Source organism: Osmerus mordax, chromosome 3, assembly GCF_038355195.1.
Source record: "Osmerus mordax isolate fOsmMor3 chromosome 3, fOsmMor3.pri, whole genome shotgun sequence".
NCBI lineage: Eukaryota > Metazoa > Chordata > Actinopteri > Osmeriformes > Osmeridae > Osmerus > Osmerus mordax.
The window spans coordinates 733567-803341 of record NC_090052.1 but is presented as its reverse complement, the minus strand read 5'-3'; the positions used below and the strand labels follow the sequence as shown (position 1 = coordinate 803341).

General features: G+C 52.0%; 4 protein-coding genes across 4 annotated transcripts in view; 1 reads left to right on the top strand and 3 right to left on the bottom strand.

Annotated features, from left to right (window-relative positions):
• The window catches only part of LOC136939225 (prostaglandin E2 receptor EP1 subtype-like), a 4971-nt gene extending 697 nt beyond the window's left edge, over positions 1-4274 (bottom strand). Inside the window, exons 1-3 of the mRNA XM_067232026.1 lie at positions 4142-4274; positions 2202-3037; positions 1-97 (exon numbers count right to left, since the gene is read on the bottom strand). The exon at positions 1-97 is cut by the window's left edge and continues 697 nt beyond it. Of these exons, the coding sequence (XP_067088127.1) occupies positions 1-97; positions 2202-3002 (898 nt within the window). The 5' untranslated portion in view covers positions 3003-3037; positions 4142-4274. The remainder of the gene's footprint in view (positions 98-2201; positions 3038-4141) is intronic.
• A 17129-nt stretch (positions 4275-21403) lies between these two features.
• LOC136938024 (protein Wiz-like) lies at positions 21404-39518 on the bottom strand. The gene is made up of 17 exons (XM_067231233.1): positions 39417-39518; positions 38761-38986; positions 36736-36811; positions 36047-36177; positions 35115-35687; positions 34087-35031; positions 32784-33227; positions 31704-32048; positions 28579-28581; positions 27836-28378; positions 27061-27453; positions 26438-26923; positions 23974-24480; positions 23457-23671; positions 22592-22820; positions 22226-22391; positions 21404-22043 (listed from the first exon to the last, which is right to left on the bottom strand). The coding sequence occupies exons 1-17, from the start codon at positions 39516-39518 to the stop codon at positions 21404-21406; spliced, it is 6024 nt and encodes a 2007-aa protein (XP_067087334.1).
• A 9030-nt stretch (positions 39519-48548) lies between these two features.
• Positions 48549-63082, bottom strand: prr36b (proline rich 36b). The gene is made up of 6 exons (XM_067231221.1): positions 62830-63082; positions 62616-62699; positions 52918-53455; positions 52769-52829; positions 50848-51128; positions 48549-50668 (listed from the first exon to the last, which is right to left on the bottom strand). Exons 3-6 carry the CDS (start codon positions 53381-53383, stop codon positions 48549-48551), a joined length of 2928 nt encoding a protein of 975 aa, XP_067087322.1. The 5' UTR covers positions 53384-53455; positions 62616-62699; positions 62830-63082.
• Positions 63083-68612: 5530 nt separating this feature from the next.
• Positions 68613-69775, top strand: part of LOC136939664 (N-acetylmuramoyl-L-alanine amidase-like) — a 4528-nt gene continuing 3365 nt past the window's right edge. Inside the window, exons 1-3 of the mRNA XM_067232211.1 lie at positions 68613-68684; positions 69207-69613; positions 69692-69775. The exon at positions 69692-69775 is cut by the window's right edge and continues 337 nt beyond it. Coding sequence (XP_067088312.1) covers positions 69224-69613; positions 69692-69775 — 474 coding nt within the window. The 5' untranslated portion in view covers positions 68613-68684; positions 69207-69223. The remainder of the gene's footprint in view (positions 68685-69206; positions 69614-69691) is intronic.

Here is a 69775-nt window from a genome sequence, read left to right as displayed (position 1 = left end):
GCCGCACCCCCGTCAACAGAAGCCTGTGGTAGTAGCCCTTCTGCTCGTCGTCAAGGACACGGCCGTAGGAGCTTGTCACAGACATCAGTCCAAAGATCTGAGGAGGAGAGGATGAGGAGAGTAGGAGGAGAGGAGGAGGAAGAGATGAGGAGGAGAGGTGAAGGAGGAGGAGAGGAGGAGGAGGGAGAGGAGGAGGCCCACGAGTCAGGAGACGTTGGGTGAAAACAGTTCTAAAACAAAGATTCACTCAAATCAATTTTGGAAATCACAAACAGTCACTCATACAGCAATAGCTAGAGGATGATTGTGATCTGTCAGAGAGGCTATATTGTATGTCATATTGATAGTTTATACAACTTGTTCAAATTGTTGAGGTCCTCTTTCTTGGTACAACTTTTTTCATTAATCTTGTGTTGCTTTTGGTCAACTTGAGAGTCTTTTACAACTTATGTTTGTATTACATAGTTTATTCTTACTTATTAATTATTACAGTCATGCAGTCGATACAAATCTGTTTTTTATGTCTGAAAGTCCACATTCCTCAGAGCTCCACAGAATTATAATTTATTACTAATTTAATACTATGTATTATACTAAACAAAGTGATGATGTGTCTGACAATGTGGGATATTTCCACTCCGCTCCATGTAGGGCTTACATGAATCAGGCCGACCTTAGATGACGTTACTTTCCCTGCCTGATTAGAACTGGATTAGGAAACAACACGGGAGGAACTGTACGCTACTCAAATGCTCTTAGCACAGGTCGCAGGTCCATCGCGGATACATTATTATCATGACATGATACATTCTCATAGCTGTAACTTCATGTCTGACTGAGACACATCGACCTAATACCCACAAGTCGTATTTAACTTGAAATTTTGTAAATCCTGTGTGTACTAGGAAACTTAGTCTGGTTACTCATATTAGTCCCCTCAGTGTACAGTAAGAATCATTTGATGCTTGTGTTACGTCCCCAGTCCTGTCATGTGTTTTGTGTGTGCGTGTTTGCTTTGCTCTGTTTCCATTCTCTACATGTGGCGCCCTCTTTACCACTCATCAACCAACGACTCCTCCCTCCCGTTACCCGTTGTCCAGCTGGTTCTTGTTGTCCGTTATCCAATCCCGTCGTCCCTCAGCTGTATATCTATCACTGTTTGTCCTGTCAAAGGGGGCGGCCTTGTTGTCCTTTGGAGAGCTCCTTCTTGGTGTGTTTGGCTGTGCTGGCTGTGAAGGTTGTGGAAACCTGAGAGACCCGTTAGTTGATAACTGTTTTGTGTTGTACTGTAATTCACTGTTTGATAACCCTTTTTTTTGTTAACCTTATTTCTTTTGTCTTCCCAGGGAGGAGGGGAAGCTCCTTGTGTGTTAGGCAAGACGCCCTGGGCTTATGTCACCCGTAGGGTAACTTCCTTGTCTAAACACATCAGGTTAGAACTGGGCCGACCACCCCCTGTATTTTGGTTAGGGTGTTCTGCTCGAGCGCCAGTTAGTCAGGATTGTTTGGTTGGTAGTTGGGACAGGTAAGGGTGGGCTGTCTTTTGTTTTCTTTGCTTTGGTCCCGTCCAGCCCCTTCTCCCTACTATCGCCGTGGCTAATAAACGCCCTTATCTTGACGGTGACATTGTGTCTGTGCCCTTGCTTGCACCACGACTCTTTTTCTGACTGCTGGGGGCTCTTGAGCGGCGGGGTGTAGCTTCCCCTCCCTGACGGGAGTAGTGCGTAACACTTGGATATACAAAACAGACAATAGAGGGGGGTGCATTTCATGGCAGGGTCGTATTCCTTCTTGCTATGAAATTGACCCCACTCTACTTTCTGTTCTGTATATTCGCATATTTGGTCTGTTTTTAGGAGCAAGGGTTAGCTTTGCGCCAACCTAAGATTCTGTTGCTGTAACTGACAAGTTACTACGGGTCCCAAGAAATTCGAACCTAACTGTGATGTATTCAACCTAGATACAACTTTGTTGATAACAATAGTAGCTCATATAAATTAGGACTTATTTATAGGTTTTGATCATTTGTTATAGGTTTAGATACCTTATCATAGGTTTAGCTTATCTATTATAGGTTTAGAAAGTACAGTTTCCTGCAAGGAGGAGCAAGAACAACTAATTCCAATGTCCCTGTACCTGTGCTTGTTACAAAAGGCAAACAACAAACTTGAATCTCTCCCCCCGGGTCACCCAGCCCTCACCAGCAGGGGGCTCCAACAGATGCAGGAAGCCACCATGATGCCCACCAGCTGCACCACCATCTCTATGTCATGTGACTTGGCGGCGCTGCGAGGGCAGGCCTTCCTCCGCAGGCGGGCCCGCAGCAGCACCACCCCGCTGACCGTGTTGCAGGCCAGCGCCATCGCCAGGGAGCCCAGCGCCAGCCCGGAGAACAGCAGCACGAAGCCCAGGTCGGAGGCGTCTTCTGGGTCCAGCACCCTGATGAAGCACCACGTCCCGGGGTGCTGGGTGGCGTACGCCCCCAGGCCCAGCGAGGGCAGCAGAGCCACGCCCAGCGCCAGCAGCCACACCAGACCCAGCGCCAGTCTGGCGCGCGGCGTGGTGACGAGGGCGGCGTGGAGCAGGGGCCGGGCCACGCCCAGGCAGCGCTCCGCAGCCATAACGCAGCCCAGCAGCAGCGGGCACAGGCCGAAGAACACAAGGCTGCCCCCCAGGAACTGGCAGAAGGCGGGGTGGGACGGCAAGACTGGGGCGGAGTGCAGGATGAGGACCAGGGCCCCTGGGAGGGCGTGGCCGAGGAAGTCCGTGGTCACCAGGAAGCTGGCGAACAGCAGGAAGACGGCCTTGGAGCGCCGGCGTAGCCGGGCGTACGCCTTGGCCAGAATCGCCAAGGCGACGATGTTGGAGGCCATGCCCAGGGTCATGCTGAGCACGACCATCCAGGACCCTTCGGGGCTGGGCGTGGGCGTGGACGTGGAGGCGTTGCTGCGTTGCGCCGAGACTGAGGAGGTGGAAGAGTTCTGGTCCTGCATGGCCAGCATCGATGAAGTCAGGTGGCTGTGTTAGGGGGCAGGTACTGAGGAGGGGAGGGGAGAAGTAGAGATAAAGAGGGAGAGATGAAGAGGAGAAGATGTCTGGTTAAGGCTTCCGAACAAATGTAGGCGGTCCAGCACCAGTAATGGGGGTTAACAGTATACTGGGAAAGTCCCACCCACTTTAAATCTCCATCTCCTTTTAACTTGATCCACCACCCTGATGACTGGGAACACTGCAGTGCACATTCCAGCATATTCCTTAGAAGGTGTATCAATTAAAGACATCATCAAGCCTAAGGTAGTTGTAGGCTCTGGACAAAAGCCACACCTGCACACACTGACCTGTCTCCTACATGCTGCCTGCAGCTGTCATGAAGAACCACAGAAGAACCCTGTTCTGGATATAACACTTGTTAAATCCTTAAAGATTATGAGTGGAACCTATTAAAACAGATTTTAACTTAAACCCCCCTACCAGACCATCTGAGCAGAGAGTTCGAGAACGCCTTGCGAGCCCAACCTCGAGCACAGAGACACCTTTTGTTATTCCCGCCACTGCCGCAGCGACACAAGTCATTGCAAGGTGCGGCTGTAGGCTGCATGTTGCTGTAAACACAATTCATACCTCGTCGGGGTGTTTACTTGTATATTATTTATTTACAACTCACCTCCCTCACCTCTCCACACACACACACACACACACACATCTCTTATCAAACATGCTCACTGAAAGTAGTTAGCTTTCTATTGTTTTGCCAAAGATTTATAGTTTACGTTCGATTGGCTTTTTCAAAATTCGAAAATAAAAGGGTGTTTCAACAAACAGCCTTCTGAGTTTTAGAATCGAGAACACAGACTAGCTTAAATTGATTTGATTTGACACATTCACTTTACATATCAGAACCTAAATCAACGAGAATGTAATGATTAGAAATACTTAGAATATTTTAAAGTAGTTAAAGAACGAGTAGGCTAGGCTATGATATCAGAAATTAGCCAACTCAAAGTGTTGTATACAATTCCAATTAGAGAATGGATTATTTATCATATTTGCATAGTCAAATAACTCACATTCATTCGTAATTAATTTCTCACTTCCCGATTAACATGACATATAGGCCTATCACAATAATCCAGAAAATTACCTTTTGAGTCACAGAGTCCATTGAGACAAATATCTTTAAATCCTACTGGCCAGTGTCATGGCTTAGTAAAGTATTCCCTAAAAACAGGCTTATCCCTTAATGGAAGTAACTTGACAGGTGAAAGCGTCGCGGTTTCTGCATGTCGGAGTAGAAACAAACAAACACCTCAAGGACACTTACTTCAACTGTTCCGAGGTCTGAAACGTATACACGTGGACACGCGCCGAGGTCTCTGGGGGTTGAAGCTCTGGTGGTTCATTCGCGCGCACGGCGACATGAGTGAGAACTCTACATCCGTTTACCACAGAACAAATTCCCGTAGCATATGCTTTAACAGAATGACAGACACGACGCCGACAGATTCTGCATTATTATCATGATGCAGTTGAGTGCTAAAGTTCCACTGGTCACGTCAGTGCCGGCAACTGGGTGAGGATGTGTGAGATCAGTTGAACGGGTGAATTAAACCCGTTAAAAGTCGTCAATAGAAACGTTATGGCCCGTGGCCCACGTTATGGCCCATGTCTTGCAATAATTCCCCACCAAATAGCACAACAGTGTACCAAATCGAATTGTTGCCGTTTTTTGCCATTCCAAGCTATGGCCCCACAACATAATGAGTCAAAAAAACACTTGAATAGGAATGTGTTTCTGTTCATTGAATTACTATGCTTAGTCCCACAGTCCCGGTTTAAATTATGATGATCATGTTTCGTGCCTCGAGGCTACATTATTTATAGCCTACCTCTAGGCCTATTAGGTGGTCTTCGCACACATTTAATTATAGTAATAATAGCCTACTTTTGATTTATATATATATATATAAATATACTACATCTACTATGTAACTTAATTAACTCATTAGTACACAGGGCCGTTTATGAGGGCTAAGGATGTCCTGTCATTTGGACAAAATCAATAAATACAAAGACTGCATTGTTGCTAAATTACCTACCCAAGTGAGTAAGTGAGTTGTTGGTTCTCAGGACACAGGCATGGTTACTAAGGAGTCGTCATGTTCGGCTTTGGGGCTAGGCAGGTTCACGGGACTGACGTTATGAAGAAGAGGTAGGCTGGGTAGAGCCTCACTGTTAACAGGTCATTACCTAGCAGGCTATACTTTACTTTGGTTCCAGAAATATATATTATATATACTGAACCTGGAACCAGGAACCAGGAACCAGGACCAGGAACCAGGACCAGAGCTATCAGTCCAACACGGAGGACAGATTTAAGCTGCACTCAAGAAAATAATTCAGTTCAACATATTTGGATTGTGTGTCCAATGTTAACTTTTCCAATCTAATTAACTTCAAACTTAGACCAAACCATTCCAGATGTATGACACATTTGTTTTCATTGTTTGGTCAGTTGTCCCTGAAAGATAATACAAATTAAACTATGTTTTATGATGTGCGTGTGTGTGTGTAGCTTTACTGTTAGACATCTCCAGAAATTATTTGGAGCCACAACTTTCTTTCAAACAGTAAAATAAAAGATGAAGAAGAAATGCTGCGAGTTTTGAAATCAGGGACCGAGAGGAGTAAGGGATTAATTTTGAGAACTTTAAAGGTGAACTTGAGAGACAGAGTTAGGGTTACGGAAAAATAAACATTGTATTAAGTTGCTCTGCCAATCTTCTTCCCCTCTGGTGCAAGATGTGTCCTCTCTTCAGGAGCATCTGGCAGCAATAACCTGGCAGGGACCCAGCTGTTACGGTGTGAGGGCAGGACACCAGAGCAAGGAGACAGAGGCAGGGTAACAAGGACAGGGACTTATAGCAGGGTAACAAGGACAGGGACTTATAGCAGGGTAACAAGGACAGGGACTTATAGCAGGGTAACAAGGACAGGGACTAGCATGGACTGAAAAAGGGAGCAAACATATATACAAGGGGGATTACACACGGACAACGGCTGGGTGACTGGGATGAGAGACAGGTGTTCAGTGATGTCTACTTGAATGCAGGGCAGCGACAAAACATTTTCTACCTGACCGAAACCACATTTAATTTAGATTTGGTACAACTATAGCCAGTGTGACATATACAAGTGTGTTATTAATGTATGCCTTAACACCATCTCGCAGCGTGTCAGAGGATCTGTGTGACCCACCCCCCCCCCACACACACACACAATGTCTCTTGGTGTTGCACCTTGCGTATGCATACAGGGAGACGTGCACAGAGCGCGCTCCAAACCAACACAGGATGCATGCGGCAGCCATCCTGCAACACTGGTACATATTCAGAGGGAGATCACGGGTTCCCCGGGGTCAGGATCTACAACCGTGTGTTTTGAAACACAGAAAACAGAGATTCTTCCCTCATCTCCTCACCTCGGTCCTTTCCTCCACTCCTCCTCCTGCTCTTCCTCTATTCTCTACTCCTCCTCTCCTCCCTCCCCCTCCTCCCCCTTCATCTTACTCTACCCCTCCTACTACTCTCACTCTTCTTCTCCTCCCCTCCCTCCTTTATCCTCTCCTCCATGTCCTCTCCCCCTCTCCCTCTCTTCTATTCTCTCCCACTCACTCACCTCCTCTCTCCTCCTCGTCTAGTCTGTCCTCCTCCTCTCCCCCTTTTCTCCCCCAGACATGTTGGTTGCATACTGAACTCTGAAGGAAATAGGCAACATGTGGGAAACCAACAATGCGTATAAATAGCTGATATAAATAAAAAAATGCTTCATATATGTCATTATTTCTCAATATCTAATGCCAGTATCTGGGTCTATGATTATCCTGATTATCTCTACATACTTTCCTGGAAGACCCGAGAAGTCCCACAACGACTTCTGCAAAGCATCCTGGGAAGTCCCACAGCGACTACTGCAAAGCATCCTGGGAAGACGTGGAATTATAAACATCATTAACAATGTCAAGATTATGGCAATCAGGCAACTGAGGGAGGTTATGAGCAGGTAATGATACAGCTGAGGGTGGTTATGAGCAGGTTATGAGAGCTGAGGGAGGTTATGAGCAGGTAATGAGAGCTGAGGGTGGTTATGAGCAGGTTATGAGAGCTGAGGGAGGTTATGAGCAGGTTATGAGACAGCTGAGAAAGGTTATGAGCAGGTTATGAGAGCTGAGGGAGGTTATGAGCAGGTTATGAGACAGACCCGGGTATGTGCAGGTTATGAGAGCTGAGGGAGGTTATGAGCAGGTTATGAGAGCTGAGGGAGGTTATGAGCAGGTTATGAGAGCTGAGGGAGGTTATGAGCAGGTTATGAGACAGCTGAGAGAGGTTATGAGCAGGTTATGAGAGCTGAGGGAGGTTATGAGCAGGTTATGAGAGCTGAGGGAGGTTATGAGCAGGTTATGAGAGCTGAGGGAGGTTATGAGCAGGTTATGAGACAGCTGAGAGAGGTTATGAGCAGGTTATGAGAGCTGAGGGAGGTTATGAGCAGGTTATGAGACAGACCCGGGTATGTGCAGGTTATGAGAGCTGAGGGAGGTTATGAGCAGGTTATGAGACAGCTGAGAGAGGTTATGAGCAGGTTATGAGAGCTGAGGGAGGTTATGAGCAGGTTATGAGACAGACCCGGGTATGTGCAGGTTATGAGAGCTGAGGGAGGTTATGAGCAGGTTATGAGACAGACCCAGGTGAGTTAACTCTCCAGCTGATATCCGGCGTTGTAGCAACATTGTAGCAACATTGTAGACACATTGCCAGTTGCTGCAACATTGTGTGTCAGCTGGAGAGTTAACTTACCCGGTTATGTTTGATAACCTGCTTTCTGGAACTCCCCCCAGATGGATTCTATCGTCCTCACAAAGTCTCTACCTAGCCTTCGTACAGGCCTTAAGGAAACAGCACAGTCTTTGTAACGGCTGTGACAACATTGGCATATAGTATGACTCTTGTTGTTGTGTGTTCAGAGATTGGCTATTTGGAACTCAAGAAGCTTTGGAACTCTACAAGATTCTGTCTGAAGTGTTCCATTAGCTGTGACATAGAAGCCTGTCCTGGTCTGGAGTTACTAAAAGCAAGACGACACAATTTGAAACGAGTAGTTTGTGTATTTACTAGTCAGACCTACAGATGGTTAACTAGCCAGCCCAAACAGCCATGTGTAGTTACAGAGACTTTCTCACACCTCCAAGTTGGTGGAAAAACACAAAAGTTGTCCAAAGCCGCTGGGGTCAGAGAGCCAATCCCAGAGTAGGATTTCAGGGCGCACAGAGCAGCTCTGTGTGCCTGGGACATGAGAGGTTCGTACAGAAGAGGTTCTCTGTCAGAACGTAGCTCAACTGAACGGTGCTGTTGTACCACCCCTCCTCTCCTCCTCTCCTCCTCTCCTTCTCTCCTCCTCTCCTCTCCTCCTCCTCTCCACTCAACCCCTCTCAGAAACACTTACATCTTCTCCTTTCTCCCATACTTCTTCTCTCTCTCTCTCTCTCTCTCTCTCTCTCTCTCTCTCTCTCTCTCTCTCTCTCTCTCTCTCTCTCTCTCTCTCTCTCTCTCTCTCTCTCTCTCTCTCTCTCTCTCTCTCTCTCTCTCTCTCTCTCTCTCTCTCTCTCTCTCTCTCTCTCTCTCGCTCTCTCTCGCTCTCTCTCTCGCTCTCTCTCTCTCTCTCGCTCTCTCTCGCTCTACTTCAGCAGAACTATATTTATATCCATCTTTCCATGGAAAAGCAAGCAATCGTTTGACTCGCCTTTGTAATTATGTTGTTGAAGATCTAAATCTTGTTTGGTTTTGTGTCAATAGCTGGCAGCATGTTCAGCAGAGATGTCATCACTGATAGAGCTGATCACAGCCGGGTCTGGACGCGTTGCCTGCCAGGGAGGGAAGTCCCTCCAGACAGCATCAACATCTCAGACACGCCCAGCTGGACACACTCAGCACCAAAACATTTCCAGTAACAGCAGTCACACATAACCCCTGCTATATTCTGTGTACAGCACAGCAGTGTTAAAGAAGCCTTGCTATATACTGTGTATTGTATGTACAAGATCCCTGGTGCCCTGCCTTCCTCCTTCCTCTCCTCAACTCACCTCTCTTCACTTATCTGCTCCTGATCCCCCTCTTCTCTCCTCCCTCTATCCTCCCCCTCTCCCCTCCTCTCCTCCCTCTATCCTCCCCCTCTCCTCTCCTCCCTCTATCCTCCCCCTCTCCTCCCTCTATCCTCCCCCTGTCCTCTCTCTATCCTCCCCCTCTCCTCCCTCTATCCTCCCCTCTCTTCTCCTCCCTCTATCCTCCCCTCTCCTCTCCTCCCTCTATCCTCCCCTCTCCTCTCCTCCCTCTATCCTCCCCCTCTCCTCCCTCTATCCTCCCCCTGTCCTCCCTCTATCCTCTCCCTCTCCTCTCCTCCCTCTATCCTCCCCTCTCCTCCCCTCCCTCTATCCTCCCCCTCTCCTCCCTCTATCCTCCCCCTGTCCTCCCTCTATCCTCCCCCTCTCCTCTCCTCCCTCTATCCTCCCCCTCCCCTCCCTCTATCCTCCCCTCCCTCTCCTCCCTCTATCCTCCCCCTCCCCTCTCCTCCCTCGATCCTCCCCCTCTCCTCTCCTCCCTCGATCCTCCCCCTCTCCTCTCCTCCCTCTATCCTCCCCCTCCCCTCTCCTCCCTCTATCCTCCCCTCTCCTCCCTCTATCCTCCCCCTCTCCTCCCTCTATCCTCCCCCTCTCCTCTCCTCCCTCGATCCTCCCCCTCTCCTCTCCTCCCTCTATCCTCCCTCTATCCTCTCCTCCCTCTATCCTCTCCTCTCCTCCCTCTATCCTTCCCTCTCCTCTCCTCCCTCTATCCTCTCCTCCCTCTATCCTCCCCCTCTCCTCCCTCTATCCTCTCCTCTCGCCACATTGAGACAATCACTAATGGGCTTCCAATCATCTGCTGGCATTTCCTCTCAGGGTACGGGGTTGTTCCCATGGGAACCAGTCTTATCCTGCATTAAAAACATGAAAGCACTCTTCCTGCATGTTCCAGATAAATATTTGTTTATAGTGGCTGGTGCGGTCTGTCTGAACTGTGGAGAGGTACAGTGCCCCCTAAACAGATTAGCAAGGCTCGTGCGCTGGCTCGTGTGCAGGCTAGGGCGCAGGCTCGGACGCAGGCTCGGGCGCAGGCTAGGGCGCAGGCTCGTGCGCAGGCTCGGACGCAGGCTCGGACGCAGGCTCGGGCGCAGGCTCGGGCGCAGGCTCGGACGCAGGCTCGGACGCAGGCTAGGGCGCAGGCTAGAGCGCAGGCTCGGACGCAGGCTCGGACGCAGGCTAGGGCGCAGGCTCGGGCGCAGGCTCGGGCGCAGGCTCGGGCGCAGGCTCGGGCGCAGGCTCGGGCGCAGGCTCGGGCGCAGGCTCCGCCCTTCTCCTCTGGCTGAAGAAAACAGTTCAGAGCAAAATACAGTGGGGATAGGAGAAGAATGAGGAGGAGGAGGAGATTGAGGCGGAGGAGAATGAGGAGAAGAAGAATGAGGAGGAGAATGAGGAGGAGGAGGAGGAGAATGAGGAGGAGAATGAGGAGGAGGAGGAAGAGGAGGAGGAGGAGGAGGAGGAGAATGAGTAGGAGGAATAGTAGAATGAGGAGGAGTAGGAGAATGAGGAGGAGTAGGAGTAGGAGAATGAGGAGTAGGAGAATGAGGAGGAGGAGAAGGAGGAGAAGGAGGAGGAGAATGAGGAGAAGAAGAATGAGGAGGAGAATGAGGAGAATGAGGAGGAGGAGTAATAGGAGGAGGGGGGGGAACAGGAGAAGGACATGAAGAATGAGGAGGGAGCCGAATGAGCAGATTTGTTTTATTCTGAATGACATAGAGAATTTGTGTGCACTCTGAGTCAAGAGTATTGGAATCTTACACATACAGAACCCTTTCTGCCAGAACTAATGTTTCTGTGTGACATCTTTGTTCTGAGTTCATGAGCGGTGAGTTAGGGTCAGGTTTACGGTTAGGCACAGAACACTATAGAACACTGAGATACAGAACACTGAGATAGAACGCTGAGATAGAACGCTGAGATAGAACGCTGAGATAGAACGCTGAGATAGAACACTGAGATAGAACGCTGAGATAGAACGCTGAGATAGAACGCTGAGATAGAACACTGAGATAGAACGCTGACAGAGACAGTGTTCAGACAGGGTGAGCAGTCAGATGGTCACAGATTAGAACTGGCCTCTGTTATGACATCTCTTTCTCAGATGTGTTTCAGTAACAACATGATATTATCTTGTCATTATCATGTTATGCAGCACCTGGGCTGTTTCTGGGTGCCAAGCTGACTACTATGAACCAAGGTGGTCCCAGCTCTTGTTCTGATAGAGAGAGATGGGGGGAGAGAGCTGAAGGGAGGGAGAGATAAGGAAGGAAAGAAAGGGAGATAGAGTGTGTGGAACTGAGCCGGTTCATCTGAATATAAACACGACTAAAGATCCCAGTGCTGATCTGTGTTTGTAAAGCTGGGAGATGGTAAATCTCTAAACCACAGTTTGAGATGAAAGCTCAGATCATGGATGTCCCTCTGTGGCATTGCAACCATTCGTCAGCTAGGCTGACGTCATGGTTACTATCAGGGGCGCCGCCAGGGATTTTTGGCCCCATGAAAAATAAATCTAATTGGGCCCCCTCTGCACAGCTGTTGTCACCACATCTCTAGGACCTAACTGTCACATCAAAAGCTTTACATAACTCTGATTAAAGGCTTGCAACTGTCTTGCTTCTTGTAGTTCAATACTAGTACTAGCACAATATTTACTGCTGGTGATTTGTACATGCAAGTCTGCATACAGTATGCAGTTCACTATTTGATGCAAGAGTAAAAGCCACCATACAAAATGTCCTTAAGGCAGGACCAAACCATTTCATGCAGATGCAGGGGAGTGGTAGGTCAACATGGATGTTTACTTTTTGGTCAATGGTTGATATTTAATTTTTATTGCCCAAAACAAGTAAAAGCAAAGAGATAATTAATTGTGTTATTATATTTGAAATATATATACACTCAATGATGATGGTTTATATAATATATAGTATAATTTTATATTAGTTTTTACCTATTTTCTGGAATTGTCCTAACTTTTCCCCCCTATACGGCATCCCTGGTTACTATATCCACTTTTTTCCTGGACTGAAAAGCATGCTGGTCTACGCCTTCGGCACGTGCTACTCTTATATAGATATTGTTGGTGGCATTTCTGCCTTTATTATTTTATGACAAAGAGAGAGAGTGTTTGGAGAGGACAGGAAATATAGGAAGAGAGAGAGAGGGGGGATGACATGTGTGCTACCCTGGGTGTGTGCTACCCTGGGTGTGTGCTACCCTGGGTGTGTGCTACCCTGGGTGGGTGCTACCCTGGGTGGGTGCTACCCTGGGTGGGTGCTACCCTGGGTGGGTGCTACCCTGGGTGGGTGCTACCCTGGGTGTGGGGTCGGGTGTGCAAGGATCAGGACAGAGGGGTCGGGTGTGCAAGGATCAGGACAGAGGGGTTGGGTGTGCAAGGATCAGGACAGAGGGGTTGGGTGTGCAAGGATCAGGACAGAGGGGTCGGGTGTGCAAGGATCAGGACAGAGGGGTCGGGTGTGCAAGGATCAGGACAGAGGGGTTGGTTGTGCAAGGATCAGGACAGAGGGGTCGGGTGTGCAAGGATCAGGACAGAGGGGTCGGGTGTGCAAGGATCAGGACAGAGGGGTTGGTTGTGCAAGGATCAGGACAGAGGGGTCGGGTGTGCAAGGATCAGGACAGAGGGGTCGGGTGTGCAAGGATCAGGACAGAGGGGTCGGGTGTGCAAGGATCAGGACAGAGGGATCGGGTGTGCAAGGATCAGGACAGAGGGGTTGGGTGTGCAAGGAAAGGACTGGGATACTCTGAATTCAAGGGTAAACAGCACTCAACCGAAACGGTTACTTCTGTAGTCATTTCCACACGTGTTTTTGTTGAACGGGTGCTTGTAAGCACAACTCACTTATTCCCCTCTTCCACCGATGCAGTTTGAGGGTTCGGAGCCCAATCTTGAACCAGTTATCTCAACATAACAACAGGCTCCCGGCAAGGAAAACTGTTTCCAGCGCGGCAGGAACTGTTAGCTGGTCCAGAACCGTTCCACTTAGGTCAGGGGTTGAGGGTGGGAATATCCTGACCAATGAAAATGTACACCGCCATTTTAAAAACCAGCGCTTCAATGGAGAACCTACATTGAATGTGCTTCTACTTTGGTTGTTCACAATGTGTGCTTCATGTTTTGGCTACTCGCAATGTTTTTTGGCTATCTTGTTGTTATGATCAGTGACCTATGCACTTTGTAAAGCTCTCTCTTGGAAGTCGCTTTGGATAAAAGCGTCTGCTAAATGAATACATGTAAATGTAAATGTAAATGTAATAAACAAACTACAGTTAGCTAGAAAGAGGAGACCTAAACAATGATGCAATGATTTGACTTACTTGCCTAGGGAAAAACGAAACGGTTCTTTGAAGGTTCATCAGTTTAACCAACTGTGAACTGGCACTACCATCAGCCCAGAACAAGATGTTCCCCTTTATGCAAGGGAGGGCCGTTCATCCACTTAGGTCAACAAAGACAACGTTGCTAAATGCAGCTTGAAATCAATAATATATGCCTGAAACAGACCTAACAGGGACACCATTTGTGGTCAATTCTATTTGAACAGCCAATAGCAGCCCAGCCGACAGGCTTGGCTCTGTCTCCATTGATCCCAAACACAGACAGGAAGTAAGGATATGAATAAAAGATGGAGAGTTCTGATGTTCTGAAACGTTCTCACATTAAAACCACTTAATGTTTCCTCATTTCCTCCTATGTGGACCAGCTTGGATTGCTCATACAAAAACTTCAACACATTCAGCCTTGTTTGTGTGAGAGTTTGGCAGACCCATGATGAACATCCCACAGACAGAAGAGAGGAGAGGAGGAGAGGATGAGAGGAGGAGTGGAGGAGCGGAGGAGGAGAGGAGGAGAGGAGGAGAGGACAGGAGAGGAGGAGAGGAGGAGGAGAGGAGGAGAGGACAGGAGAGGAGAGGAGGAGAGGAGGAGGAGAGGAGGAGAGGAGGAGGAGAGGAGGAGAGGACAGGAGAGGACAGGAGGAGAGGACAGGAGAGGATGAGAGGAGGAGCGGAGGAGGAGAGGAGGAGAGGAGGAGAGGACAGAAGAGGAGGACAGGAGGAGAGGAGGAGAGGAGGAGAGGACAGGAGAGGAGGAGAGGAGTAGAGGAGGAGAGGAGGAGAGGACAGGAGAGGAGGAGAGGACAGGATAGGACAGGAGAGAAGAGGAGAAGAGAGGAAGGAAAGAGGAGAGAAAATTATAGCAGGGGGAGAGGAGAAGAGTAGAGAGTCTTACAGAAGTTCTACCCTTTACTTATCTACATTTTTTCATGACGTGTGACATCAGAGGAGACAGTGTTGGAAACACCCCCCTCCCCTCTCCACCCTGAATGGTTCACTTGGGACCTTTGGCCCAATTCTAGGTTTCAAAGAACATCATGTGACGCCAGAGTTTGTGGAGGTGGTGCATGAAGCAAAACCAGGGTTCCTGGTTCTCACAGCGGACCCCTTCCCTTTCCTGCTGACGAAACACTCCCAAGAACTCTGACTACAACCACAAACAATTCCTCTCTCTTCACCTGTCACTCAGTCTGGAACTCCATTGTGACGAGAATGTGTTTCCTTCCCCTCCCGTCAGAACTGCATCCTGTACAAATATGTGGGCTTGGCGGTCAGAGGGTACAGAGAGCCGAGGGGTCAAGGGTCATGGGTACTGAAGTCTTAGTTGGTGGATGCATGTAGAATATGTGTCAACATTCTCCACATTTCTATTACATTATAAAGGGCTCTATCAAAGGTTCATTCTGACCTTCAGATGCTCTCCAGAGTGATCCATCACGTCTGGTTCGCTGAGTGGAACATTCTCGACAGTCTGATTCATTTCTCCGGCTGGAGCTTCTGCTTTGAAAACACTTTTCCAGGAACGGACTGATCCGGAATGATCTAGATTGATCCAAAACAATCTAGACTGGGACAGACCAATTCAGATGGGTTGTTGGTGAAGCGGTAAGGAGAGATCTGCAGAGGGAGCTAGCTACACGTCCAGATGATATCTTGCTAGCTACATGTCCAGATGATATCTAGCTCAACCCTACTCTGATGTAAACAAGTGGGATTGTTTCATAAACTCAGAAAGGTTGTGTTTTGATCGCTTCCACGCGTGGAGGTTGGTACGTTCTCAACGCTGGGTCCCCTGAGAGAGGCCATAGCCAGGGGAGCCAGATAGTTTGGCGTGCTCCCTGAAGACGTCTGATTCATCTGATGGAGCTCCAACTGGCTCACAGCGGAGTGTAGCTGCAGCGCTAGCCTAAACATCCACAGACCACGATGGAAGATGTCCACCTCCCCTCACACACACACTACCTCCCCTCACACACACACTACCTCCCCTCACACACACACTACCTCCCCTCACACACACACTACCTCCCCCCACACACACACTACCTCCCCTCACACACACACACTACCTCCCCTCACACACACACTACCTCCCCTCACACACACAACTACACACACACATACTAATACTAATATACTCACACACTCACACACTCCCAGGGCTTACAGTGCTAAGTCGTGGTTACTGAGGTCGAGTTCTCATGCCGTACAGGCAGCAGTCTGGTTCCAGTTAGAGAGCTCAGCCCTGCCAGACTGGACTGCAGGATGGGGGGAATTTAAAACATAGCATTCCAGCCAGTCTCTTTATAGAGACTCTGTTGGTCCAGAGGCTCCCCCTGCTGGTCCAGAGGCTGCCCCTGCTGTCCAGAGGCTGCCCCTGCTGGTCCTGAGGCTGCCCCTGCTGGTCCAGAGGCTCACCCTGCTGGTCCTGAGGCTCACCCTGCTGGTCCTGAGACTGCCCCTGCTGGTCCAGAGGCTCACCCTGCTGGTCCAGAGGCTCCCCCTGCTGGTCCTGAGGCTCCCCCTGCTGGTCCAGAGGCTCCCCCTGCTGGTCCTGAGGCTCACCTTGCTGGTCCAGAGGCTGCCCCTGCTGGTCCAGAGGCTCCCCCTGCTGGTCCTGAGGCTCACCCTGCTGGTCCAGAGGCTCCTTCTGCTGGTCCTGAGGCTCACCCTGCTGGTCCTGAGGCTCACCCTGCTGGTCCAGAGGCCCACCCTGCTGGTCCAGAGGCTCCCCCTGCTGGTCCTGAGGCTCCCCCTGCTGGTCCTGAGGCTCCTTCTGCTGGTCCAGAGGCTGCCCCTGCTGGTCCTGAGGCTGCCCCTGCTGGTCCAGAGGCTGCCCCTGCTGGTCCAGAGGCTCACCCTGCTGGTCCAAAGGCTGCCCCTGCTGGTCCTGAGGCTCCTTCTGCTGGTCCTGAGGCTCCTTCTGCTGGTCCTGAGGCTCCTTCTGCTGGTCCTGAGGCTCACCCTGCTGGTCCAGAGGCTGCCCCTGCTGGTCCAGAGGCTCCCCCTGCTGGTCCTGAGGCTCACCCTGCTGGTCCAGAGGCTCACCCTGCTGGTCCAGAGGCTCCTTCTACTGGTCCTGAGGCTCACCCTGCTGGTCCAGAGGCTCACCCTGCTGGTCCAGAGGCCCACCCTGCTGGTCCAGAGGCTCCCCCTGCTGGTCCTGAGGCTCCTTCTGCTGGTCCAGAGGCTGCCCCTGCTGGTCCTGAGGCTGCCCCTGCTGGTCCAGAGGCTGCCCCTGCTGGTCCAGAGGCTCACCCTGCTGGTCCAGAGGCTGCCCCTGCTGGTCCTGAGGCTCCTTCTGCTGGTCCTGAGGCTCCTTCTGCTGGTCCAGAGGCTCACCCTGCTGGTCCAGAGGCTCCCCCTGCTGGTCCTGAGGCTCACCCTGCTGGTCCTGAGGCTGCCCCTGCTGGTCCAGAGGCTGCCCCTGCTGGTCCAGAGGCTGCCCCTGCTGGTCCAGAGGCTGCCCCTGCTGGTCCTGAGGCTCACCCTGCTGGTCCAGAGGCTCACCCTGCTGGTCCAGAGGCTCCCCCTGCTGGTCCTGAGGCTCACCCTGCTGGTCCTGAGGCTGCCCCTGCTGGTCCAGAGGCTGCCCCTGCTGGTCCAGAGGCTCCCCCTGCTGGTCCTGAGGCTCACCCTGCTGGTCCTGAGGCTGCCCCTGCTGGTCCAGAGGCTGCCCCTGCTGGTCACTTCAGAGGCTGCAGGGCCAGCTCTCACAGGGAACTGAGCTGGTAGGGACACATGGGGTCAAAGTGTGTTTGTTTGTGTGTGTGCATGCATGTATGTGTGCGAGTGTCTGTGTGCATGTGTGTGTATATGCATGTGTGTAAGCATGTGTGTGAGTGTATGTGTGCGTGTGTGAGTGTATGTGTGAGTGTGAGTGTATATGTGCGTGTGTGTGTATATGTGCGTGTGTGTGTGAGTGTATGTGAGTGTAAGTGTGTGTGTTTCAGCTCATCTGCTGTTGCTCACACAGGCAGGTGACAAATTCCTTCAGATGTTCAAAGAGAGTGAGAGTCAGGATTCGCTGCAAGTTTGAAATCACATTTATTGTTCAGGAGCTGATTCACATGAACCCCAACCCTTTTTAGTACATAACAGCTTCTCTACCCCCCCCCCTCCTCCTAATCATCATCATCACCACCACTGTCTTTGCTATACATAAACACACACACACACACCTCAGCAAGTCTGACCAGCTGAAAGGTTCTCACTCACTCACTCACTCACACACACACACCCCTCAGCAAGTTTTTACAAGCTGAGAGGTACACACACACACACAGAAAAGAGTCTGTGTTACTGTGTGACAGTCCAACACCTGCCAGGGGCTGTACCTGTCTCCATGACAACCCTGGCGGGGGGGGGGGGCAGGGTGACCATGGTAACCCCCCCCCTCTCTAAGACTGGATTTAGTGTCCCAGGATTAAAGGGACAGGACAATCACACTCTGTCTCACACCCACTCTAACCAGCACCATAGTTTCAGCTTAGAGAAAATAGCTAGACAAGATAGAAATAAAAAATACTCCTATCTATTTTATACCTTCCTAAAGACTGCAAATACATAAATGCACAGAGCAATAAACACACGTAGCATAGGAGGCTATCACGACACAGGAAGTAGTTTCACGCGTTGTCTTGGTAACTATCCGTTTACAGAACGGCTGAAGGCTCTAGAAGCACATGTAGTTTACATATCTGGGTTCCCGAACAGTGGGGGGGCTGATACCAACAGACGTGCTGGTCATGGCAAGTTCCTTGCCACGGTACGGTAACCAGAGCACACACCTTCTTCAGAGAGCAGGGGGGCGGGTCAGAGCCTAGAACTGCCAATCAGACAGTAAACCGCACCTCCTTCTGCCTCTCGTCCAATCAGGCACCTAGGATCAGCCGTTCCAGAAAGAGCATTTCCCCACTAGAGTTCAGATGAACTTGACCAGATGATAACACATATAATAAATATGTTAAGGTGACTACCACATCTCTGTAGATCGTGGTACAGGGTGGGGCTACTGTAGTTAGCCTGCTAACTTGGTGCTCCAGACCATGGGAGTTGTCCCAGGTGAGGAAAACACAGGCAGGACTTCTGAGGTGTGTGTCTGTGTGTGTGGGGTGTGAGTGTGTGTTTGGGGGTGTGAGTGTGTGTGTAGTGGTGTAGGAGAGGGGGGGGGAGGACACTCTTTGGCACATCCTGACAGAGAACAGAACCTTTCAGTCTGGTGGGTTCTAGACCCGGAGCTACAGCTTACGAGATCTGAGTAGACAGTCTTCCTAGCATGGTAGCATCTTCCTAGCATGGTAGAGGGTCCTAGCATGGTAGAGGGTCCTAGCATGGTAGCGGGTCCTAGCATGGTAGCGGGTCCTAGCATGGTAGAGGGTCCTAGCATGGTAGCGGGTCCTAGCATGGTAGCGGGTCCTAGCATGGTAGCGGGTCCTAGCATGGTAGAGGGTCCTAGCATGGTAGAGGGTCCTAGCATGGTAGCGGGTCCTAGCATGGTAGCGGGTCCTAGCATGGTAGCGGGTCCTAGCATGGTAGCAGGTCCTAGCTTTTACGCTCCTTGAATGCCCCCTAGAGTAACTTAGGTTTCTGACCTAAACCCTTGAACATTATAGGCCTGTACTATCTCCTATGAGATGGCACACACACACACACTACACCAGTGGTGTAGCACACACACAAACACACACTCAAGGAGGGCACATAAATACCAGCGTGTTGTTGGTCTACTGTCACACATTTATGTCTTCTTTAAGACGACTACAAGTCATTCTCAAACATTCAAATGTTTGTCAAATAAATAAAACAGAGGTTTTCTTGGACACCCAGACTGACCACCAGGCTCCTCCCAGCAGGGGCTGTGCTGCCCCCAGGGGCCTCTAGGGGGCGCCAGAGAGGCATCTCAGGCTGGGCCAGCAGGCTCCTCCCAGCAGGGGCTGTGCTGCCCCCAGGGGCCTCTAGGGGGCGCCAGAGAGGCATCTCAGGCTGGGCCAGCAGGCTCCTCCCAGCAGGGGCTGTGCTGCCCCCAGGGGCCTCTAGGGGCGCCAGAGAGGCATCTCAGGCTGGGTCAGCAGGGTCCAGAGCGGCTCCATCCTGTTCCTACAGAGCGTCCGTGGTTTCTCTTCAGCCCTGTTCTCAGTCACCTGATCTCTTAGATCAGCCACCCAGGTGACCAGGGGGACCAGGTGACCAGGGGGACCAGGTGACCAGGGGGACCAGGTGACCAGGGGCCAGGTGACCAGGGGCCAGGTGACTAGGTGACCAGGGGGACCAGGTGACCAGGGGGGCCAGGTGACCAGGGGGGCCAGGTGACCAGGGGGGCCAGGTGACCAGGGGCCAGGTGACCAGGGGACCAGGGGGGCCAGGTGGCCAGGGGGACCAGGGGGACCAGGTGACCAGGGGGACCAGGTGACCAGGGGGACCAGGTGACCAGGGGGGCCAGGAGAGGAACTCTGGGAGACTCACACTGGTTAAGACGCTGTGCTGACATGGCAGGGCTCTGGTGTGTGTGTGTGTGTGTGTGTGTGTGTGTGTGTGTGTGAGGTTCAAGGTGCTAATGTGTGTGTGTGTGTGTGTTGAGTGTGTGTGATGGTCAAGGTGCTTGCGCTACATTCGAGGAAGAGTTTCTCAGGTATGACTGAGCCCGTCTGTCAAACACTGGAAGGTCACTGGGGGCGTTTCCCTTTAAGGGTGTGCTTCATCCTTGGGCTCCTCTTCTTCCTGTTCTCTAAGCCAATAGAGATTCATCTTCGTCATTGCGTCCATCTTCAATAGGATGGTTAAGTGCTTTGTTAATTCCACATCAAAAAGTGCCGTATCAAAATCAAAAGTGTTTGTGTGTGTTTAAAGTCTGCATCACAGACTGGATACATCATCAGCCCTCTGCTGATCAGGGAGCTGGGCTCCGACAGTCCTTATTAAGCACCATCACATATCTGGACAAGCGGGGGGGGACCCACCCTAGAGCTCCATAGGGGAGGGGCTTATCTACCCTATATGGACACGGGGGAGGGGCCATATGCCCTACATGGACAAATGGGAGCTTATCTGTCCTACATGGACATGGGGAAGAGCTTATTTACCAAGCTCCTCCCCCTATGAACAGGGGGAGGAGCTTATCTGCCCTACGTGGACAGGGGGAGGAGCTTATCTGCCCTACGTGGACAGGGGTAGGAGCTTGTCTGCCCTACGTGGACAGGGGGAGGAGCTTGTCTGCCCTATGTGGACAGGGGGAGGAGCTTGTCTGCCCTACGTGGACAGGGGTAGGAGCTTGTCTGCCCTACGTGGACAGGGGGAGGAGCTTGTCTGCCCTACGTGGACAGGGGGAGGAGCTTGTCTGCCCTACGTGGACAGGGGTAGGGGCTTGTCCATCCTAGATGTTGGGTCCAGGTGAAAGAGTCGATGTATTGTGATCAGATCCACACCAACAAACTTCTTATTGGCAGGTATAGTTAGACACAGGCCACACACCCCTCATCCCCTCATCCACCCACCCCTCATCCCCTCATCGACACACCCCTCATCCCCTCATCCACCCACCCCTCATCCCCTCATCCACCCACCCCTCATCCCCTCATCCACACACCCCTCATCCCCTCATCCACACACCCCTCATCCCCTCATCCACCCACCCCTCATCCCCTCATCCACCCACCCCTCATCCCCTCATCCACCCACCCCTCCACCCCCTGTCCGAGGTTCCCTTGGCAACAGGCTTCTCAGTCCCCTGGAGGCCGGGAGGACTCCGTTCCCAAGGTAACAGGGCTTTGGAACCGTCTCAAGAAGGTGCTCGGGATTCTGGGAACTCTTTGGAGACAAGGATGTGTGTGTGGGGAGGGGGTGGGTTCAATATATGGGGGCGGAGGCTGGGATGGGGGGGCCCTACAAGGCAGGGGCGGAGGCTGTGGTCATGACAGGGCTGGGGTTGGAGGCAGAGAAGTTGTTGGGGGAGGCAGGAGGAAGGCTGGGGGAGGCTGGGGGGGTAGCAGGAGGAAGGGACTGAGCGGTGGGGGAGGTAGAGGGGCTGGGAGGGTGGGGGGCGGCTAGGGATGGAGAGGAGGTAGAGGCTGGGGCATCCAGGACTGGGGGGACAGCGAAGGAGGGGGGTCTGGGGGAGGCAGGGCCGGGGGCAGCTGAAGGGGAGGCAGGGCCGGGGGCAGCGGAGGGGGAGGCAGGGCCGGAGGCAGGGCCGGGGGCAGTGCAGGGGGAGGCAGGGCCGGGGGCAGCTGAAGGGGAGGCACGGCCGGGGGCAGCGGAGGGGGAGGCAGGGCCGGGGGCAGGGTCGGGGGCAGCGCAAGGGGAGGCAGGGCCGGAGGCAGGGCCGGGGGCAGCGCAAGGGGAGGCAGGGCCGGGGGCCGCGCAGGGGGAGGCAGGGACGGGGGCAGCGCAGGGGGAGGCAGGGCCAGGGGCAGCGCAGGGGGAGGCAGGCTTGGTGTAGTTGAGTTGCAGGATGTGCTGCTGCAGGTGACGGATCCAGGCCTCCTGGATGGACAGAGGCCCCTGGAACTCCACCTCACAGAACCTGACACACATACACACGTATACACACACACACATGGTTATGGTTAGGGTTAGGGGTTAGAGATGAAACGATTTTGAATGGAAGTGAATCTCCCACTAAGATAGAAAAACTACCTTGTGTGCGTTTCTGTGTGTGTGTACATGTCTTGTTCTGAAGTGTGTGTGGTGCCGGGGCTCACTCACCGGCACTTGAGTGTGTAGAGCTTGCCCACCAGGGTGACCAGGGGGGAGGAGGGGGGCCTGGGGACCAGGGAAGGGACAGTGCCGGAGCGGGGGGGCCTGGGGGGGGCACTGTCCCCCTCTCCCTCCTCAGGGTGGGACGGATGCTTGGGGGGGCGCCTCTCAAAACCTGGAGGCACCAGGAGAGACCAGGAGAGACCAGGAGGAACCAGGAGTGACCAGGAGGCACCATGTGGCACCAGGAGAGACCAGGAGGAACCAGGAGAGACCAGGAGGCACATATGAGGAACAGACACAGGCAAGAAGTGTGTGTATGTTTGAGTGTGTGTCAACACACGGTGTGTGTGTGTGTGAGCGTAACTCCCTTACCTCTTGGCAGACGGACGTTGAGTTCACTGCGAGCCACTTGTGGGTGTGTGAGCGTGTGTGAGTGTGTGGCAGGGCTGGGCCGGGTGGATGGAGCGGAGAAGGGTCCAGATTCAGCCCCTGCACTCCGGGCCACGCCCACATGGGCCCCGGGGGACACGCCCACCCCACACTGGGAGGAGGAGAGGGCGTGGTCGGGGGAGGAGGACGGAGACACGGATGAGCTGCTCTTCTAAAACAGAGGAGGAGGAGAGGAGGAGGAGGAGAGGGATGGGGAAGAAAGGAGAAGTGGGGGAGAGGAGGAGGAGGAGAGGGATGGGGAAGAAAGGAGAGGTGGGGGAGAGGAGGAAGAGGAGAGGGATGAGGGAGAAAGGAGAGGTGGAGGAGAGGAGGAGGAGGAGAGGGATGGGGGAGAAAGGAGAGGTGGGGGAGAAGGGAAGAGTAAGTGTATTTAGCCCTTTTCTAGTCCTGACCTTGACCCTGGTCCACACAGCTGGTACCTAGAGACCACAAAATACAGATAGGTAGAGAGGAGAGAGACAGAGAGGAGAGACAGGTAGAGAGGAGAGAGACAGGTAGAGAGGAGAGAGACAGGTAGAGAGAGACAGGTAGAGAGAGACAGGTAAAGAGAGACAGGTAGAGAGAGGAGAGACAGTTAAATAGAGGAGAGACAGGTAGAGAGAGGAGAGAGACAGGTAGAGAGAGACAGGTAGAGAGAGGAGACAGACAGGTTGAGAGAGGAGAGAGACAGGTAGAGAGACAGGTAGACAACAGGATCTCTCAACAACAGGATCCCTAACCCTACGTATTCTCCCACCCTACAGACAGACACACACACATGCAGACACGCACACACACACAGACAGACCATGCGTGGGGGCTCTCTCCGGCTGCCCTGTGTGTAGCAGCGGTGCATGTCCAGCAGCCTGGGAGGTCGGCTCTTCATCCAGGCGCTCAGCGTCTCGATGGGGGAGCCGTTCACGCACCACTCCGTCACGCCAAACTGCCGCAGGTGAGCCCGGGCGTGGCTGGCCAGGGCCTTGCGGTTCTCAAAGTAGAACCCACACAACTCACAGCTGGCATCTGGAGGGAGAGGGGGAGGAGTGGGAGGAGTGAGAGGGGGGAGGGACCGGAGGAGAGACAGGACGGAGGGGGGGAGGAGAGGGAGGGGGGAGGGAGGGACCGGAGGAGAGACAGGACGGAGGGGGGGAGGAGAGGGAGGGGGGAGGGAGGGACCGGAGGAGAGACAGGACGGAGGGGGGGAGGAGAGGGAGGTGAGAGTAAACAGCTCCAGTCATAATGAAGTGTATGAGTAGATGAAGGGTGTATCAGGGTGTGTGAGTGTGTGTATGTAAGTGTGTGGTGTGTGTGTGTGTGTGGCCTACCCTGGTGCCCGGCGGCCTGCTTGTCTGGGGAGGACTTCCCCCTGAAGGGCAGGTCAGGAGGCAGGGGGGCCTGGGGGGAGAAAGCCCCTGGGGGCGTGGGGGTCTCCAGCAGCAGGGGCCTCTTCCCCAGGGGCACGGCCCCTAGCAGCTTCCCCCCAAGGGGGCCAGGGGATAGAGACCCCAGGCCGTGGCGATGGAGGCGGGACCCAGAGTGGAGCAGGTTGAGGGCGGACTTCCTCTGGAAGCTAAGCCCCGCCCCCCCTCCCTCCCAGGCCCCCCCTCCCTCCCTCTTCACCCCCGGGGTTGGTGGGGGGGACTGGGCGCCCCCCCTCTGGAGCATGACCTCCCGGAGGGTGTCGATGGGTGAGCCGTTAACCGTCCACTCTGTGATGCCCATCTGGCGCAGGTGAGAGCGGGCGTGGCTGGACAGGCCCTTGCGGTTCTCGAAGAACTCTCCGCAGAACTCACAGCGGATGTCTCTCGTAGGCTCCGCCTCCTGGGCCACGGCTGAGGAGGGAAGTAAGGGTGTGAAAGTCCTCATCACAAACCACCACAGCCACCGGCTGGAGCCTGTCAACTCCATGTTACACTGCTTTCACTCAGCCGATTCCTTCATCCAGAGGAACACGACATACAGTTAGGTCCATAAGTATTTGGACATTGACACAATTTTCATCATTTTGGCTCTGTATACCACCACAATGGATTTGAAATGAAACAATCAAGATGTGCTTTAAGTGCAGACTTTCAGCTTTAATTTCAGGGTATTTACATCCAAATCAGGTGAACGGTGTAGGAATTACAATACATTTTATATGTGGCCCCCCCTTTTTAAGGGACCAAAAGTAATTGGACAATTGGCTGCTCAGCTGTTCCATGGCCAGGTGTATGTTATTCCCTCATAAAGGGAGTTCGTTATTTCATTGACAAGGAGCAGATAAAAGGTCTAGAGTTCATTTCAAGTATGGTATTTGTGTTTGGAATCTGTTGCTGTCAACTCTCAATATGAAGTCCAAAGAGCTGTCACCATCAGTGAAGCAAGCCATCGTTAGGCTGAAAAATCAAAACAAACCTATCAGAGAGATAGCAAAAACATTAGGTGTGGCCAAATCAACTGTTTGGTACATTCTTAAAAAGAAAGAACGCACTGGTGAGCTCAGCAACACCAAAAGACCCGGAAGACCACGGAAAACAACTGTGGTGGATGACAGAAGAATTCTTTCCCTGGTGAAGAAAAACCCCTTCACAACAGTTGGCCAGATCAAGAACACTCTCCAGGAGGTAGGCGTATCTGTGTCAAAGTCAACAATTAAGAGAAGACTTCACCAGAGTAAATACAGAGGGTTCACCACAAGATGTAAACCATTGGTCAGTCTCAAAAACAGGAAGACCAGATTAGAGTTTGCCAAAAAACATCTAAAAGAGCCTGTACAGTTCTGGAACAACATCCTATGGACAGATGAGACCAAGATCAACTTGTACCAGAATGATGGGAAGAGAAGAGTATGGAGAAGGGAAGGAACTGCTCATGATCCAAAGCATACCACCTCATCAGTGAAGCATGGTGGAGGTAGTGTTATGGCGTGGGCATGTATGGCTGCCAATGGAACTGGTTCCCTTGTATTTATCGATGATGTGACTGCTGACAAAAGCAGTAGGATGAATTCTGAAGTGTTTCGGGCAATATTATCTGCTCAGATTCAGCCAAATGCTTCGAAACTCATAGGACGGCGCTTCACAGTGCAGATGGACAATGACCCGAAGCATACTGCGAAAGCAACCAAAGCGTTTTTTAAGGCAAAAAAGTGGAATGTTCTGCAATGGCCAAGTCAATCACCTGACCTAAATCCAATTGAGCATGCATTTCACTTGCTAAAGACAAAACTGGGGAAATGCCCCAAGAACAAGCAGGAACTGAAGACAGTTGCAGTAGAGGCCTGGCAGAGCATCACCAGGGACGAAACCCAGCGTCTGGTGATGTATATGGGTTCCAGACTTCAGGCTGTCATTGACTGCAAAGGATTTGCAACCAAGTATTAAAAGTGACAATTAGATTTATGATTGTTGTTTGTCCAATTATTTTTGGTCCCTTAAAAAGGGGGGGGGGCACATATAAAATTGTTGTAATTCCTACACCGTTCACCTGATTTGTATGTAAATACCCTGAAATTAAATCTGAAAGTCTGCACTTAAAGCACATCTTGATTGTTTCATTTCAAATCCATTGTGGTGGTATACAGAGCCAAAATTATGAAAATTGTGTCAATGTCCAAATACTTATGGACCTAACTGTATATATGTCGTGTTGACGTGTATAGACATCTTAAGTACCAGTCAGATTCATCTAAACACACAGACAGCACCCCAGTCACACCACACATACACACACCACACACCACACACACACACACACACCACACACACCACACACACCACACATACACACACACACCAGCAGGCTCACCCAGGTTGAGGGGCAGCATCCCGTCAGAGCTGCTCCAGGACTTCAGCGCCTCTGACCCAAACCTCCTTCCCCCCCCGGCCCCCCTGCCCCCCAGGGTCACCTCCAGCTGCACAGGCTCTGGCTTCAGCTTGGCGACCAGGGAGGAGGCTGCGGGGGGAGGGGCGGTCGGCTTGCGTGCGGGCGTGGGGGAGGCGGAGGGGTGGGCGAAGGCGAAGGGAAGACGGCTCAGCAAGGTGACGGCAGAGGAGGGGGAGGCAGGGGAGGGCCCGGGGGAGGGGGGGGGGGTTTTGAGGGGGCGGAGGGGGAGGGCGCAGGGAAGGCCCCGGTGGGTGATGACCTCCCGGAGGGTGTCGATGGGGGAGCCGTTCACCGTCCACTCTGTGATGCCCATCTGGCGCAGGTGAGAGCGGGCGTGGCTGGACAGGCCCTTGCGGTTCTCGAAGAACTCTCCGCAGAACTCACAGGCGATCTCCTTGGTAGGCTCACCTGGGCAGGGAGAAGCGATCAGAACACAGCAACAACACAGCTCTCTACACGTCACCAGGGAAACAGTCCATGAACCTGCCCTTGAGATCGACCCCAGGAGGGTGAACATGATGATGATGGGGGCGTGGCCTACTCACTGTGGGGGAGGGGCATCAGCTCACCACTCAGACGGAAGACTTGTATCTGGGAGGGCTTGGCACGCTTCGGAGCTGGACCAATCAGAGATGAGGTAGCTTTGGACCCTGCCCCTCCCCCGACGGATGTGACCTTGTAGAGGAGGGGCGAGGAGGAGGAGGAGAGGGGGCGTTTGGGGGAGGTGAGGGTGGAGGAGAGGGTGGAGGCCCTGTGCTTGAAGTCGTCCGTGTGGATGAGCTGGTCCAGCAGGTCGATGGGGGAGCCCCTGGACTCAGAGTACTCTACCCCAAAGTGGCGCAGGTGGGCACGGGCGTGGCTGGACAGACCCTTCCTGGTCTCGAACCACGCCCCACACAGCTGGCAGATGATGTCCTTGGTGGGGTCCACCTCCAGGGCTGCAGGTGGAAGAACATGTATCCTCTGTCACAATGATGTTTAACCACCGGAGGCCTAATAACACGGAACTATACATAACAATACACAGTGTGTGTGTGTGTGAGAGAGAGCGCGAGCGTGTGTGTGTGTGTGTGAGAGCGTGTCTGTGTGTGTGTGTGTCAGGTGGGAGTCAGGTGGCTGAGCGGTTAGGGAATCGGGCTAGTAATCAGAAGGTTGCTGGTTCGGCAGTGGAAATTATGTTGTGTCCCTGGGCAAGGCACTTCACCCTACTTGCCTCGGGGGAATGTCCCTGTACTTACTGTAAGTCGCTCTGGATAGAGTGTCTGCTAAATGACAAAATGTAAATGTCTAAATGTGTGTGAGAGTGTGTGTGTGTCTTACTGAGGTTGAGAGGGGCATCGGTCTCCTGGGGGGCCCAGAAGGGCTTGCTGCTGCTGGGGTCGGCTAAACTCCTCCCGCCCCCGGAGGGGCGCAGCGGGGAGGACACCGGCAGCAGGGAGGAGATGGGGGCTTTCCTCACCCCGGGGGAGGAGAAGGGGGAGGACGAGGGGGAGGGCGGGTAGGGCCGGGCAAGGGCGGGGGGAGGGGGGGATGAGGCTGGAGAGGGGGTGGGGGCCAGGGGGGAGAGAGAGACAGGCTTGTCTTCAGAGTCCATGTCTTCATCACACTCTTGCTTCTGGGAGGCCAGTGCTGGGAGGGGCGACGGGGTCGTCTTGGCGATAGGGGGGCGGGGCGACGGGGTGGTCTTGACGACAGGGAGTTCGTGGCCGCGCTCCTTGGTGATCTGATAGAGCAGGTGGATGGGAGCGCCGCTGCTCTCTGATAGGCCGACGCCCAGCTGGCGCAGGTGTGAGCGGGCGTGGCTGGAGAGGCCACGCCTCGTCTCGAACGGAGCGCCGCACAGATCACACCTCAGCAGGCCCCCTGGAACACAGAACCACGCTTAGAACCTCACTCACTTAGAACCTCACTCACTTAGAACCTCACTCACTTAGAACCTCACTCACTTAGAACCTCACTCACTTAGAACCTCACTCACTTAGAACCTCACTCACTTAGAACCACATTCGAAACCACAGTTACACTAGAACACATAACTAGAGTCAGGCTAGAACACATGACACTCGCTTAGGGACTACACCAGATGAGGCAAGCTGTGACCCAGGCCAGTATGCTGTGACCCAGGCCAGTATGCTGTGACAAAGGGCCAGTATGCTGGGGAGTGAGGAGGCAGAGCGGGCTTACCCCTGGAGCTGAGCTGCTCCCTGGGGCTGGAGTCCTCATCGTCCAGGGAGAACAGACCTCTCCTGGAGGCTGGGCTGGTAGCACTGGGACTGGACTGGTCTGGCATCTCCTTCTCCTCCTCCTCCTCTTCCTCCTCTTCCTCTTCCTCTCCCTCCTCCTCTCCCTCCTCACCTGAGACGGAACACACCAGAAATGTGAGGAAGGGTCTACAGTCATGTTATACAAGCTTGAATGGTGTATTCCTGTTGTGTTGAAGTGTAGAATATACACACCGCCAAACAAATCCTTTCTGGGAATAAAAATCTTGTATTTTCAATCGAAAATTAAATTTATATGACCAAATGCAAATAAACATATGTGAAGATAGACAAGATATAAACATATATTTGATCATATTAATCGATAGCAATTAAAACTGTAGACCTACAGCACTTTTTTAGGTTTAGGGGTCAAATATGCTATTAGGATCCCAGTTGGCTAACCACCGTTAATCACCAAACGGAGGAAACAGCGCAAAAAATCCTTCTTTGAGCGTTTAATAAACTATGTATTGTTTTTATTAGTGGCCTGTAACGCTATACGGGAGAATCTGTATCCGGTCTATATTGAAACGCCCCAATTCATTCCGACACTGCATTTGTGGGACCAAAGTGCCATGTTATGCGACAAACCAGTAAATCAAAAGAGACGCGTAGACAGACAAAGCTTGTTGTCTGGTATAGGCGTCTCGCCCGCCTCCTGGTCTGTGGCAGCACCCGAGTGACACCGATGCTTATCACCTCCACAAACGTAACCGATCCTAATATTACGTTGAAATATTTAAACAACACTAAGTTGGACCAGTAGCCTAGACTACCTTACTCCACGAGACTTGAGTTTGAAATCCAGGCGGACTTGGCTATGTTCCATTTAGCAACCCGACACTTAAGGATGCAAAAGTGACACTTCATTTTCTAACTAAGATCTAAACTAGTTACGTGAATAGCAGCAACATGATCGGTCCCGTCTTTGTCATGCTTATGAATACACGAACTCATTCATGCGATAAAGAACAACGCGTTCTCAATCAAAATATCACAGGAAAGTAAAATGGCGAGGATTGGGGAACTGTAGGTTATTTTACAGACTCTGCAGTACTGTATTGGAAACGGCGAACGTCACTCTAGACGCACATAATAAATCACACATCTGGCAGTCCTGCATCCAAGTTGCAAAATCACATTCCTCAACACCTGCAAGACCTTGTTCACCTGCAACAATGACATGAGCGCGCGATAAGCTTTTGACTTTGTCATACCTGACCCGCGCGGCAGGGATTTTTAACGGTCTCGTACGTCTGGAGTTTCTGATGGCTGTTGTGTCTGAAGACAATCTGACAGACTCTCCGAGATGCGGGATCAGACGCGACGTGCGACATTGTTGCAGGACCACCGCGAAAGAACACAAGTTGCACGGTAATGACGGTGAGATGAGCTACTCACCGCTCAGAAGCTGCAGAGCGCTGGAATCCCGGCATCTGTATCCTGACAGTTTTTCCGCTATTGTTTGGGAATGCGGGGCGGTGGAAGCAGCCATTTTGCCCCCATATGCACTGCTAAGCTAAGGCGTGACCAATCGAGCCGAGGCGGGAGGCTGGAAGCAGAAAAGTCCTACCGCGGGGATCACAGCCCCTCAGTACGGCTGCAAGCTACCAATCACAGCCCGAAACACTGCCGTTAACGCCTTGTCTGCCGGTTCCTTCACGCAGCCTAGTCCGTCATGGAAACGGACATGCTGCAGCTGAACTGGGCCATCTGTGAGAGAGCTGGACCCTAACAGCAAGGCTACTGACCACTACCCACCGCACGCAATACTGACCACAACTGCACTTTGACCACAAACTCAGACTGATTAAAACCGCAAACTGACCACAAGCTCAGAATGATGACTACCTTTCACTGACTATAAACTTACTAACCACAAAGTCATACGGAAAGCAACCTTATACTGACCACAACCTTGCACTGGCCAGAAATTGACACTGACCACAAACATATACTGCCCCCAACGTACTACAACCACACCACCACACCCCACACAGACCACACCCTCACACTGACCACAATATCTCACTGACCACAAAGACACACAGACTAGAACTTCACTCTGAGGACAACCTCACATCAACCACAACCTCAGAATCTCCCCACGACCACAACCTCACACCACAGGTATTATTAAAACACTCACACCCTCCAGGCACACCCACTCACACCCTCCAGGCACACCCACTCACACCCTCCAGTCACACCCACACACACCCTCCAGTCACACCCACACACACCCTCCAGGCACACCCACTCACACCCTCCAGGCACACCCACTCACACCCTCCAGTCACACCCACACACACCCTCCAGTCACACCCACACACACCCTCCATGCACACCCACACACACCCTCCAGGCACACCCACACACACCCTCCAGTCACACCCACACACACCCTCCAGTCACACCCACACACACCCTCCAGGCACACCCACACACACCCTCCAGGCACACCCACACACACCCTCCAGTCACACCCACACACACCCTCCAGTCACACCCACACACACCCTCCATGCACACCCACACACACCCTCCAGGCACACCCACACACACCCTACAGTCACACCCACACACACCCTCCAGGCACACCCACACACACCCACACACACCCTCCAGGCACACCCACACACACCCTCCAGTCACACCCACACACACCCTCCAGTCACACCCACACACACCCTCCAGGCACACCCACACACACCCACACACACCCTCCAGGCACACCCACACACACCCTCCAGTCACACCCACACACACACCCTCCAGGCACACCCACACACACCCTCCAGGCACACCCACACACACCCTCCAGTCACACCCACACACACCCTCCAGGCACACCCACACACACCCTCCAGGCACACCCACACACACCCTCCAGGCACACCCTCCAGGCACACCCACACACCCACCGTCAGCATGCTCTCTCCGGGGCTCCTCCATCCAGGCCTGGGGGAGCGGCAGGGACACCAGGCTGGACTTAGAGGCAGCTCTCGTCCTCTCTCCTCCTTCCTCCTCCCCCTCGTCCTCCTGGGTCCCGGGGCTGCGCGGGGGCGCGGTGGGGAGGGCCAGGTCGGGGCGGCTGGAGAACAGCTCCCGCAGAATGTGGATGGGCGAGACAGTCACCTCCCAGTTGGTGATGCCAAAGTCTCGCAGGTGGGCGCGGGCGTGGCTGGACAGACCTGCCCGCGTGTCGAAACCAGCGCTGCAGAACTCACAGCGCATCACACTGAAGGTGTCCGGGTCGAAGTTGGCGACTGGGAGGGGGGAGGCGGGAGGGAGGAGGAGGAAGGGGGAGGGGTGAACAGGAGGCCTGTTTAAAATGTACATTTTATTCATTTAGCAGACAGTTTTAACCACATCTCAGCTACCAGACACAGTGTACAGTAACCACATCTCAGCTACCAGACACAGTGTACATTAACATCTCAGCTACCAGACACAGTGTAAAGTAACATTTCAGCTACCAGACACAGTGTAAAGTAACATTTCAGCTACCAGACACAGTGTAAAGTAACCACATCTCAGCTACCAGACACAGTGTACAGTAACCACATCTCAGCTACCAGACACAGTGTAAAGTCACATCTCAGCTACCAGACACAGTGTACAGTAACCACATCTCAGCTACCAGACACAGTGTAAAGTAACATCTCAGCTACCAGACACAGTGTACAGTAACCACATCTCAGCTACCAGACACAGTGTAAAGTAACATCTCAGCTACCAGACACAGTCTAAAGTAAGCACATCTCAGCTACCAGACACAGTGTAAAGTAACATCTCAGCTATCAGACACAGTCTAAAGTAACATCTCAGCTACCAGACACAGTGTAAAGTAACCACATCTCAGCTAGGTTACATAAGGTCACAGGGGTTAGAGGGCTAAATTAAAGGTGTGTATTCTATAAAGGGAAGTGCATCCGCACATCTGATAGGCTGTGTTAGAGTGTTATATACTCTGGTCAGCCAATGAGAGGAGAGCTACAGACCTTTCTTCTTCTTCTTCTGGTAAGAGAACTTCCTCTCGATGGCGTTCACTTCTTCCGGGGAGATAAAGTGACGGACATTGTAGCTCACGCCCACTCGATTCAGGTGCCCTCTCACATGATTGGCCAGGCCGATTCCATTGTGGAAGTGGTCGGGGCAGTAGGGGCACTTCCTGTCCACGCCTCTCAGGATCCCGCTCTCCTCCTCCTCACCTTCCTCCTCCTCTTCCTCAGCCAGGATGCTCTCCGCCAGGAAACGCCTCACTCTCTCTTCTTCATCTTCCTCCTCCTCTTCTTCTTTGTGGTTTTTAGTGAAGGCCGCACTCCGAGCTAATGATACTGTCCTCTCCTCCTCTTCCTCCTCCTCCTCCTCTTCCTCCTGCTTCACAACCCTCTCCACAATAGGGCATGAGGCTGGGAGCTTCTGCTGTCGTGGAGACGTGTCATCTAAAAGAGAGAGAAAGGTAAAATGATCGCTGGTGGTCGATGTAGCTCAGAAGTTAGAGCATTTGACTGCAGATCGAAAGGTTGAAGGTTGGAATACCCTACTGTATGTCGCTCCAGGTAAAGGTGTCTGCCTAGACAGCTACCCTAGTCTACCCTAATCCAGACAGATACCCTAGTCTACCCTAATCCAGACAGCTACCCCAGTCTACCCTAATCCAGACAGCTACCCTAGTCTACCCTAATCCAGACAGCTACCCTAGTCTACCCTAATCCAGACAGCTACCCTAGTCTACCCTAATCCAGACAGCTACCCCAGTCTACCCTAATCCAGACAGCTACCCTAGTCTACCCTAATCCAGACAGCTACCCCAGTCTACCCTAATCCAGACAGCTACCCTAGTCTACCCTAATCCAGACAGCTACCCTAGTCTACCCTAATCCAGACAGCTACCCCAGTCTACCCTAATCCAGACAGCTACCCTAGTCTACCCTAATCCAGACAGCTACCCCAGTCTACCCTAATCCAGACAGCTACCCTTGTCTACCCTAATCCAGACAGCTACCCCAGTCTACCCTAATCCAGACAGCTACCCCAGTCTACCCTAATCCAGACAGCTACCCTAGTCTACCCTAATCCAGACATCAGATGAGTCGTGACTCAACACCTATAGCAACAGATCCCTAAATGAGCTAAAAGCTAATGGTGGCTAACTGTCCGTAACAAAATATGAAAACAACCATTTCCTCAATAAAATGTATTTAATCTAGTGAAATGATGACATAACAACCAACCAAAACCCACTGGTTTCCCATTGGTTGTGTTGCCATGGTAACTCAGTTATATTCAGATGGGCCTCACCTTGCATGCACCTGGCCCTGGTGACCGGTCTGGATTCCACCTGAGAGCCCAGACGGTTCTGACGCAGCACCGACATATCAGAGCCCTGGTCCTGGTCCTCGTCATGGCCCTGGGGGCGCTCAGCCCCAGGCAGACTAGTGGTGTTGTCCAGTGTGGGTGGAGGCTGAGTGGAGGAGCTCCCTCGCCGGCTGGTCCTTCGCGTCCCGATGCTCTTGAAGGCCAGCTCTCTTGGGGGGCGGAGAGATGGGCGCTTGGGGGGTAGAGCCCCGGGGCTGCTGCCCCCCTCCCTGGCCACCATAGACAAGGGGGGGGCCCTGCCCTCTGGAACTCTCCCCTCAGCTGTGGAGCAGAGCCCGGTGAGCTGGTGAGCACCAGGCACGGGGCCCAGCTCCTCAGCTTCCCCAGCGCCAGAGGTCTGGAACGGGGGAGCCGAGCCGGGGAGCTCCCTGAACCCCCTCTGGCCAGAGATCTGGTCTCCCCCAGGGGGCTGGGCCTGGGGGCGCAGACGGGTGGAGGTGCGCTGCAGGGCACTGGAGCGTTTCCTGTTGTGGGTCTTCGCGTGGTTGGCCAGTGCCTGGGATGTCCTGGTGCTAAAGTCACACTTGGAGCAGAAGTAGCGCCGGCGGCCTGGGTGCACACCTCGTCTAGATGCCGTCGTGGAGGCCGGGGTGGAGGCTGGGGTAGAGACTGGATCTGGGACAGGAACTGGGGCTAGGTCTGAGGCTGAGCTGCCAAGCTTGACTACCATTCTCGGCCCTCTCAGCTTCCTCTCTCTACATCCTTCATCACCCAGCCCCCCTTCTCCGGCCCCCTCGCCCCCCAGCTTCCTGATCCCCTCCAGGATCTTGTGGCGGGATTCCTGGTGGCATCCCTGGTGCTCTGCCAGGGCCAGCCTGCTGGCCAGGCACCAGCCACACTCCACACAGCGGAACCGCCCCCCCCTCCCTGGCCCCCCCCTCCCCGGGCCCCCCCTCCCTGGGCCCCCCCTCCCTGGGCCCCCCCCTCCCTGGGCCCCCCCCTCCCTGGGCCCCCCCTCCTGCCCACCCCCGATGCGCTCTGGGCATGCTCAGTCATGTGGTCCTGCAGGTGGATCTGCTTCTTAAAGTAAATGCTACATTCCACACAGGTGAAGATCTCCTGCTCCAGCTCTTGCTTTACTCCTCTACCTCCCTCTCCTCCTTTCTCCCCAACCGCCGCCTCCTCCTCTCTGAAGTCGTCGACCCCTCCAGCCTCCTGCGGGGGTTCTGGGGTCCCCCTCCTGGCCCCCGCCGCACTGCGTTGCCAGGTTGGTGGGCTGCTTTGCCAGGTTGGTGGGCTGCGTTGCCAGGTTGGTGGGCCAGCCAGGCCAGAGAAGGGGCGCAGCAGAGCCCGCTTCCTGCGCTGCCTCTGGATGAAGGTGCAGTGGGCCCAGGGCGCAGGGGGGGGGCTCTCTCCGTCCGAGTCTCCAGGGAAACTGTACACATCTCTCTCCCTATCGTTTCCCTTATTCATCCCTCCATCACCTCCCTCCTCCTCCTCCTCCCCCTCCTCCTCCTCGATTTGGTGTTGTGTCTTTGGCGTGACGCTGGCCACAGGTGCATTACAGACTTTGTCGTCTGCCGCTGTGGATGAAAAGAGAGAAGGGTGAAAATGTTCTGTCTGCACCCCTTTTCCCTCACCTCTGTCACCTCTTCCTCCCTCCCCTCCTCCTCAACCCCTACTTTACCTCCTCCCTCCCTCCTTCTCCCTTCCTCCCTCCCTCCTTCTCCCTTCATCCCTCCCTCCCTTTCCTCCTCACCCCCCCCTTTCCCCCTCCCTCACTTTTTCACCCTCTCTCTTTCCTCTTCCCTCCCTCCCCTCCTCCCCATCCCTCTCTCTTCCTCCTCCCTCCCTCCTTCCTGACCCCCCTCCTCCTCCCTCCCTCCTGCCCCCCCCTCCTTCTCCCTCTCTCCTGACCCCCTCCTCCCTCCATCATACTTACTCTCTGCTGAGCTGAGTGGTAATGTATTTAACTCATCCTCCTGTGTGCTTGCCATGTCTAAGCTCCGCCCCTCCAATGGACTGGCTGTGTGTGTCTTGAGGGGGAGGGGCTTGTCCTCCTCACTGTCCAATCTGAGAACAGGTACATGTTACACATGGGTCTGTCAGACACATCATCATTATCCTCATAGTCTGCTGCCATGGAGACAGCACTGTCACAATTACACAAACATCTGGTCTGTCTGTCTGTTTCTCCACATCATCTCTCTCTCCTCTCTCTCTCACCCCCTCTCCCCTCTCTCTCCCCCTGTCCCCTCTCTCTCTCTCCTCTCTCTCTCTCTCTCTCCCTTTCTCTCCCCTCTCTCTCTCTCCTCTCTCTCTCACCCCCTCTCCCCTCTCTCTCCCCCTGTCCCCTCCACTCTCCCTGCTCCTCCTCTCTTCCTCTTCCTCCTCCTCTCTCCCTTCTCTCTCCTCTCTCTCCCCTCTCTCTCCCCTCTCTTCCCTCTCTCTCCCTTCTCTCTCCTCTCTCTCCCCTCTCTCTCCCCTGTCTCTCCCCTCTCTCTCCCCTCTCTCTCCTCTCTCTCCCCTCTCTCTTCCCTCTCTTCCCTCTCTCCCCTCTCTCTCCCCTCTCTCTCCTCTCTCTCCCCTCTCTCTTCCCTCTCTCTCCCCTCTCTCTTCCCTCTCTCTCACCTCAGTCCAGATGATGGAGATCCGGGGCTGTGTGCAGCCAGACCATGAGGATTAGAAAAGTGCTGCAGCTCCTCCTCTGACGCACACACACGTACACACACACACACATGTAAACACACACAAGCGTACATACACACAAACAACATCACTGCACATAGCCAGTGACTGCCACAGGTAAATACACAGACACAAACAGTATGCAGTAGTGTAATAGTTTCCGAGTACAGTAGCATACTTGTGTGCTGTAGTGCATGAGTGTAAGTAGTATAGTAAGTAGTAGTTCACTATTTCAGCAAACTATAGAATGTCATATAGTAAGTAGGGGTAGTACTGTAGTATAGTATAGTAGTAGTATAGAGTATATATAGTATGGTTATAGTATATATAGTATAGTAGTATATATATAGTATACACAGTATAGTAGTAGTATAGTAGTATATATAGTACAGTAGTAGTATAGTATAGTGTAGTAGTAGTATAGTATAGTAGTATACATAGTATAGTTATAGTATAGTAGTAGTATAGTATAGTAGTATATATAGTATAGTAGGAAATCAGGTGGCTGAGTGGTTAGGGAATTGGGCTAGTAATCAGAAGGTTGCTGGTTCGATGCCCGGCCGTGCCAAATGACGTTGTGTCCTTGGGCAAGGCACTTCACCCTACTTGCCTCGGGGGAATGTCCCTGTAAATACTGTAAGTCGCTCTGGATAAGAGCGTCTTCTAAATGACTAAATGTAATGTAAATGCAAGTATAGTAATAATATAGTATAGTAGTATATATAGTATAGTAGTGGTATTGTAGTATATCTATTATAGTAGTAGTATAGTAGTATATATAGTATAGTAGTAGTATATATAGTATAGTAGTATATATAGTATTGTAGTAGTATATATAGTATTTTAGTAGTATATATAGTATAGTAGTAGTATATTAGTATATATAGTATAGAGAATGCGAAGTTGACGTCACGCCGCGTTGAATTCTGGGTAGATTTCAACATTGTTTTGTTTGGGCCACATTTACTAAGGTTGTCCCGCATCCGTTGTGTATCGATTATTTAAGGCAAATCATCCTTTATCAAGAAGATTTCAAACACCAATTTTTACAATAATCTTCTCCGTCCATACAACTTAATTTTTAACCACTTTTATTACAAGATAGAGGAAAACTTAGAGCATATGAAATATACATAAATCTGTGGGCAATGTAGAACAGCAGATTGAAAATATATCATGTTATCAAAAGTTATGACCAATCTAGTGATTAGTGGAAAAAATTTAATCCCCCCCCCAAAAAAACTAGTTAGCACTAGCTAGCTATATTCCTCTCCATAACTAAAAAGGTTAGACTTTTTTCCACAATCAAATTGGCCAAACAAGTTATAGATATTTAGCTTAAAGGGTAAATAGTGTAGCTAGCTAATGTTTATTTATTTAAAAAACAAGGCTATACAGCTCTACTACGGTCAGTAGCTGCCTGTCACCAACGCAGAAGCCTGATCATGTCATTTTGTCCAAAACTCGCGTTACTCCTACAAACAAATGCTAAGTCTAAACTAAAAAGTTTAGACTTTTAATTGACAAAATTTACAACACATAAAAAAACTTGTTGTCAATTGAAATATAGCATCTGTTTTCAATTTGAAGCAGTAAATTACTGGTAAACACTGTAGGAAATCTCCCATGGTATCCACTCTGGCTCCGCTTGGCAAAAGATGGATGATGATGATGACGATACATTTATTATTCACGCCCCAGTAAACCCTTAACCAATTATATGTGCTTTTAGCTTGTGTTGTCATGAGTATCTGGAAGTTTTCTGAAATAAAATGCGTGATTGGACGGCGAAGACATTAAGGCAGGAGCCATGGGAATGTAAGTTCCCATATTTGGACTGGCCGGCTGGAAAGGGCGTGTACCTGCAAAGATGGCAGCGACGTCAAAACATGCAACACGGCGTGACGTATCGTTAACCTACAGTGACATAACTTCGCATTCTCTATTGTAGTATTAAAGTAGCATTACCGTCTAATGTCTCCTTCTCAGAGTCAGAGTCCCAGGTGAGGGAGGAGGGGAAGGCTGAGGATCTGAAACTCCTCTGTGCTCTCCTCCCTACATCCAGCCCCTCACCTCCCCCCTCACCCCCCCCCTGTCCTGCCCTCCCACACACCCCCTCCCCTGCCCCCTCTGGTGCCCCACACCACAAGCCTCTGCTGGGGACACGATCCAGTCCAGGCAGGGAGCAGGACTGCTGAGGAGAGGGGAGATAGGGAGGAGGGGGTGGGAGGAGGGGGTGGCAGAGGGTGGGAGGGGAGGGAAGAGGGGAGTAGGGGAGCGGGGTGGGAGGAGGGGGTGGGAGGAGGGGGTGGGAGAGGGTGGGAGGGGAGGGAAGAGGGGAGTAGGGGAGCGGGGTGGGAGGAGGGGGTGGGAGGAGGGGGTGGGAGAGGGTGGGAGGGGAGGGAAGAGAGGTGTAGGGGAGCGGGGTGGGAGGAGGGGGTGGGAGGAGGGGGTGGCAGAGGGTGGGAGGGGAGGGAAGAGAGGTGTAGGGGAGCGGGGTGGGAGGATAGAGGGAAGGAAGGGAGAGAGGAAGAGTAAGGGTAAGTTTCAGAAGCAGACCTTTAGATGGTGTCAGTCGGCCCAGGGAGTGTTGGAGCGCCGGTCTCCATGGTGAAGGGTCTTACCTGCGAGGTGAGATGGAGGCTGGAGGGGTTCTGGGCAGGGGGGGAGGGAAGGGCTCCGAGGCTGGGCCCTGGGGGGGAGAGAGCGCCCCCTGCTGGCTCCATGATGCCAGGACAGACCACACCTCTACGACCTCCTCACCAGCACTGCTACATCACACTCCTGTCTTCCCCTACACACACACACAAACACACACACACACACATACACACACAAACAAACACACACTCATAGACATACATACACACACCCACATACATACACACACACATGCACAGACACAAGAACACAAGCACAGATAATCACAGATATACCAAGCCCATATTCACACAGACAAGCACACACACACACACACACACACACACAGATGCACAACCGCAGATACACAAGCACAGATATGCACATTTTAGAGTTCAGAACGGTGACATGCAGCTCCATGGATCCACGAGACACGTAGTAGTGACATTTTAAAACTAGTAATGGAACGTCACACCTCTAGTAGGATCATTAGATATGGGGAACGATTACGCAATGTTGCTTCTTTTTTTTACCGGGTAGACGTCATACCTCCCTTCCCTGCAGTCAGCCTCCCTGGCCCAGTTTAACAGCCGAGCTGAAGAATAAGAACGAACGCCGCAAAAGACACACTAATAACTAGACTTTTAATTTTGTCCCCGTCTCGTCGCCAGCTGCCTTCTAAGCAGGCAGATGCAAGTGAACATCAAGGTGACCAGCGCGTGCCTGAGTCGTTAGCAGATAATTTTGACAGACAGTCTGAGCTCGTGTGTCAGTGTACATGTCTTACTTTTGGTTTTAATAGTTTATTTTTTATTTTTTTGTAAGCCAAACGGGTTTGATACTTACAGAAAACGGCCTCGGCTCTAGGACAGCCTTGATTATGCACCTTTCTTCATGCTTTAACCCGAACAAAGCTGCCGGTGTCCGCGGTCCATGCATGCACTAAGATGCACGAGCCGTGTGTTGCTGTATTAACTGGATCGCATCGGTACTCAGTTTTTTGCGCGAGCCTTCGGCAGCGACCACATACTCGACTCCATGTTAAATGCCTTGCAGCCACGCCACGGCAGCGTGCGTGACGTCGGTCTGGGGGGCTCGGGAGGGGGGGAAAGAGTTTGAGGCGCGCGGGCAAGTTCCAGTTGAGTTGGGTTGTCGTTTGGATTTCTGAAATCGGTAGCAACGTTTCTGTAACATTTGTTGAAATATTTTGTCATTTATTTAAGCATCCTTCATCCGAACTGAAAAAAAAAGATGTTCACCCTAAAAATCATAAATTGAGTTCAGTCATATTCAGCCTACCAGTATGTATGTATGTGTGTTTGTTAGTGTTATACGTATAGTAACATTCAGGGCACACATTATGTATGCAATGGAGGATGTATGTCTTTGTGTGGTATTATAACTCGATTAGAAAGGGTCAAAAACACAATTTATTGCAAATTCAGATCATTACAACTGGCCTCATACACATCTCAATGTATAACACATGCCCATAGTTTGAAACACAAAACATAACAGTTATAATAATGTGAAAACGTTGTGTTTCCATCTGTAAGAACTGCTTATAAATACTAGGTTTTAGATCGTGCACAGTGAAAGATAATTGCTCTAATAGACAGCGATCTATTTCTATGTTTTTAGTTTATGACAGTCTATCTGATAGGCCTACATCATGCGCAGTAGCTTGCATAAATTCATAAAATAATATATTCTAAGAATCATATTCTCCAGTAAATAGTCTAGCATTAGTGTTACATTCCAAATGTTCCATTTATTTCACACGCGCTGCACTCGATTTACATTTAGTCATTTAGCAGACGCTCTAATCCAGAGCGATTTACAGTAAGTACAGGGACATTCCCCCCGAAGCAAGTAGGGTGAAGTGCCTTGCCCAAGGACACAACGTCAGTTTGCACGGCTGGGAATCGAACTGGCAACCTTCAGATTACGAGCCCGACTCCCTCACCGCTCAGCCACCTGACGCCCTGGACTACCTGGAACAGTTCTCATTCGCTGCTTCGAGTGTTGCAACAAGAATCCATTCACTCTGGACACACAGTATCATTTCACATACTAGGCCAAGTTTCCAATGTACAATGAACAGTGAACAATGAACAGGAGCGGGTTTAGAGGAACAGGAAGCGAAGCCGGCAGGTGGCGGTGTTGATTTAGCTCTATGTTCACAACATACACAGCACACAAGAACACAACCGAGTTTTCTTTGTCGGTCGACACAGAAAAGCCTTACAGGTTAATATGAAGCCTAGACGCAAATACGGACGTCCAAGACGTATCAACCATGTATCCAAACATATTTTTACTTTTAAATAATAATAATAATAATATAAATAGTGTCAGACTCAGTATTCTGACTGTGAAGCGTTCTATATCAGAAGTGTTCTGTGTTCTACTTCAGAAGTGTTCTGTGTTCTACTTCAAAAGGGTTATGTGTTCTACTTCAAAAGTGTTCTGTGTTCTACTTCAAAAGTGTTCTGTGTCAGCCCCCCTCCTTCAGTCCACGGCACCTACCACCAGCCTCAGGGCTGGGTCTCCAGTCCCCCCTACCCCTCCACCCCCAGCCTCAGTACTTGGCCCCCAGGCCCCTCCACCCCCAGCCTCAGTACTTGGCCCCCAGGCCCCTCCACCCCCCAGCCTCAGTACTTGGCCCCCAGGCCCCTCCACCCCCCAGCCTCAGTACTTGGCCCCCAGGCCCCATCCACCCCCAGCCTCAGTACTTGGCCCCCAGGCTCCTCCACCCCCCAGCCTCAGTACTTGGCCCCCAGACGCCCCAGCCCCATCCACCCCCAGCCTCAGTACTTGGCCCCCAGCCCCATCCACCCCCAGCCTCAGTACTTGGCCCCCAGCCCCATCCACCCCCAGCCTCAGTACTTGGCCCCCAGCCCCATCCACCCCCAGCCTCAGTACTTGGCCCCCAGGCTCCTCCACCCCCAGCCTCAGTACTTGGCCCCCAGGCCCCTCCACCCCCAGCCTCAGTACTTGGCCCCCAGGCTCCTCCACCCCCAGCCTCAGTACTTGGCCCCCAGGCCCCTCCACCCCCAGCCTCAGTACTTGGCCCCCAGGCCCCCAGGCCCCTCCACCCCCAGCCTCAGTACTTGGCCCCCAGGCCCCTCCAACCCCCAGCCTCAGTACTTGGCCCCCAGGCTCCTCCACCCCCCAGCCTCAGTACTTGGCCCCCAGGCCCCTCCACCCCCCAGCCTCAGTACTTGGCCCCCAGGCCCCTCCACCCCCAGCCTCAGTACTTGGCCCCCAGGCCCCTCAATCCCCAGCCTCAGTACTTGGCCCCCAGGCTCCTCCACCCCCCAGCCTCAGTACTTGGCCCCCAGGCTCCTCCACCCCCCAGCCTCAGTACTTGGCCCCCAGGCCCCCCAGCCCCTCCACCCCCCAGCTTCAGTGCTTGGCCCCCAGGCCCCCCAGCCCCTCCACCCCCAGCCTCAGTACTTGGCCCCCAGGCCCCACAGCCCCATCCACCCCCAGCCTCAGTACTTGGCCCCCAGGCCCCCCAGCCCCTCCACCCCCCAGCTTCAGTGCTGGGTCTCCAGCTCTACCACAGTCCAGTCCCCAGGCGGGGAGCTGCCCTGGCTGTCTGGAGAGAAGCAGCTGATGGAGGTTACAGTGGCGGAGGGGGGGATGAGGGGGGGCAGGAGGCTGGGCCACAGGCTGCTCTCCAGGGGGCTCAGTGTGCCCCCTGTCCCCATGGGCAGCAGCAGAAGGGGGGGGCAGCCCCCGTCTCCAGACAGCAGCAGGGTCTGGTTGATGAGCTGCTGGACCATGTCCACCTTCCTGTCCCAGTCCAGATCCTGGGGGGGCAGCGGTCTCTTGGTCATCTCCAACCTTCGCGCCACATTTCTGTCCCTCTCCACCTCTTCCTCCTCTTCCTCCTCCTCCTCCTCGCTGGTCTCCATGGCCTCGTAGATGGTGCACAGCCCTGAGGATGGGGAAAGCATAGCGGGAGGGCTCCTCCTCTGTTGTTGTTGTTTGAGCTGCCACTGCAGGATCTGCCTGCGCTGCCAGTGCTCCTGCTGCTGCAGTTGCAGCTGGAGCAGATCCCTCCTCTGCCTCTCCAGCTGCCTCTGCCTCTCCTGCCTCTCCTCCTCTTCCCGCCTCAAATACTCCTCCTGTTCCTTCCTCACGCTCTCCTGCTGCCTCTGCCTCTCCTCCCACCTCAAATACTCCTCCTTCTTCACGCTCTCCTGCTGCCTCTCCTTCTGCTGCCTCTCCTTCTGCTGCCTCTCCTCCTGCCTCTGCCTCAGCTGAAGCTGGTGCTGCTCCATGCGCCCCAGCTGGCCGAGGCCTGGGCCTGGCGTCTGGGGGGTCATCCTGGGGCAGAAAGAGGACGACGAGTCGGCGGGCCTCCGGTTCCCTGCGACCTTCGCCAGGTAGTGGCCGTTAGCCAGAGGAGCTAGAGGGGCCTGGTTCCATTTCTGGTCCTGGGTGAGAATCTGGGTCATAGTCTGGAACTGACACTGGTACTGGGTCTGGATGTGGCCTGAGTGCTGCTCACCTGTCTGGGCTTGGGTCAGGTACTGGGGCTGGTTACCTACCAGCTCCAGAGGTCCTGGGGTCACATCTGGGTCAACTCTCTGCTCTGGGCTCGGATCCTGGTTCTGTAACTCTCTTGGTGGGTCCTGGTTCTGTAACTCTCTTGGTGCTGGTGGGTCCTGGTTCTGCTCATCTAGCAGCTCCAGTGTTTCAGAGTTCAGATGTTGATAATCTACCTGGTTCAGGGGTGCTGTGGTCAAGTCCTGGTTCTGCTCATTTACATGGTCCAGAGATTCTGGGTCCTGGTTCAGGTCCTGGTTCTGGTCATCTACCTGGTCCAGTGATGCTGGGTCCTGGTTCTGGTCCTGGTTCTGTTCATTTAGCAGCTCCAGTGTTTCAGAGTTCAGATTTTTATAATCTACCTGGTCCAGGGGTGCTGTGGTCAGGTCCTGGTTCTGCTCATCTACATGGTCCAGAGATGCTGGGTGCTGGTTCAGGTCCTGGTTCAGGTCAACTACCTGGTCCAGAGATGTTGGGTCCTGGTTCTGATCATATACCTGGTCCAGTGATGCTGGGTCCTGGTTCAGGTCCTGGTTCTGGTCATCTACCTGGTCCAGGGGTGCTGTGGTCAGGTCCTGGTTCTGGTAATCTACATGGTCCAGAGATGCTGGGTCCTGGTTCAGGTCATGGTTCTGGTCATCTACCTGGTCCAGAGATGTTGGGTCCTGGTTCTGATCATCTACCTGGTCCAGTGATGCTGAGTCCTGGTTCTGGTCCTGGTTCTGATCATCTACTTGATCCAGAGATGATGGGTCCTGATTCTGGTCATCTACCTGGTCTAGGGGTGCTGAGGTCAAGTCCTGGTTCTGGTCATATACCTGGTACAGAGATGTTGGGTTCTGGTTCTGGTCCTGGTTCTGGTCATCTACCAGGTCCAGGAGTGCTGAGGTCAGGTTCTGGTCTTCTACCAGGTCCAGAGATTTTGGGTCCTGGTTCAGGTCCTGGTTCAGGTCATCTACTTGGTCCAGGTGTGCTGTGGTCAGGTCCTGGTCATCTACCAGGTCCAGTGATGCTGGGTCCTGGTTCTGGTCCTGGTTCTGGTCATCTACCAGGTCCAGGGGTGCTGAGGTCAGGTTCTGGTCATTTACCTGGTCCAGAGATGCTGGGTCCTGGTTCTGGTCATCTACAAGGTCCAGGGGTGCTGAGGTCAGGTTCTGGTCATTTACCTGGTCCAGAGATGCCGGGTCCTGGTCCTGTCTGCCTTCTGCTTGGTGTCCTGCTCCCAGTCCTGCTGTGAGACAGCTGACATCATCTGGAGTCATTTAGAAACACATGCAGCTGGGGAAGGGGCTACAAGGGGGGGGGGGGGGGGGGGTGTGGCTTCAACCAGGAAGGACCAGAGGGGTGGGGCTAAAGGAGATGCAGGGTGTGGCTTTGTTCAGGCAGGAAGGAAGAAGGGTGAGGCTAAACAGAGGCAGGATGGATGGTCAGAAAACTAAAGTGAAATCAGTAAGATAAGAAAGCTGCTAATGAGATCAAATTAAACTACTCATCTCTCCCCCACCCCTTACCTTTTCTCTTCCTCTCCTCTTCTCCTCTACCTCCCCTCTCTTCTCCTCCCTCCATTCTCCTCCCTACCTCCCCTTACTTCTCCTCCTTACCTCCCCTCTATTCTCCTCCCCTCCCTTCTCCTCCCCCCTCCCCTCCCTACCTCCCCTCTCTTCTCCTCCACCCTCCCTACCTCCCCTGTCTTCTCCTCCACCCAGCCTGTGGACCCTCTCTTCTCCTCCACCCTCCCCTCTCTTCTCCTCCACCCAGCCTGTGGACCCTCTCTTCTCCTCCACCCATTCGATCACTGTATATTTATCATATTTAATTCCCCCTTGTAACTGTTTATACACCCATATCCTCTGCTAAGGTTTGCCATTTTATTAATACAATTTTTTAATGCTGTTATTGTACTTTCCATTTACCGTTGCGGTTTTTAATGCTGTTGATACTTTTATTGGTGTTGATGTTAGTGCTATTTTGGTCAGGATTGTTAGTAATTTTTGGCTTTTTTTAATGCCTACTAAATGGCTGTTGCCTTGCTTTGTCCAAATACGTTTTTTGTTCCAGAATGACCTGTTATATTGGGAATATGAACAATACATCTATTTGACTCCTCTCTCTCTCACCTCCTCTCTGCTCCACCCCCCTCTGCCTCAGTGTCGCTCGGTCTTAAGTCCTGACTTCCTGTTAGAACAGTGAGGCCCTCGTTAGTAACATAACATCAGTGTGAGAATACGCCTGCCACTCCACTACATCCCTGCTGTCAGGACTGGTCTCTCTATCTCTGGTCTCTCTCTCTCTGCCACTCCACGACATCCCTCCTGTCAGGACTGGTCTTTCTCTATCTCTGGTCTCTCTCTCTCTGCCTCTCCACTACATCCCTCCTGTCAGGACTGGTCTCTCTCTATCTCTGGTCTCTCTCTCTCTGCCACTCCACGACATCCCTCCTGTCAGGACTGGTCTCTCTCTATCTCTGGTCTCTCTCTCTCTGCCACTCCACGACATCCCTGCTGTCAGGACTGGTCTCTCTCTATCTCTGGTCTCTCTCTCTTTGCCTCTCCACTACATCCCTGCTGTCAGGACTGGTCTCTCTCTCTCTGCCTCTCCACTACATCCCTCCTGTCAGGACTGGTCTCTCTCTCTCTGCCTCTCCACTACATCCCTCCTGTCAGGACTGGTCTCTCTCTCTCTGCCTCTCCACTACATCCCTCCTGTCAGGACTGGTCTCTCTCTATCACTGGTGGGGGGAAGAGAGGAGGTAGTGGAGGAAGAGGAGGGGGAGGAGGAACAGGGGGAAGGAGGTGTAGAGGAAGAGGAGGGGGAGGAGGAACAGGGGGAAGGAGGAGGAGGGGTGGAGGCTGGGGAGCTCATCCTCTTCTTCTGATGAAGATTCCGGACGCATTCAGGAGGGTGGCATCATCTGTGTGTGTGTGTGTGTTTGTAGCATTCAGAAGCGTTCAGGCAGGTTTGAGGACCAGAGAGGTTAAACACAGGGACAGCAGTTATCTTCTCTTGACAACGTCCTACCAGGTGTGTGTGTGGAGGGTGGGGTTCAGGTGTGCAGGTCACGTACAAACAGGTGCATGCTGGGCAGGGATAGAGGTGGACCAGACTTTTCAAACTTCCCCAAATTCCATTTTGTTCCAACACCATTCCACAGAGGTGCATCACTTCCTGTGTGGCTGGCTGTTGCCGTGGAGAGGTTGTGAGGTCATAATTGCATTGCTATCACATCCACACAGGGCATCCAATCATGTTGGCCTGTTTGGGCCAGAGGCATGGTGATGCTCAGTAACCACCAGTGCTGCTGGTGCAGTTAGCATCTCCGTCTCCGTAGCCTTGTAAAGCTATTAGCATATTCCTTGTTTATATTAACTGACATTTCATTATAGTTTCCTCAACCAGGATAGAACTCACAGAAGACAAACACAGTTTACTGTCCCAGAGCTGTTACATCATAAACATGGGTTAGAACAGATATGTTTTTCCCAACTTTGTATGTTATGTTTTTGTGAGGAACCTGGGGTGGTGTTCATGGTTGTACGGCTGTACTACAGAACCCACCGGCAGCTCAGTGCCAGCGTGTTTGCTAGGAGAGGAAGTGATGTCGTGGGACCATGTGACACAGAGAACGTGCTGACCTCTGACCTCAGCAGGGTAAAGAAGAGAACCAGCCAGGGTGCAATGATGTTTAATGGAATTTTGAACCCCTAGTTAGTGTGGAGGTCTAGAGTATCTCTGAACATCCCTAAGCAGAGTCTTCAGATACACAAACCAGTCTGTTAGTTAACCAAACATGCAAGTTACTGTCCAAATAATCCAAACCCTTTCATAGAACTCCACAGTGGACCCCAACAGTGGATCCCTACAGTGGAACCCCACAGTGGAACCCCACAGTGGAACCCCACAGTGGAACCCCACAGTGGAACCCTACAGTGGAACCCCACAGTGGAACTCCACAGTGGAACCCCACAGTAAACCTTACACTCCCATACCCACCTCGACTCAAGACAATTGTCTGGCAGAAGCGTTGTAAATATCTAGACTTTATTCTAGCGCTAAAACAGTCTTAAAAACAAGAACACAAAACTTAAAAAAGGAAGAAGTATCGCTATGTTGACAGGAGCACAGGAAGTGTGTACATGGGGGCAGAGAAGACAAGGTTTCAACCAAAATAAAAATACACATACAAACAGCAAGTACAAAAAAGAAGTTTGTTGACATTTGTAGGGTAAAAACAGTAGGATAGTACAGGTGTAGTCCAGTCTGTCCTAAGAGCCCGGGCCCGGACGGGCAGACTCACTTCAGAACAACATCGGAATAGAAAATGGTTTAACTACGGCACACTGAGTAGGAGCCAATCACAAGACCAGGACCACAGCGGGGGGGGGGCATCACCAGACATCTACAGTCTTTCACTCAATCTGTCTCTCGTTTTCCTACGGTCTGTCGCCATCCCTTCTTCTACTTCTAACCCTGGAGGGCACACCCACAGGTAGATGGGGGAGGGGGTGGAGGGTGCGGGGGAGAAGGTGCATTCCAAGGGGGGGGGGGGGAGGGGGGGCTTATACGTTACCTGCCAGGAAGCTATCAGTCTTATCACCAATGGCAGAGTAGTATGGGTGGTGGGCGTCACCGGGGGCCGCGGCCTCTTGTAAGCCGGCCCCACCGAGGGTGAGCAGGGCCCCCGGGCCCCCTGGCTCCTGGACCAGGGAGGGCTCCTTGGCCTCCTCGCTCAGCATCTCCTCCAGGGAGAAGATCCCCGGGCTCCTCCTGCTGCTCTCTGCGGTGGAGGACGGGCAATCAAACCCGTACGACGCCACCGAGTTGGCCGACTGAGGCGTGGCCCCTCCCCCGTCCTCCCCCTCGGCACGTGGCTCCTCCCCCTCCTCCCCTTCCTCCCCCAGGGCGGCCAGGCTGCTCCCCTCCTCGTCCGGCTCATTGATCTGCATCTCCCCTTCCGTGTCGCTGGCCTCGTCCCCAGAGGTGGAGGGGGAAGAGGGGGCGGAGGCTGGGGCTGTGGGGGGGCCGGTGCCCAGAACCTCATCAGCGGGGAGCGTCTCTGGCTCCTCCTCTTCGCCGTCCCCGCCCCCCAGGTGTATGCCCAGGTCCTGCTCCTGCTCCGCCCCGCGGGGGGGCAGGGGCGTGGCCTGCTTGTCGGAGCGAGACTCCACTCCCGAGCTGCTGTCGTCCTCCTCAGGGGTGCTGGGCGCGCTGGGGGGGCCGGGTGGCAGGGGGGCGCCGCTGGGCTGCAGCCAGGCCTGGGAGGGGGGCTGGGCGGGGGGCTCAGGGCTGGGGGATGCGTGGGGGGGCGGGGCCCAGGTGTCAGAGAAGGAGGAGGGGCCCCAGGCAGAGGGGGGCGGGGCTGGGGTCGGGGCAGAGTGGTTGAGGTTGTCATGACGCTCTTCTTGGTTGAAGAAGCTCTCTGTCTCCCTGCCGCCCTCGCTGGGCATCTCCACATCTTCATCCTCTTCCTCCTCCACATCTTCATCCTCCTCCACATCTTCATCCTCCTCCTCCTCCTCCTGACAGACCCTGCCCTGGTCGGCCTTCTCAGAGCTCACGTCCATGTCGTCCACATGCTCCGCCTCATGCTTGCTCGGGGCCTCCTGGTTTGCCAAGCCCATGAGGGGGGAGGAGTCTAAACTCTCTGGCTCCTCCTGCTGGCTGGCGCTGGTATCGGACAGCAGGTTGTCGCCGTGCCAACCAGCGGAGTTATCCTGGAAGTGGTGGGCAGGCTCAGAGAGGCCCACCTTCCTCTCCTCTTCTTCCTCTTCCTCCTCCTCTTCCTCCTCATCATCGTCTTGGTTGATCTCATCGTCAGCCTTCTCTACTGCCTCCTCCTTCTCCTGGGAGGGTGAGGCCAGGGGGGAGGCCCCGGTGGAGGCCAGGGAGGAGGCCCCGGGGGAGGCTGCCTGCTGGAGGCTGTGTGAGACCAGGGCCGGGGGCTCAGGGGCCTGGATGGGGCCCCAGGGGTCAGGCTGGGCATGCAGGCCCAGCAGGGGAGAGGCAGCCTGGGGCTCCTGGGCCGGAGAGAGGGGCCCTGGAGGGGAGCAGGGAGGGGACAGGACCGTGGTGCCCAGGGAGGAGGAGGAGTCCTGGGCAGCTGTCCCCAGGTGGAGGAGGTCCAGCTGGGCAGACAGCTGGGGGAGTGGGGCCGGGGGAATGGGGGCTGGGGGCAGGGGTGCCTGGGGGGCCACCGGAATCTCCTCCTCCAGCTCTAGGAGAGGCTTGGTATCTTCCGAGGATGCCGTGGTGGTGGCGACGGCTGCCACGGCAACGGCGGCTGCCGCGGCAACGGTGGTTGCTGCGGCAACTGCGGTAGTGGCTGGAGCCTCACCTTCCTGACCCGCCTCCTCTGGGCGAGGCTCGGAGGCCAGTGTGGGTTTGGGCCCCCGCTTCACCGGCATGGGAGTGCTGCTACCAACAGCCTTCTTGGGGCTGGAGGCCTTGGGGGCCGGGGGCTTGGAGGCCAGGGGCCTCGGGCCTCCCTCTTTGGGGGCCAGGGGCTTGGCCTTCGGGGCGGCAGCCTTGCTGACCCCCGCAGGCTTCTTGGGAGCGGCGTCTGGCTTGGCGGCAGCGACTACCTTGGGTGTGTCGGGTTTGGCGGTCTTGGCTGTGGAGGGGCGGCTGAGAGGGACGGGTGTGGACTTCTTGGCGGCCGGGGTGGAAGGTTTGGGGGCGTCTGGAGCACACAAGGTTATGGAGAAGATGGGTTAGGGTTAGGATGGCAGATTACATTCATTACACTTTCATGATGATACAAATGTTAAACACTGACGCACAGGAGAACAGACCGGTCTACAGACTATAATACTACATCATACTTTTCCATCACCATTCCAACCAAGACGGCTCTCTTACCCTTCTTCACAGGTGTTTTAGTCTGCGATGTGGGGGTGCGACCAGCAGAGGGCGTGGTGGTGGCGGCTGGTCTGGGGGTGGTGGCTGGTCTGGGGGTGGTGGAGGCCGGTCTGGGGGTGGTGGAGGCCGGTCTGGGGGTGGAGGAGGCTGGTCTGGGTGTGGTTGTCTTGGGCGTGGTTGTCTTGGGCGTGGCCGTCTTGGTGGTGGGGGTGGAGGTCTTGGCCGTGGGTGTGGTGGTCTTGGCGGAGGCTGGGCGGGTGGGTGTAGTGGCTGTGGAAGGCCTGCGGAGGGCAGCAGGGAGGGGTGGGGTTAGAGACAGTGAGAAATGAAGGGAATCACCTCTCTCCTCTCTCCAGACCTGGGGCAGAGGCTGGATGTGAGGCTGGGGCAGAGACTGGATGTGAGGCTGGGGCAGAGGCTGGATGTGAGGCTGGGACAGAGGTTGGATGTGAGGCTAGATGTGAGGCTGGGACAGCAGCTGGATGTGAGGCTGGGGCAGAGGCTGGATGTGAGGCTGGGACAGAGGCTGGATGTGAGGCTGGGGCAGAGGCTGGGACAGCGGCTGGATGTGAGGCTGGGGCTGGATAACCTACATCCACTGACCCGGACACTCTGGCTCCTGTTCTCACATCACGCTACATTGGCTGCTACACGCCAGTGACATGCTAGCAACGCACTAGCACAGCTCTAAATAAAGATACAAGTTCTAGGGAGAGAGAGAGAGGGAAGGAGAGACCCAAGTAGGGCTGGACGATATATAAAAAAAATGATATCTCGATATTGTAAAAAAAAATACGATATTCGATATATATCTCGATATGTTTGCATTTAAATACATAATTTAAAAAAACATTATTTTCTTTTTTCTCCTTTAGAAAACAACAAAAACAATTTAGATAGAACAGCTATTGTTACAAAGTACAAAATGTGTAGTGCAAATTTAACCAGTTGCCATAGCATGGTACTTGCAACTTGACAAAATGGACCTCACTTGGAACAATTCATGCAGAGGTCCTTATGTGTCAGGACAAAAAGAGAGCAAAAGAGAGTGCCTGTGCGCGTGCAATTTTCAGTTTGTGTGTGTGTGTCTGTGTGTGTTTGTAAACACAGAGGAGCCAGACGGTGATCTTAAAATACAAGCAACACAAAGACCAGCAAAAAAAAATATTATCGACCGATATTCGATATATCGCCCAGCCCTAGAACCAAGTGACACTCTTCCTAGGGGCGGGGCTTATAAAGAACCATGTGACCCACTGCCCGGGGACACCAGGTCATCGTCGGCATGGTAACGTCCAGGCGTTGTTGTCTCCCCCTGACAGATCTAAACCATGTAGGATGGGTGAGATGCCCAGGACAACAAAACAAGCTCACCCGCACGCCAGCATGTTTCACAGATGTAATATTACACTAGAACAAAACTTAAGTGCAACATCAATAAATAGAGCTGTGGACCTCCACTAACTCTCTCTCACACACACACACTCGGTGTCCTACCATTATTAGATGAATCAACAGAAGTGTGTGAGTGTGTGTGTGTGTGAGTGTGTGTGTGATGCGGAAAGGGATAAGAGTTAAATCTAATTAGGCAGAGATTTATGGCCCTGTCACAACCCATCACACACTGACACAGTCACGATGACTCACACACACACTCACACAAGGAGACACACACACACACACAAGGAGACACACTTACTGACACACTTACTGGCACACTTACAGGCTGAAGCAGCCTGGCAGTGTGTGTGTGTGTGTGTGTGTGTGTGTGTGTGTGTGACTCAGGTACAGAGCACATTGTGACCTGATTCTCTGCAGACAACAACACCTCCATTCCTCTGGCTCGAAGCTGTCTCCCTGTCTGACAGACAGGCAGACAGGCCAGAGGATGCTGTAAGCTGTGCACTAATGGCTGACCTACCTGGTTGTCTTGGTAACCGGGGGCTTGTCAGTCTTGGGTGAGGAGGAGGGCTTTGTGGCAGCTGGAGAGAAAAACAACAACCAATCAGTGCTTCCGATACTCACACTTCTCTTGGTCTAAACCAATCACAGCTTCACACACAAGCCCACCTGCTGGCTTCTTTGGAGCAGCGGCGGTTTTGACGCCGTTAGTAGGCGGAGCCGGAGTCTTCCTATTGGCTGTTGGCCCTGTTGCCTTGACGGCACTGTTGGTGGCGGGGCGTCTGGCTGTGGTGGAGGCAGGGCTCTTCTTCTCTGGTGCTGTGGAGGCCATGCTCTTCCTGGCCACGCCATTAGTCGGGGGCTTGGAGACGCCATTGGTGGGTCGGCTCTGGGCCGGAGAGGGGCGGGGTTTGGAGGTGGGTGGGGCACCAGGCTTGGTCTTGTTAGTTCCTGTTTTGGAGGGAGAACTCTCCTTGGTTGGCTCAGGCTGAGGCTCCCCCTGCCCCGCCTCCCCGTGCTGTCCAATCAGCTCCTCCGGCTGGGTGTCAGGCCCCGCCCCCTGGTTAGGCTCCGCCTCCGGGGGCTGCACTTCCATTGGCTCCATGGCAGCCGTGGCAACCCCATCAGGTTTCATCTCCGTCGGTCCTGATAGGCCGTCTAAAGACGGCGCGGAGTCTCAGGTGGAAGTGGGCGGAGTCAGGCAGGTCTGGAGGAGGAGGAAGAGAGAAGAAGAAACAAATGGTTATGTCTCACAGAGGGAGATAGGTACAGTATGAGTTATACCCAGACCCAAACGTAATACGCAGATTTTTTCACATTTTCTGCGGTTATTCAGACTGAAAATCTGCGGAAATCTGCGGAATTCCGCTAACCTTCCTGTTCTTATGTCAGAGCGACCAAAGATGTTCCACAACAGTTTGACGGCAAATATGGTCGATTGAATATACAGACTTCGCAAAAAAGTATTGATCGGCTGAAAACTCCCTGGCCCTGGTTATACCCAAGCAAGGGTTAAACTAAAGCAGGCTGGTCAAATCACAGACCACCCCAGGACAGGCTGGTCCCTCCCCATCTCCAGCTCCCCCCCTCCCTCCCCATCTCCTCTCTCCCTCCCTCTTGACACAGATGGCATCAGCAGCTGAGCATGGCCAGGGGGGAGGGAGGGGGGGAGGGAGGGTAAAGAAAAGAGAAACTGAGATGAGGGGAAAGTCCCTCAGAAAATCCATACATCCCCAAACAGCTACACACACACACACACATACACACCTCAAACAGCTACACACACACACACACACACCTCAAAACCATCGTAGACACACACCAAGTAATCAGCTCCGTAACACTGTCCACCACTTCTCCGCTAAGCAGAGGTGGTGTGTGTGTTGGTAGAAAACAAGTTTCTCTACTGTACAGCTTCAGATTTACAGAAACACTATGTTCTAGAACACCCTGTCCTTCCCCCTTACCTCCCTCTCTTCACACACACACACACACACACAACACTCTCTCCCTCCCTCTCTCCACACACACACACACACACAACACTCTCTCCCTCCCTCTCTCCACACACACACAACACTCTCTCGCTCCCTCTTCCACACACACACACAACATCTGCACTTAAAGAAACATCCCAGCCAGATCTCCTCGGAACCCCTGAAGACTGGAGGACCCTCACAGCTAGGAGGCTCTCCTCTGTGTGTGTGTGTGTGTGTGTGTGTGTGTGTGTTGTGGAGGGAGTGTGTGTGTGTTAGAGACTGAGCCAGTCAGCTTCACTACATTCTCCACACGCCTTCCCAGTGAGCCCATCACTGCAGCTGGGAATGACCCCCCCCCTCTAACACACACATATACAGAATATACAGTCTAACATACACGCACACACACAGTTTAACACATTCATTATTTAAGGTCATGTCAAGGAGAATGCAAAGACACACACACACACACTTATAATCATCCTCAATCAGAGAAAGCAGCTTAATGAGGTCAGACAGCTGGACAGGTGTGATCATCCTTCTGATCACACACACAGTCTCTATTACACACACACACACACAGTCTAATACACTCATACACACACACAGACTAAATGCCACAGTAAGGACCCCTGACCCCTGGCCGACCCTAAAACATGCAGCCTCACAGAATGGACTTCTGACATCACAAGCCCCTCCCCTCTCATCCTCCTTGCTAAGCCCCTCCCACTTCCCTGCTGCAGGTCTCAGTCAGTCATCATAATAGCATTACATAACACACACACACACACTGTCCTAAAGAAAACTGCACACACACACACTCTTCTAGATCACACTCCAAGCACACACACTTTCCTAGAGTACACTGCACAGTAGCACACATACACACCCCATTAGAGAGGAGAGAGAGAGACAGACCAGGTGTAGAAATAGAGCAGAGTAGATTAGAGTGCAGTAGAGTAGAGTAGAGTGCAATAGAGTAGAGTGCAGTACAGTGCAGTAGAGTGCAGTGCAGTAGAGTGCAGTAGAGTAGAGTGCAGTAGAGTGCAGTAGAGTAGAGTGGAGTGCAGTAGAGTAGAATAGAGTAGAGTGCAGTAGAGTAGATGCAGTAGAGTGCAGTAGAGTAGAATAGAGTAGAGTGCAGTAGAGTAGAATAGAGTAGAGTGCAGTAGAGTGGAGTGCAGTACAGTAGAATAGAGTAGAGTGCAGTAGAATAGAGTAGAGTGCAGTAGAGTAGAGTGCAGTAGAGTAGAGTGGAGTGCAGTAGAGTAGAGTGCAGTACAGTAGAGTGGAGTGCAGTACAGTACAGTAGAGTAGAGTGCAGTAGAGTAGAGTGCAGTAGAGTAGTGTAGAGTGCAGTAGAGTAGAGTGCAGTGCAGTACAGCAGAGTGCAGTACAGTAGAGTGCAGTACAGTAGAGTGCAGTAGAGTAGAGTAGAGTGCAGTAGAGTAGTGTAGAGTGGAGTAGAGTAGAGTGCAGTACAGTAGAGTAGAGTGCAGTGCAGTACAGTACAGTGGAGTGCAGTACAGTAGAGTAGAGTGCAGTAGAGTGGAGTGCAGTAGAGTAGTGTAGAGTGCAGTAGAGTAGAGTGCAGTAGATTGCAGTAGAGTAGAGTGCAGTAGAGTAGAGTGCAGTAGAGTGCAGTAGAGTAGAGTGCAGTAGAGTACAGCAGCTGGTGAGGAGGATCAGTGACACCAGAGGAAGCAGACATCTGGACTGGTCCACTGTCCTCTCCCCTGAGGTAGGTAGGACAGGGGGGGAGGGTAGGGGCATGGGGGGGAGGATAAGAGGATTAGCTCCTTCTGTTAAACAGCTGGTACAAATGGACCTTGGCCAGGTGACCACAACAGCCAATCACAACTTACCTGAATAACTCTGACCTCAACAGCCAATCACAACATGCCTGACCAACTCTGACCTCAACTGCCAATCACAACACGCCTGACCAACTCTGACAACTCCAACACAAAACAACTGACAGGTGGCCAATCCCTCATCATCACTTTCCCATCATCCTCATCATCTAATTAACCAACCTCCCTCCCTCACTTTAATCTCCCATCATCACCATCCTCCTCCTCTCCCTCCTCCACCACCACCATCCTCCTCCACCACCACCATCCTCCTCCCTCCACCACCATCCTCCTCCTCCTCCCTCCTCCTCCACCACCATCCTCCTCCACCACCACCACCACCCTCCTCCTCCTCCACCACCACCACCCTCCTCCTCCTCCACCACCACCACCACCACCATCCTCCTCCTCCACCACCACCATCCTCCTCCTCCACCACCACCATCCTCCTCCTCCACCACCACCATCCTCCTCCTCCACCACCACCATCCTCCTCCACCACCACCACCATCCTCCTCCTCCACCACCATCCTCCTCCTCCACCACCACCACCACCATCCTCCTCCTCCTCCACCACCACCATCCTGACTCAATGTAGCTGCTGGACATTCAAGATTCGGCCGCTATGAAATTATCTATTACTAATAATAAGCCTCGTGTCACCAGTCCTGTTGTTAACGAATGCAGATATAATTAAAAATGCCTGGTTATTATTTATTATCTCTTACAATGTACTACGAATTATTGTTTGTTTAACATGCAAATCATCAGAGCACGCCAATTAAAGGGTGCATACTGGAGACTTTTTCAGAACCACAAACAGCGACATTCACTGCCTGAAAAAGTGCAGCATGCGAACTTACCATACGTAGAAGACAGGTACTCTTATGAAATGCTTCCATACCACAGATTTCTTTGCCACTTTGCTTGAAGGATTAATAACGTCACCAACTGTCGACAAAGTAGCCCTATGGTAGAGTTTGTAGTTCGGTTAACAGCTACAATTGTGCTCATGTGCAAAAAAAACAAAACGCAGATTAACAAAAGGGAAAACAGTAACACCTTTTTTTTTTTTTTTACATTTAGATGCGTGAGTTCTAAATATTTCCGCCGATCCCCACAGCGTGAGTTATTTTTCCGAAATGGAAACTAGCTAGCTTTAGTTGGCTTCCATTACCTAGCAACCTAGCATAATACTCGTAGAAATGGTACTACCTGCTAGTCTTACTTGTTAGCCTCTTCATTAGTACATTTTGAAGCCATACTATAGCGTTTGTCATATAGTTTTTGTCTATCGGAAAATATTCAGTTGAAATGTTCGAAATCGCATATGTACGACATTACGCTATGAGACCCGCATTTGAACGATCACATATGTGCGACGCTACTCTTTAATGGGTTAATGGGTTAAGTATATATTTTTAGAGTTGCTTTATTTGTCTTCAGTAATATAATTTACAATTTCTGTAGAACATTTAATTAATTCAGCAATGGTGACACAAGCGGGAATCAGATCTCACACTGCCACACAAATCTTAGCCGGCCAAGAGCATATCGACCAAACAATCGACTAGTCGACTGAGTGGGGACAGCCCTGGTTATAACCATGTTCTCTATATAACCATGTTCAATATAGTTATAACTGGGGCTGGGCGGTATGACGGTATATACCGTGCGACGGTAGAAATGTGTCTACCGGGAGAGATTTGGCTATACCGTTTCAACCACGGTATACTTTTATACTATATTTTTGTATTACACGTGTCAATTAAATGTCTGGTTGTTGTATTGTATATAAGCCATCATATAAATCGCATTCTTGCGATATTTAGAATTGTAGTTGAACTTTTATTTGATTTGCTATTTTCGTTTGACCTTGAAGCACATTTGCGTTGGTCTGACGCCACAGAGTGTATTTTGTCTAAGCGGACCACATTCAGGCCGATGCTAATTAATTATATATTTGATGACCCATTCTGCAGATAACCAATTCGATTTGTTGTTCAAGTTTTATGTCTCCTGCTGTAAAATTATTGTTGTAAAATTACACTGGTGGCGTTGCTAGCATTCTTTATCAAGGATGACTAGTGAAGGCTAACTACTTACTAACTGAGAGTGAGGTCATGCCGGGAAATATCAAACTGAGGCTTTAACATGAGGGAGTCAGTTGGCTGAGCGGTGAGGGAGTCGGGCTAGTAATCCGAAGGTTGCCAGTTCGATTCCCGGTCATGCCAACTGACGTTGTGTCCTTGGGCAAGGCACTTCACCCTACTTGCCTCGGGGGAATGTCCCTGTACTCACTGTAAGTCGCTCTGGATAAGAGCGTCTGCTAAATGACTAAATGTAAATGTAACATATCGACCGAGCTTTACCGAGGTTGATATGCCGAAAACCGAAGTTAGATATGGAAAGTAAAACTCAGACTGATCGCTTTCGCTCATTTTGAAATTTTCAACGGAGGGCATTACGGATCCGTATTGAGCTGTGAGTAGGTCACCACGCGGATGGCATGACTGCGCATCAGCCAATCGAAACGCTCATACTCGTAACTTTTTTGAGTCTTTTGTTTTTAACTCAAGTGTTGTCTCATGTGAGGCAGTTGTTTTTGTTTGTAATAAATAATCGAGTGTGATGATTAAGTATGGTATGGTTATTTTGTACCATTTCTTAATTGAATTTACAGAACAATTACTATACCGTGATATATACCGTAGCCGCGATATAAAATGACTCATACCGTGATAGAAGATTTTGGCCCTATCGCCCACCCCTAGTTATAACCATGTTCTATGTATAGTTATAACCATGTTCTATGCATAGTTATAACCATGTTCTATGTATAGTTATAACCATGTTCTATATAGTTATAACCATGTTCTATGTCTAGTTATCACCATGTTCTATGTCTAGTTATCACCATGTTCTATATAGTTATAACCATGTTCTATGTAGTTATAACCATGTTCTATGTATTGTTATAACCATGTTCTATGTATTGTTATAACCATGTTCTATGTCTAGTTATAACCATGTTCTATGTATAGTTATACCCATGTTCTATATAGTTATAACCGTGTTCTATATAGTTATCACCATGTTCTATATAGTTATAACCATGTTCTATGTCTAGTTATACTCATGTTCTATGTATAGTTATACTCATGTTCTATATAGTTATAACCATGTTCTATATAGTTATCACCATGTTCTATATAGTTATCACCATGTTCTATATAGTTATCACCATGTTCTATATAGTTATAACCATGTTCTATGTATAGTTATACCCATGTTCTATATAGTTATAACCGTGTTCTATGTATAGTTATAACCATGTTCTTTACAGTTATACCCACATGTAGTGAAGGCCTGGCCAGCCCGCGGCTCCCGAGCCACATGCAGCTCTTTGCCTGGTTTCATGCGGCTCTTACACTCATATCGAATTTTGTGTTGTTTTTTTATGTATGTGTGTTCAAATTTATGTTGAGTTCAATATTTTCATCCCATGCAAATGCATGTTAGAAGTGAATTTTTGGGTGATCGCGTCTGTATAAATTCACTTTGTATCTAAAATAGACACGCGAAACGCGTTTGGTGTGGACCAACATAAAACTCCACGCTCAGCTTGGAGGGAGGGGAAACCTTATTGTTGAGTAAACAATTAGTGTCAAGTTCACTCTGAAAATGGCAGGGAAAAAATGCTCAGCAAAATGAAAATATGAAGATGAACACAGGACGTTTTTAACAGGGAGAGTTTATATTTTTTTGTTGAACGTAATGGCAAGCCATTCTGCCTTATGCAATGCGTCATTAGCGTATTTCAAGGCTTCAAATCTTCAGTGCCACTTCAGCTCACTCCCTGCTAACATCGACCAGGGATTTCCAAAAGGGACTGAATTTCGCAAGCACAAGGTAATCACTTTGAAAAGTCAGGCACAAAAGCAGATATAGTTGTTCCAAAAATGTACAAAGCACTCAGAGACCATAACGTTTGTATCTAGTGGCTTGGAACATGACTGGCCTGGCATGTGGCATTAGTACGGTAGGAGTCAATTTCTGTCATTATCATGTTGGTGTGTGACGTACAGTAAATCTGTCTGAGCAGAGGTCTGTCTCTCTCTCTCTGTGTGTCTGTCTGTGTGCGTGTCTGTCTCTCTCTCTTTGTGTGTGTGTGTGTCTGTGTGCGTGTCTGTCTCTCTCTCTCTGTTTGTGTGTCTGTCTGTGTGTGTGCGTGTGTGTGTGTGAGAGAGAGAGAGTGAGGAAGGGATGGGGCAATGTTCATGTGTGCCTGTGTGTATAATGTGGCTATTTGCAGTAACACTATAAAAAAAAAAAATATTTTAGTCTCTGACTGGTTGGCTGTAGTGTGTACAGGAACCTAAAAAACATATTGGTATAGTTATAACTACGTTATAGGTTATGTAGTTACAATCATAATAATTTACTGTATACAGTTGTTATAGGCTACACATAGTTATGATGTGAATATGGGATGTGAATAACCGTGTTGTCTCTGTGGTGGTTTGTATCTGTTCAGGAGAGAAACGTATTGGACTCTGTCCTGGACCTGGAGCCTGACCTGGCATATCAACACAACAACCTCTCTCCCTCTCTCTGTGTGTCTGTGTCTGCCTGTCTGTGTGTGTCTGTCTGTGTGTGTCTGCCTGTGTGTGTCTGCCTGTCGGTCTGTGTCTGCCTGTGTGTGTCTGTCTGTGTCTGTCTGTGTGTGTCTGCCTGTCTGTCTGTGTCTGTCTGTGTCTGTGTGTGTCTGTCTGTGTCTGCCTGTCTGTGTCTGCCTGTGTCTGTCTGTGTCTGCCTGTCTGTGTCTGCCTGTGTGCCTGTCTGTGTCTGCCTGCCTGCCTGTCTGTGTCTGCCTGCCTGTCTGTGTCTGCCTGTCTGTGTCTGCCTGTCTGTCTGTGTCTGCCTGTCTGTGTCTGCCTGTCGGTCTGTGTCTGCCTGTGTGTCTGCCTGTGTCTGCCTGTGTGTGTCTGTGTGTTTCTGTCTGTCTCTTTTAGCCAGAATGTATCCGCCCTTTCTGCCTACATCTCGCCCCCCCCCTCTCTCTGATAGTCTCTCTCTCTCATCCACCTGTATCTCTCTTTCTGACAGTTTGTGTTCACCTCCATTTATTTGGGTCTCCCCCTCCCCCCCCCCCCCCTCCCCGTCATTCTGGACCGTCTCCAAGCCAGACGAACCTCGCCAGGAAAATGCCCACATGAATCCCCCCAGGCCACAGTCTATCCAGAGTAGTATCGATATTCACCAGGCAGATCATGTCAACTAAATCGACAAGTAGCTATCACACCCTGATCGGTGCTGGTGCCTGTCCTGGGGCATTAGCTACATAGATTAACTGTATTAAATCGTACAGTACTGTAGACAGGTTACTGATACCAAATTCAAACTGAACCAGTCTTCTTTCTCTCCGTCTCTTTTGTTCTGGAGCTAGCAAGGGCTCGGAGGGGAGCGACTCATCTTAAATCACATTACCGGCAGCTAGTCTGGGGCGCACTGGTCACGACAGCAACACTTGGACTTCGCCATCGCAGGCATAGCTTGTTAAGAAGATCAACTGTAGCCTGAATACGAATTACAAAAGTCTGCCAACGAACCGTGATCCAAACTAAGTGAGCCTGGGTGAAATTATTAGCGCTAAATTAGCCGACATTTGGCCCGCGGCGCAGTGAATGAATCACTTCTCAGAACAATGGCCATCCGCGATGGAGGATGACGAAGGGGGCAGAAAAAAGTTTAGACATGTAGCGAAGGACTTCAAAATGATTATAGGGATTATATGAAGCCTGGGTAAAACATTGGGAAATATTTTAACAAAGACTTCGCTATGGATTCATCCCAGTTCACCCGCAAGTTGGATACATGACGATCAATTTCATCCAACAAGCAGACATGCACACAAGCTACCGTGCCACCGCCCCTCCACCGACCCCGGGCGCTATAATCGAATTTAGACTCTCTCTCCCCCCCGTCTCTGAAGACTGGAGTGGGTAACTAGCTGACAATGCTACTTAGTACAAAGTGTGTCTGACTAGCTAGCTCATTTAAGATGGAGGGAAAGCCCTAAACTAGGAAACAAAAATAATGAAAACACGCCTTTCAGCAGCTTCAACGAACGATGTTAGGACAGCCGTGAAACAATGTGTAGTGATGCTTGAACTATTTAGCATTACAATGATTTTTTTTCTTTTTTTTTTGCGCCGTTTACAACAACGGACATAATGGCAAACTAGCTAGCCCGTGTTCATGTAGCTAGGCTAGCCCACAAATTATGAACGCATTCATTAGATTTAGAATAGCTAACCGGCCCTGGTAGCGATGCATAGTAGTCTAAATGTGAACGCAGTGAACAAAAACATTAACAGGATATACAAGTTGCAAGATGCTGCTATTCAGCGTTGCTGCTCATACATGGTAGGAATGACTTTCAAATAGAAAATAGTAGCTAAATAATAAAAACGACCGCTGTTAAACAGATTGTACAAGCTACTAAACATACTTGAGCGGAGTGTGGCCTTACCGATGTAACGCTCGCTCTGGCTACAAATCCTCTTCAGATACGCCCAGTGTTCAACCGATTTCCCTCTGACGCCTTTTCACGGTGCTCAGGCACAAAGTGGAACAAATCTTAAAATGAAACCGAACGAGACACGAGAGAGAGAGGAGAAAGTAGCGGTGCCAGGTCGTAAAGGAACTTCTTTGTCGGTCTCCGTTTTCTGAAATGATGCACGTACCTCGCCAAAAGAAAGGAGCAGCGCTTAGCAGTCCACGCACACACACACTCCCGGAGGCCGGTGGACGGACGGACAGGCGGAGGAGAGGGCTTTACCACGGTGGAGCGCGCGGGGGTGAAATTGAAAGGAATGAATAGCCAAAGAACTCCCGTTCATCCCGCTCGTGACCAATCGCTGCCCAGACTGGGATGTATTCAAATGAGGGATGATGTCATTCCCTAAGTCACCCTCTGTGTCTCCCCCTTCCTTCTCGAGTTCCTCCGGTTGTCGCCCCCTTCCCGTACCCCTCCACCCTTTTTTCTTCCCTTCCCGAGTGCACGCGCATGTAGCATACACCTCCCGCGGTTTCATTCAGCGGTGCATGCGCCTCATACAATGGCGGCATGCACGGGCCCTCCATGATGCTGGGACGGTTAAACTAGCAATGTATAATGTCCGCGTGGCGGTACTTTATTGTCACGTTGTTACAGTTAATGTATGCATTATTTTATGTAAAAATTGCCATACAACAGCGAGATGAAATTATTCAGTTTGTGTTGATGGCAGTTATGTGACCAGATAAATTGAAGTTATGGAGAGTCAAGTGTTTTCCGTTCGTTATAGTTAAAAATAACAACAAACTGTCGTTATCGTTAAAAATAACAACAAACTGTCATGCTACACTTCTGTATTGTTATATTCCTGTCAGTTTTCTCTCTGTCTCCCCCGTGCCTCCCTGCCTGGCTCAGTGTCTGCCTGTCTTTACTTGTTACCCTGGAGTGGGGTTCAGTGTGGCCTGGCCTGTGATAACACACACACACACAGCAGGTGTACACACCAACAATACGTGTCTCCTTGAGATGTTTAAGCCAGTGCTTTGTTGCTGTGACCTGCTTTGCCCTGTAGTCACGTTGACCTGTAGAACAGGTGTGTGTGGTGTTACTAGTCTACAGGTGTGTGTGTGTGTGTGTGGTGTTACTAGTCTACAGGTGTGTGTGTGTGGTGTTACTAGTCTACAGGTGTGTGTGTGTGGTGTTACTAGTCTACAGGTGTGTGTGGTGTTACTAGTCTACAGGTGTGTGCGTGTGGTGTTACTAGTCTACAGGTGTGTGTGTGTGGTGTTACTAGTCTACAGGTGTGTGTGTGTGGTGTTACTAGTCTACAGGTGTGTGTGGGGTTGACCTGTAGAACAGGTGTGTGTGTGTGGTGTTACTAGTCTACAGGTGTGTGTGTGTGTGGTGTTACTAGTCTACAGGTGTGTGTGTGTGGTTGACCTGTAGAACAGGTGTGTGTGTGTGGTGTTACTAGTCTACAGGTGTGTGTGTGTGGTGTTACTAGTCTACAGGTGTGTGTGGGGTTGACCTGTAGAACAGGTGTGTGTGTGTGGTGTTACTAGTCTACAGGTGTGTGTGGGGTGCTCCTGTATTGACACTGATGTACATGTTGGCATAATCAACCAGGAACAACAAAGACAGGAAGTTAGTTCCAGCCGGGCATCAGGGACAGGAAGGGGCGTAGCCGCAGGGACAGGAAGGGGCGTAGCCGCAGGGACAGGAAGGGGCGTAGCCGCAGGGACAGGAAGGGGCTTGGCCGGGTACAAGCCACTGTGATCCCGGTCCTTTCTCTTGTTTCCTCCGCCAGCTGGGGCAGCACACACACACCATACACACACTGTACACACACACTATAAATCCAAGTACACAGACATATCAGACACACACACATGGAAAACGCACACACTAACACACGTAAGCATACATACCAACCAGCTTCCACATGAACACACGCTCTCTGCCAGTGCTGCTGTGGTTCAGCTCCTCACAGCTGCAACATGGTTGTTATGGAGCCACGCCCCCACTAGACAACTTCCTGATCCAGAGCTCAGCTGACAGGAAGTGGATCTGTGAACAGGAAGTGGTACAGGAGCAGACCCCTGTCCGGGAGCAGTGGGTGTGTTGATGTTATCACGTGTTAGGACACGCAAGGCAGTAGCTGATCTGTGTCTCTAGCGTGTTCTTAGTGTGTTCTTAGCATGTTCTTAGAGTGTTCTTAGCGTGTTCTTAGCTTTCTCTCTCAGGGAACACAAAGGTTCTGACGCAGCATATCATATCAACAACATGTGCAGGCTGACATGCTAACACATGCTAACACATGCTAACACACGCTAACACACAAGCCTGCTGTGTGATATGCATGCTCACTTAACACCAACTCATGCAGACTCAGCGGCCTCATCCCAGCCTCATCCCAGCCCCATCACCAGTCTCAGTGTAATCATTGTGAGAACTCCTGAGTGCTGGAAGCAGCACGCTGTAAATTATAGATGCTGACTGAGAGAGCAGCCAGAGCTGCTGCAGGGCGCCAGGTTACCCAACAACCCCCCCTACACACACACACATGCACACACACTCACAAACACACACACATATACACACACTCACACACACTCACAGACACACTCTCCTCCTCTCTTCCCCTCCTCCTCCTCTTCCTCCTCTCCTCCTCTCTTCCCCTCCTCTTCCTCCTCTTCTCCTCCTCCTCTCTTCCTCTCCTCCTCCTTCTCTCCTCCTCCTCTTCCTCTCATCCTCCTCTTCTCCTCTCTTCCTCTCCTCCTCCCTGCTCTCTCCTCCTCTCATGCAGGTTAAAACCGTGCCAAACATTTATACTGATTAAACCCTTGTCTGATGTAGACTGGATAGTGTCCCACTCCTCCCCTTCCTCCCCCTCCCTCTTATACTCCTGTCTCAGTTCCTCCACTATCCTGTTGCCCCTTGGACCTGTTATTGATGTGACAGGTGGCTGGCTGGGTGACTGGCTGGCTGGGTGGCTGGCTGGCTGGCTGGGTGACTGACTGTCTGGCTGGCTGGTTATAGCCATACAACACAAACACACCCACACACACACACACACACATCCCCTTAGTCCTGCTCTCTCTATCCGTTCGGGTAGGTGCAGAACAGCACAATGATGTCATATCCTGTTGCAGTGTCTGCCCCAGGAGTGATGTGGAGGGAAGAAGCGAGGATGGAGGGATGGACAAGAAAAGGAGGGATGGAGTGGTGGAGAGAGGGGAGATGGAGACTCGAGATAAAGGGAGATGTAGAGGGGGGTGGAGGAAGGAGAGATGGAGAGGGGGGTGGAGAGGTGGAGAGGGGGTGGAGAGGGGGGCGGAGGAAGGAGAGATGGAGAGGGAAGGATAAAAACAGGCTCCAATGAAAGTGCCCCAGGTACCGCAGAGCAGCAACACGCAGCACTTAACATCCTCAGTGGCCTGCTTCTTTGTGTGTTTATGTCAGTGTGTGTGTGTGTGTGTATGTGTGTCTGTGTGTATGTGTGTGTGTATGTGTGTCTGTCTGTGTGTGTGTGTCTGTGTGTGTGTGTTTGAGTGTGTGAGTCACATATGTTGATTCATCCACAGAGAGGCTTCCTGCTCAGTAGGTCAACACACATAAAAACATCTAGAATAAATAAGATCTATAAACGCTGAACCAAACCACAATTAAAAAAAAATCAATAAAAACATTAATCCAGAATCTAGAAAAACATGAAAGTGCTTCAGCTTCTTCTGAGAGAGGCCCCCTAGTGGAGGCTGTGTGGAACGACAACGGCAATTCTCCATAAATGACAGCAGAGGGCGGTGGTGTCCACATCGGGTGACCCACTAGGTCTCCTGCCATTGGTGCATCTGTCCAGAGAGAGACACGAAGATACTATCCGATTGTTGTCAGAGAAAGACAGAGTAATTACTTTGTAGAAACACACACACACAAACGCACACACACAAACACACACGCCTTCACAAACACACAAAAACTAGACAAGCTCTTCCACTCTCCTTCCCTCCCTAACTCTGTCTCTCACTCTCTCCATCCCTTCTCCCGCCCAATCCTCCCTCCCACCATCCATCCCTCTGTGCATCCATCCCTTCTTCACACACACACACACACGCACACACACACACACACACACACACACACACACACACACACACACACACACACAGCACTAACAAAGCTTAGATAAGACTCTCTCTCCATGCCAGGCGTCACAGCTGGTCAGCCCGCCTGGGTTCACTGGGAGCCAGGGGTCCCTGGTGCTGCAGGAGCAGGGCTGGAGGGAGGCTGGAGGCTGGTGGGGCAGGAGCAGGGCTGGAGGGAGGCTGGAGGCTGGTGGGGCAGGAGCAAGGCTGGAGGGAGGCTGGTGAGTCTGTCTGCCTGTGTGTCTCTGCTGATAGCAGGAAGCAGGCAGGGCGTGTTGGAGACCTCAGATCACCCAGACGCTGGCTTGTGCTGAGACAGCGAGCCTGAAACACTCTCCCTATCACACCTGGCTGCACCTGTGGAACATGACATCACATGACATGGTGACAGGGTGGGGCCGGAGCAGGAAGGGGTTGGAATAAGCCAGGTGGATGATAAGTATGTAATAACCATGTAATGACTATATGTAATAACTATGTTATAACAGTGTAATAACCCCCAAAATATATACAAAAGGCTGTACATAAATATAATAGTATGACACTGATTACACCTTAGTGTAGGGCTCTAAATCGAGGTGCCTCCCCCCCACACCCCCCCGGGCCGCCCCCCCCCAAACGCTCTCTTAATGCCGCCCTAGGCTGCTGCCTATGTCGTCTGTAGGAATTACCGGCTCTGCACAGACACAACAACCACTGCTGTCGTCATGGAACAGGCCGTGATTTCAACAGGCAATGCTGTACCAAGAGAGCGTGGTGTTGGCGCTCACTTGGGGCACTCTGCCTCAAAGACACTTCCTGTCAGGGGGGTACGTGTCATGAGTGCTTCCTGTTTGACAGGAAGTTGGAATGCCCTCTGTTTTTGCCATCTTGCGCAGTGATGTGGGAGTGGTGGGGGGGATCTGATCCTAACTCTCCATATGGAGCCTTTAACCTTTCTCTGTTTCCCCCTCTCTCCCTCCTCCTCCCCTCTCCCTCATCCTCCACCTCTCTCTCTCCTCCTCCCCTATCTCCCTCCTCCTCCCCTCTCTCCCTCCTCCCCCTCTCTCTCTCCTCCTCCTCCTCTCTCCCTCCTCCTCCCCTCTCTCTCCTCCTCCCCTCTCTCTCCTCCTCCTCTCTCCCTCCTCCTCCCCGTCTCTCTCTCCTCCTTTCATTCTCTACAACTTCCTCTCTATCTTCCTCTTCATTTTCTCTCCCTCTATCTCTCCCCCTCTGCTTCCCTCCTTCTCTATGCCTCCTCCTTTTTCTTTCTGCCTACGTTCTCACTCTCTCTCTACTCTCTCTCTCTCCTTCCTCATCCTCTCTACCTCCCTCCTCTCTTTCCCTCCTTCTTTCATCCTTTCCCTACTAATCATTTCTTTCTTCACAGGATTTAAGAAAATCCGAGACAGTAGAGAGGAGCAAGACTAACAGCAACGTACTTGTAGTGGCAAACAAACATGAAAGTTGAACATGTGACCCCATGTGTCCAGCAGAGTGTCAGGTGGGACTAGGCGACCTGCTAATCATTAACCGTCTGGAGCTGGTAGTGTTGCAGCTGTGGGGGAGGCTAGTAATAATGCAATCAAGCCCACAGCGTAAAACGTGGAGATTAAAGGCATAACACAACAAACACTGACACACACACTGACACCCTTTGACACACACACACAAACATTTTCTCAACAGCTGCCAATTTCCCATGTTGCCCAGGACAGGAAAATGTATGTTTGTGTGCGTGGGTGTGTGTGGAGGGTGTTGCGTCACACCAGGACCTCTATAAAGAAGGAGTGTGTCTCATGTCAGACACACGGTTCTCCGGCTGAGAAGAACCAGGAGACGCAGATGGAAGATCTCTGGAGATGGTTGCCTCTAACCCTGACCCTCCTGGCAGCCTGGCTCTGTCCTCACAGCACAGGTAACCCTCCTGGCTCTGTCCTCACAGCACAGGTAACCCTCCTGGCTCTGTCCTCACAGCACAGGTAACCCTCCTGGCTCTGTCCTCACAGCACAGGTAACCCTCCTGGCTCTGTCCTCACAGCACAGGTAACCCTCCTGGCTCTGTCCTCACAGCACAGGTAACCCTCCTGGCTCTGTCCTCACAGCACAGGTAACCCTCCTGGCTCTGTCCTCACAGCACAGGTAACCCTCCTGGCTCTGTCCTCACAGCACAGGTAACCCTCCTGGCTCTGTCCTCACAGCACAGGGAACCCTCCTGGCTCTGTCCTCACAGCACAGGGAACTGAAGAAATGCAGACCTTGACTCTGACCACCAAAACACTGTCTTGCTGTTGTTATCGATGTTGTTGATGTTGTTGATGTTGTTGATGTTGTTGATGTTGTTGATGTTGTTGATGTTCTCGATGTTGTTGATGTTGTTGATGTTGTTGATGTTGTTGATGTTGTTGATGTTGTTGATGTTGTTGATGTTGTGCCACAGCTTCGCCTCCCAGGAAGATGTCACACTTCATCAGCCAGCTGGAGCAGCTGGAGGAGGCGGAGCCAGCCCTGACTCCACTGGGCATGCTCAGAGCCCTGCGCACCGCAACCAATCACAGCGATGAACTCACCCACCACTTCCTGGGAAGCGGCTCGAGTGTAGCTGTCATGGCGGCCGGTCTGCTGGCCTCTCTAGGCCGGGCCACGCAGCATTCGGTGACCGAGGCGGGCCAGGAGGAGGGTGTGGTCCTGACCCAGGACGGCACCACGGTGGCTCTCGCCCCGGTCCTGCTGGGCCTGGAGGCGGGGCTGCAGGCCCACACACCTGGTCGGGTCCGGGGGCTGTACCAGCTCACCCTAGCCCGCAGCCTGGCTCTCTCCTTCCAGCAGCTCCACAGCTCCACCCCCGCCCAGGCCCTCGCCCAGGCCCCCGCCCAGGCCCCTGCCCAGGCCCCCGCCCAGGCCCCCGACCAGGCCCCCGCCCAGGCCCCCGCCCTTGGCCCCGATGGCTGCTGGGACAGCGTGAGCTCCCCCCGGGTGTTCACCCTGTCGGGGCCTCCCTTCGGGCCC

What these genes read in the sequence shown, in the direction of transcription:
- LOC136938024 (XM_067231233.1), bottom strand. Translation starts at nt 39,518, where the DNA reads ATGGAGCCAGCAGGGGGCGCTCTCTCCCCCCCAGGGCCCAGCCTCGGA. An exon ending in GCCTCCATCTCACCTCGCAG is followed by an intron (nt 38,987 to 39,416) that starts GTAAGACCCTTC and finishes CCCTCTCCTCAG; the next exon opens with CAGTCCTGCTCCCTGCCTGG. An exon ending in GCTGATGCCCCTCCCCCACA is followed by an intron (nt 26,924 to 27,060) that starts GTGAGTAGGCCA and finishes CTCCCTGCCCAG; the next exon opens with GTGAGCCTACCAAGGAGATC.
- prr36b (XM_067231221.1), bottom strand. Translation starts at nt 53,383, where the DNA reads ATGAAACCTGATGGGGTTGCCACGGCTGCCATGGAGCCAATGGAAGTG. An exon ending in TGCTCCAAAGAAGCCAGCAG is followed by an intron (nt 52,830 to 52,917) that starts GTGGGCTTGTGT and finishes TTTTCTCTCCAG; the next exon opens with CTGCCACAAAGCCCTCCTCC. An exon ending in TAAAACACCTGTGAAGAAGG is followed by an intron (nt 50,669 to 50,847) that starts GTAAGAGAGCCG and finishes TGTGTGCTCCAG; the next exon opens with ACGCCCCCAAACCTTCCACC.